Source organism: Enhydra lutris, unplaced genomic scaffold, assembly GCF_002288905.1.
Source record: "Enhydra lutris kenyoni isolate GAN:26980312 unplaced genomic scaffold, ASM228890v2 scaffoldscaffold89, whole genome shotgun sequence".
NCBI lineage: Eukaryota > Metazoa > Chordata > Mammalia > Carnivora > Mustelidae > Enhydra > Enhydra lutris.
The window spans coordinates 2,868,749-2,924,742 of NW_019154173.1; the positions used below are offsets into that span (position 1 = coordinate 2,868,749).

General features: G+C 42.7%; 1 protein-coding gene across 3 annotated transcripts; it reads left to right on the forward strand.

Moving 5' to 3' along the window:
* The first annotated feature begins 32,364 nt into the window (after window positions 1–32,364).
* LOC111162160 (RAP2C, member of RAS oncogene family) lies at window positions 32,365–46,633 on the forward strand. 3 transcript variants are annotated; one of them, XM_022526355.1, is made up of 5 exons: window positions 33,794–33,868; window positions 33,987–34,482; window positions 34,604–34,764; window positions 37,225–37,536; window positions 45,517–46,633. In XM_022526355.1, exons 3-4 carry the CDS (start codon window positions 34,690–34,692, stop codon window positions 37,501–37,503), a joined length of 354 nt encoding a protein of 117 aa, XP_022382063.1. In that variant the 5' UTR covers window positions 33,794–33,868; window positions 33,987–34,482; window positions 34,604–34,689; the 3' UTR covers window positions 37,504–37,536; window positions 45,517–46,633. The 3 variants fall into 3 exon arrangements, with proteins under 3 accessions (XP_022382062.1, XP_022382060.1, XP_022382063.1); XM_022526354.1 differs by lacking the exon at window positions 33,794–33,868 and adding an exon at window positions 32,365–32,407 and having other exon boundaries at window positions 33,987–34,764; XM_022526352.1 differs by having other exon boundaries at window positions 33,792–33,868; window positions 33,987–34,764.
* Window positions 46,634–55,994: the final 9,361 nt, after the last annotated feature.

Sequence of the window (55,994 nt, forward strand, 5' to 3'; positions counted from 1 at the left end):
GGAGACAAACCATAAGTGACTCTTAATCTCACAAAATAAACTGAGGGTTGATGGGGGGAGGGGGGTTGGGAGAGGGGGGGTGGGGTTATGGACATTGGGGAGGGTATGTGCTATGGTGAGTGCTGTGAACTGTGTAAACCTGGCGATTCACAGACCTGTACCCCTGGGGATAAAAATATATTATATGTTTATAAAAAAAAATGGGCAAAGGACCTGAATAGACGTTTCTCTGAAGAAGACATGCAAATGGCCAACAGTTACGTGAAAAATGCTCATCGCTAATAATTAGAAAAATACTAATCAAAGCATCAATGAGATATCACCTCACAACTGTTAAAATGGTTATTAAAGAAAAGATGAGAACAATGTTGGTGACGGTGTAGAAAAATCAGAACACTTATACACTGTTGGTGGGAATGTAAATTGGTGCAGATGCTATGGGAGACTGTATATAGGGTCCTAAAAAAGCTAAAAATAGAACTACCATTTGACCCAGCAATCCCACTTCTGGGCATTTATTCAAAAGAATTGAAATCAAGATCTCAAAGTGATATCTGCATCCCCATGTTTATTGCAGTATTATTCACAATGGCCGTGATTTGGAAACCAACCTAAATATCCATTGATAGATGAATGGATAAAGAAAATATGGTGTACACATATAATGGAATAGTATTCCACCTTAAACGAAGAAGGAAATCCTGATGTGTGATACTAAATAGATAAACCTAGAAGACCTCATGCTAAATGATAGGTACTGTTTCAAAATTAATCAGATTTCTAGAGGAAAACACTGGATTTGTGTCAGGTTTATTTCTTTCCTTTTCTCTTTTTACTGGGTCTTGGCCCCTCAAATCTTCCCCTAACACCACAAAAGCTATTTTTCCTATGTCCTCCAGCAGTGACCCTCTGTCAAGCCAAAGCCCAGATTCTCAATCTCTTGCTCTGTGCCTAGAATTTGCAAATGTCCCCTGGGGGGGAAAAAAAAACTCTTCTTTCAGTGGCTCAACCCTCTTTGAAATCTTGGCCCCTCCGATGATGATTGCTTTAGCAGCTTCCAGTGTTTTTACACACATACATACCCAGATTTTTTAGCTGTTCTTGGCAAGACTGAAAGCAGGAGCTCGCTGAGAGATTTAAAGGGAGAACTACCATGACCAACCTTGCACTTCATAAAGGTCGCTCTGGAGGCAGTGTGGAGGATGGTGGACTACTTTGGTAGGACTGCCGTAACAAAGTATCAGTCTGACTGGGTGGTTGAAACAACAAAAATTAATTTTCTCACAGTTGAGGAGGATAGAAATCCGAAATCAAAACGTGCTTTCTTCCGAAGCCTCTCTCCTTGGTTTGTAGATGACCATCTTCTCCTTTTGTCTTCAAGTTGTCTTCCATCTGTACTACCTGTGTCCAAATTTCCTCTTCTTATGAGGACACCAGTTACAAATTAGATTAGGGTTCACCCTAATGACCTTATTTTAACTGAATTACCTCTTTAAAGAACCTATATCCAAATAACAGTCACATTCTGAGTTACTGGGTTTAGGACATCAACCTACAAATTTTCTTTGGTAAGGGGATACAATTCAGTGCATAACAGATGGCTTGTAGGGCAGCAAAAGTGGAACCAGGGAGGCCGGTGAGAAAACTATTCCAATAATCCAGGAGAGAGAGAGAGATTTTGTTACGTTAGACCAAGTAATGGCAGAGGGGCTGGAGCTTTAGGAGAGAGTCAGAAGATGGACTAGATAGGATCTGGTCATTAAGAATAGGATATGTTAAGATATGGAGGGAAGAGTCAAGGATGATACCCAATTTTTTTTTATTATGTTTAGTTAGCCAGCATATAGTACATCATACTATACACTGTAGTGTTCAATGACCCATTAGATGTGTCTAACACCCAGTGCTCATCCCAACACGCACCCTCCTTAATACCCATCACCTGGTCACCCCAACCTCCACACCCCTCCCTTCTGTAACTCTTGGTTTGTTTCCTGGAGTCCAGAGTCTCTCATGGTTTGTCTCCCTCTCTGATTTCTCCCCCTTCAGATTTCCCTCCCTTTTCCTGTGGTCCTCCACGCTATTCCTTATGTTCCACATATGAGTGAAAGCATGTGATAATTATCTTTCTCTGCTTGACTTATTTCACTTTTCTAATTCAAGTATGGAGTAGAGAATATAGACGTAACACACATCAGGAAGAGTTGTCCTCTGAGATGCAGGCATAACCTCATTTCCCTCCTGCATTCTGTGATAAAGCTTAAAGCCTGGGATATTGCTCCTCGAGTGAGCTCCCCTCTGTCCATATCTGAACACCATAGCTCATAATACTCTGGGTCTGTTTTGGTCCCCATCCTGACTCCTCATTGCCTGCAATCCTGGAATGCTCAGACCTGTGCCACTGTGAGGGGGCTAGAGAGCTAGCCTCAGTCTGTAGTAGCCTAGGCTCTTCTCTCCATGGCCAGTTGGTTGCCGCCTTCTTTATTTCATGGCACCAGTTTGCTACTTGTTCTCCTCTATTCCAAGGATCCCTCATTGGAGACCTCTTGGTGCTGATCACTTGCCTGAACACATGCCTGTGTTTGCTTTACACCTCATCTCGATGGACTGATCCAGCTCTGCCATCTGCCACCATCCAGTTGTGAGAATATTGCAAAACCTTGTTATTGACTCGCAGTGGTTGGCATGCCAACCTCAGAGAATGATAGCAGTGACCTGAACTAGTCCAGAAATGCTCAGGTCCCCCTTCTCAGGCTCTTCTGTCCATGTGGAGAAGATGCCCTTCTTAAAGAATGTGAGACAGAGAGACTAAGCTAACATCTCAGGTCAGGCAAAGAGCAACTGAGTAATGAGGCCGGAGTGACACAGCTTAAAGAGAGCAGGGACTCTGCCGGGAGCATTCTGACCAGGATTGTATTTCTTTATCCTGTCCTACATTTTTTTGGTAGCTAATCTAGAGGTCATAAACATACTTATGGCTTGCCCATTACCCAAGCCGGCAACCTTCCTACACTATCACTCTTTAGCTGGCTTTGTCAGCTAAAGACCCTCCCTAGTCTAGCATCAAACCACTTCGCAGCTCAAACATCTTTCCCCTACATGGGAAATCAAATTATTAGCATGTGTTAGAAACTGCCACTTTCCTACCACTGCCTGTTCTCTTGCTTTATTTCTTTTAGTAACATAAATCCCTGAAAACATTTTTTAAAAGATTTTATTTGTTTATTTGACAGAGAGCTTGAGAGAGAGCATAAGTAAGCAGAGCAGCAGGCAGAGGGAGAGGGAGAAGCAGACTCCCCGATGAGTAGGGAACACATGTGAAGCTTGATCCCAGGACCCTGGGATCATGATCTTAGCCCAAGGCAGACGCTTAACCAACTGAGCCACCCAGTCGTCTCCCTGAAAACATTTTTTAAGATTTTATTTTTAAGAAATCTTTACACCCAACATGGAGTTTGAACTCACAACCCCGAGATCAAGAGTCACATGCTCCACCGACTAAGCCAGCCAGGCACCCCTTTGGATCCCTGAGATCTAGCAGTGAACTTGGATCCTCAAAATAAAAACTCAACCTCCCTTGCAGCTATGTGTGGCCATATAACTAAATATGCATTTTGAAATAATGCCTGCAATCTTTGAACCTTTTCTTAAAAGGAAATGGCTTACAGCAACTTCTTTCAAGACATGTCTCCAAAGGCAAAGGAAACAAAAGCGAAAATGAACTTTTGTGACTTCATCAAGACCAAAAGCTTCTGCACAGCAAAGGAAACAGTGAACAAAACAAAGGGGCAACCCACGGAATGGAAGAAGATATTCGCAAGTGACACTATAGACAAAGGGCTGATATCCAAGATCTATAAAGAACACCTCAAATCAACACACACAAAACAAATAATCATGTCAGAAAATGGGCAGAAGACATGAACAGACACTTCTCCAAAGAAGACATACAAATGGCTAACAGACACATGAAAAACATATTCATCATCACTAGCCACCAGGGAGATTCAAATCAAAACCACATTGAGATACCACGTTACACCAGTTAGAATGACCAAAATTAACAAGACAGTAAACAAGTGTCGGAGAAGATGTGGAGAAAGGGGAACTCTCTTACACTGTTGGTGGGAATGCAAGTTGGTGCAGCCACTTTGGAAAACAGTGTGGAGATTCCTCAAGAAATTAAAAATAGAGGTTCCCTATGACTCCAAAATTGCACTATTGGGTATTTACCCCAAAGATACAGATGGAGTGAAAAGAAGGGCCATCTGTACCCCAATGTTTGTAGCAGCAATGGCCACAGTTGCCAAACTGTGGAAAGAGCCAAGATGCCCTTCAATAGACGAATGGATAAGGAAGATGTGGTCCATATATACTATGGAGTATTATGCCTCCATCAGAAAGAATGAATACCCAACTTTTGTATCGACATGGATGGGACTGGAAGAGATTATACTGAGTGAAATAAGTCAACCAGAGAGAGTCAATAATCATATGGTTTCACTTATTTGTGGAGCATAAGAAATAACATGGAGGACATGGGGAGATGGAGAGGAGAATGGGGTTGGGGAAAATTGGAGTGGGGGATGAACCATACAAGACTGTGGACTCTGAAAAGCAATCTGAGGGTTTTGGAGGGGCAGGGGCTGGGAGGTTGCGTGATCCTGGTGGTGGGTATTATGGAGGGCACATATTGCATGGAGCACTGGGTGTGGTGCATAAACAATGTATCTTGGAACACTGAAAAAATAAAATAAAATTTAAAAAAAAAGGAAATGGGTTATCAGCAACCCAAGTGTTTACCCACAGATGAAGGAATAAAGGGCATGAGTTATATGTATATATATATATACTCCATGTATATATGTATACACACACACACACACACACACACACACACACACACACACAATGGAATATTACTCAGCCATTAAAAAGAATGAAATCTCTCCATTTGCAATGATGAGGATGGAACTAGAGGGTATTATGCTAAGTGAAATAAGTCAGTCAGTGAAAGACAAATACCATATAATTTCACTCATATGTAGAACTTAAGAAGTGAAACAAAGAAAAAAGTGAAAACAAACAAACAGGAAAAAAAACCAGACTCTTCAAGATAGAGAACACACCTAAGGGGATGGATGAAATAGAGTGAAGGGATTAAGAGTACAGTTATCATGAGGAGCACTGAATAATGGATAGAATTGCTGAAACTCATTTGATACTGTATGTTAATTACACTTGAATTTAAAAAAGCAAAATGACTTACCTTGTGCTTTTTCTTCCCCATTTCCTAAGAGCTAAAACACAGTCATAGTGGTGATGAACCAATTTTAATGATGCAGAGAAGGAAAATATTCTAGGGGATGATGGAACCACAAGATTTGAGTTCACTGCTATGAACTCTTTAAGCACGGTGAGCAAGTCCCTTCCTCTGCCTGGGCCTCAGTTTCCTCTTCTCTGAAGTGAGGGTGATTTCAGGGATTCCGCTAGCTCTAAACTACTTTCTGTCTTGGAATGCGGCCATAGGCTGTGTGTCAGTGCCTGAAGTTCTTTGTAAAGATCCACTCTCTCATGTCTCCTCTGCTGCAACGCAAAGCATGCAGGGAAAGTCCCATCAAACCTCAAATACCTCAGTACTAATGTATTTCTGTTGATCCCTTTATTTTTGTGGATGGGACTGAAGCAATCATTTGGGACCTGAAGCCTAGACTGGTCACAAAGTAGAGCAGAGCAAAGGGGGAGCCATCAGGAGCAGGAAGAACTGTGGTGGAGGCGCCCTCAGGGCCCAGGCACCCTCCGTCTTCACACAAGCCTCACAGAGAGGCCTGCCTGAGGAAATGCAGCCACTAGTGGGGTGAAGGCTAACCCACCCAGATTCCCCAAACTGGGCCAAACAGTGGGGGCCTGGGCATTCCCAGCGGCCACCGCTTGAAGAACTTTTGGAACTTAAGTCCTTGTCTCTCATAGAGTTCGCCTCCCAAGCATGGCCCCTCCCAATGTTCCCACAGCGGGGAGACTTCCCAGGCTCTAGGCTAGGCCAGGCGGCTTCTCTTGAGGTGCTGATTGGGACAGTGCTCGGGACTGCATCTAACTTACCAGGTATCCGGTTGGAGGCGATCAGAGAGGCCCTGACAGGGCAGACCCTGCCTGTGGTTTGGGGTTCCTTGCCGGGAAGGCTGATGAACTTTCGGTGAAGACTGCTGCATTGGCATGTCGGGTTGCTTGGGGATCAAAGGGCAGTGAGGGTGCCTTTCCTCACGTGTTTCTGTCGGTACACATGATCCCAAATGCCTGTCTTCTGCCTTGAGGGTTAGGCCATGGGAGGTGCTCGGCTCTGGGAATCTGAGGAGATGGCCTTGAGAGCACAGAGGGGTTGGAAAGAAAAGAATCAGGGGGCAGCACAGGTTGGCATAGAAATACTGGAGGGGCTGGGGCGGGCGCAGTGCTAGGTCAGTGGCCAAGTGAGTCTTTCGAGGGCAGTGGCGAGGGGGCCACAGAAAATTTACGTGGAAGCCCCACGGTGGCCAAATACATACAGAGGCCGGGATCACTGGCAGCCAGTTCTGGATCTTTGAGTTGCTCCATCTTTATTCATATATTAGCTGGATGACCTTGACCTCATGGGACTCAGATAAAATGACCTGGCTGAAAGTACTTTATAGAAGCAACACAAATGTTCGGTTTTATTGCATGACTCTACTAGAGAACATAGTGAAAGCTCCACACTACAAGGTATGTCACCTACCCACCCATCCATGTAACCAGACCCCACCCTGGTCAGGACTTGTGCTAGCGCCTGTTTACCTTTTTGTGAAATTATTCCTTGCTTTGCACTGTTCTAAACTCCTCTTTTAAAATGCACATCCCAAACTCCAGGACACTCGTCCTCAAGGATGGACCCTTAAGTGCCTCGGATCTCAGTGTGAAAGAGGTTTTTGGATCTTTCCTCTCTGATTATAGCCAGGACGAAACCACAGGAGATCTGCGGGCAGAGAGTTCAGAAAAGGGAGGTGAAAATAACCTGCTGTCCTTATGTTTAACCCCCACTGATTCTTTTTCAAATAAATCATTACTTTTATCTAAGTATTATATGCTGATTTACAGTGGTACATCACTGTGTCTACACCCGGCTTATGCTACCAAAAAGAAAATAAAAGCAAGACCTCCTTCTCTTTGTCCTCCCTCCCTACCACTTGGCCTATCTTACTTTCAATTTTTTAACTCTTTTTTCCTGATACTTACTTCCATGTTGCTCAATAACATGCATGCATTGTTGTCTTTGGGTTCATTATTATTAATCTGTTGGAGTCTCACTACAGTATAGGAGGATTCCGTTTCCTTACAGATACCCTCCCCCCATTCTCCCAGTAGCTGTATCATAATCTAAAGTTTAATTAATTAATCTAAAATCTAAACCTTTGTTAGGGTTACATGAATAGCATTCACTGATGAGCCGAGATGTATACTATGATCACATCTCCTTCCTTGTACAATTTCTATTCTTTCAGTAGTTAATGATTACAGTCCTGCTTTGCATAGTTTATCTGGACCTGTAGCCAAGTCTTTCCACACCTTCCAACAGTCTTGTAAAATGCCTCCCAGTCCATGGTCCACGTGGTGACATGAGCAAAGCTTTTGCATTCTCTCTCAGGCTTGTGACTGTTGTTTGGTTTGGGTTGGGTTTTGAGGCCTTGTCTCGGTACAAAGGACCCTCCTAGAGCCCTCAGTCGTGCTCCAATGTGAACCATGGCGCTCTGAGCATGCTGAACAGTTGTCATCCTGTCAATTCCTGTCACCTCTCCCCTGGATGGAATCCCTGTTTTGTGAACCTCTTTCTTGGTTTATGTCCTTGTTTTGGTTGAGTATCACTTCCTGAGTAAGGGTGCCTTATAAGTCACATTTTTGAGACTTTGCCGAGGGGAGAAGGCTTAGTTGAAAGGAATCATTTGCTCAGAATATTGAAGGCATTACTCCATTGTGTACAATGTTGCTGTTGAGAAGCCCACTACTTTGTATGTGACTTATGTAATTTGCTCTCAGGAAGGGTTCAGGTTCTTCTCTTTATTCCTCGTGTTCTGGAATCTCACAATATTCTTGTGCCAAGTTCTAGGTAGGCCCTTTAAATCTGAAAAGTTGTATCTTTTGGAGCTGGGAAAATAATTTTGCATTAGTTCATTGATCATTTTCTCCCACCATTTTCAGTTTTCTTTCTGGAAATGCTTTTAAAGTTTTCTTTTATAAAAAAAAAACTTTTAGTTATTTTTGAGAGAGAGAGAGAGAGAGAGAGCATGGGCACATGGAGTTCATGCGTGCACAAGCGGGGGAGTGGCAGAGGGAAAGGGAGAGAGAATCTTAAGCAAGCTCCACACTCAACAAGGAGCCCAAGCCAGGGCGTGCGCTCTCTGAGATCATGACTTGAGCAGAAATCAAGAGTCAGACAGTCAATGGCCTGAACCCTCCCATGCGCCCCTCTTTCTGGAAATTCTTATTAGTTTGATGATGGATAGGTTGGATTGTTCTACTTTTCCTTAATTTCATATTGTCCACCAAAATGTAAGCTACATAAATATGGGATTTTTGTCAGTTTGTTGTTATTGTGGATGATGACAATGTAATGATACATTCCAAGAGCCTAGAACAGTAACTGGTACATTGTAAACACTCGAGCAATTTCAGTAAATGAAAATAAATCTTTTTGTTGACCTTTCTGTGTGATTGTCTAAACTTCATCTTCAAACCTGTTCGCTAACTTTTTTATACCATGTTTTTTTTTAAAGATTTTATTTATTTATTTGTCAGAGAGAGAGAGGGAGAGAGAGCAAGCACAGGCAGACAGAATGGCAGGCAGAGGCAGAGGGAGAAGCAGGCTCCCCGATGAGCAAGGAGCCCGATGTGGGACTCGATCCCAGGACACTGGGATCATGACCTGAGCCGAAGGCAGCTGCTTAACCAACTGAGCCACCCAGGCGTCCCTTTTATACCATGTTTTTAATTTTCAAATGCTCATTCTTTGATTAGTCTTTCTCTTACATAATCATGTTCCTGTTTTAGTGATAAAATATCTCTTATTTCTTCGAGGATATACATTATTGTTTTGTGGACATTTTCTTCCACTCTCTAAAATGTCTCAATCCCGTTTTTTCTTTGTATTGGTCTCTCTCTTTCAAGGTGAAGCTTTCTTCCCAGTGACTGGTGACCTTTGCCTAGCCATTCCTGTTTAAGAGTGAAGAATTTAAAAAAACACATTAGAATCTGTGCTGACCAAGTGGGGCTTAGTAGTGTGTGGGCAGAACTTCAGGCCTACAATTTCTAAGTGTTTCTAGAGTCCTCTAAGTTTGTTGATATTCCTTCCAAACCCTTAAGTCTTCTTTTAGCATTTATTTGTATCTCCAGCCAATGTTGCCACTACACTGTTCCTAAGCTCTTCTGAGTCCATCATTATTGGCTGCCATTCCATTTTCCTTTAAATAAAAAATGCTTATGGCTGGGGCACCTAGGTGGCTCAGTCGGCTGAGCCTCTCATTCTTTTTTTTTTTTTAAGATTTTATTTATTCATTTGACAGACAGAGATCACAAATAGGCAGAAAGGCAGACAGCGGGCGGGGGGGGGGGGCGGGGAAGCAGGCTCTCCGCTGAGCAGAGAGCCGGATGCGGGGCTGGATCCCAGGACCCCGGGATCATGACCTGAGCCTAAGGCAGAGGCTTTAACCCACTGAGCCACCCAGGCGCCCCTGAGCCTCTCATTCTTGATTTTGGCTCAGGTCATGATCTCCAGACCGTAGGATCGAGCCCCATGTCAGGCTCCGTGATCAGCGGGGAGTCTGCTTGAGATTCTTTCTCTCTATAAATAAATAAATAAATAAATAAATAAATAAATAAATAAATCTTTACAGTAAATGAAAATATAAATAAATAAATAAATACATTTATGACCATTTTCTGAGTATACTTAACACAGAATGTTACATTAGTTTCTGGTGTACAGATAGTGATTCAACTTCTCTATATGTGATGTTCTATTCATCACAAGGGCAACTGCCATCTGTCACCCTGCAACACTATTATAATATCTTTGACTATATTCCCCAAGCTGTGCCTTTTCTTCCCATGCTGTATTCATTCCATAACTGCCATTCCAATTTCTTTTACCCTTTCCATCTCTTGGCCCCTTTGGCCACATTTTCCTTCTCTTTCCACCTCAGAGTTTACTGAGCACCTGCTGTCAGGTACTGTGCTAAGTGCATGGCGCTACGGATACAAAAATGAGTAAGACATGGTCCCTTCTTTCAAGGCCCTCGTGATCTAGGGAAGGAGGCCACTGTGCACTCAGATGACATCAATATGTTGTCTTCCCTACCATTATAAAGAAATATATAGGGTGGTATGTGAGCCCAGAAGAGGGGCTCAGGAAAGCCTTCCCAAAAGTAGGGTGTTTGAGCTGAATGTTAAAGGGTGCTGTCTTAGTGTTCTATGAAGCCTGTAACAAGTCACAACACATGTATTGGCTTAACACAACATCCACTTATTATCACCCAGCTTTGTAGGTTAGAAGTCTGGGTACAGTGTGGCTTGGATGCTTCTTAGGCTTTGAGTCTCATAAGGTCAACACCAAGGTGTCAGCAACTGTATTCCTTTCTGGGGCTCTGGAAGTGAATCCACTTCCAAGCTCATGCAGGTTGCCGGTCAAATTTAGCTTCTTGTAATTGTGGAACCTAGGTCTTCATTTCCTTGCTGACTATCAGCCAGAGGCCAGTTTTTGCTTCTAGAAGCCACCCTCATTCCTTGTCATGGTTTCCGTGAGGCCTCCCTCTGGCAAAACTGAGTTGAGTTTGTCTCCCATTCCAAATCTCTCTGACTTCTTTTGCAACATCTCTCTGACTCCAGGTGGAGAAAGTTCTCTGCTTTCAAGGGCTTGGGTGATTGGATTGGGTCCACCCAGATAACCCAGGATCATCTTCCCTGTTTTGGGAAGTGTAACCTTAATGACATCTGCATAGTTCCTTTTACTACATAGTCACAGGTCCCAGGGATGAGGACTCGGATATCTTGGGGAGAGCCATTCTGCCCACAGTAATTTTATTCAGGAAAAAATGAGGCCCTGAGAGGTGAGAAAACAACTGATTCAGAAAGCCACAGGCAGTTCAATACCACGGCACTTGCATCAAAATTAGGTTGGAGAGAGAGGCAGGAGCCAGATAATCATGGCGCTTCACAATTCCAACTCTCCTGTTCTCCTCCGGGTCTTTGCCCCCCTGAGTCTTTCAGAAACACTGTATCACAATGAACTGAATGTTTCATTTCAAGTCTTCCATATTGCCAGCTGAAACTCACTCTTCTCCCCGTCTGAATTCATCCTGGCTGATTCTTGCTTCCATCTTTCCTTCTAGTCATCTCGCTGCTCACTGTACTGGCAAGGGAGAATCTTCGCAACTGGTGCATTTGCCATCTGGACAGCCATATGTAATCCTATAAATCCCGGTCTAATTTTCCCACAACACTACTTCCGTCATGTCACTACACTGCTCAGTGGATCCTGATGGCACTTCTTGGCCTGCAGAACCCACACCAAATTCTTAAGCTGGCATTGCCAAGTCTGAGCCTACCCTGCCAGGCCAGCATTCTCACACACCCTATCCCAGGCAGCCTGGCCTCTGCTTTGCCTTCCGCCTACCATATTCACTCCCTCATGCTTTTGCTCTTTTTTTCTTCCCCTCTTTTTCTATCAGAATGTCTCATTCCCTCTCCCTTCTGTGCATCCCAAACATGCCTAGCCTTCGAGACACGGCATAAATTGCACATTCTTCATGAAACTTTTCCCAAGACAGGAGCTACTGCTAATCCTTTGTTTCTCTTCCCAACTTCCTGTAGCTCCTGAGGAGAGTTTGGAACATGCAGCATTCCACTAAGTTGAGGGCATGTCACATTTCATCACAAACGTGCTTTGACTTTTGTGATGCCATGTGTGGGAGTCCCATCTTTCCAACGGCTTTAGAAGCTACTTGTGGACAGACCTTATGTCTCATTAGATTTGGGATAGAATCCTTCTCAGCCTTTATCCAAACATCAGACATTTTATATACAGATTCGAGAAAGGAGAAAATGCACATGTATCTCTGTTCCATCTCTAAATTAAATGGTCATCTAAACCAAAACTCGGGGAGAGAAGATTTCCCATAATACCATTTTTCAGAGAGGATTATGAAATCTTTATCTCTGGCATCAGAAATTTTTTACAAAGTTTCTCTTCATATTTAAATAGTTCTATGTCAATGAATGTGTGTCCTTATTCTTGCTTTCCCCCATGGGCCATTATTTTGTCACTTGGCCAAACATGTGGATGATTTATTGCCACTTAATCTAATTCTTGCATAGTTTTTCACCAGGCAATGAGGGGAGGAGAGAACTCCTCTTTGGAGAATCTGCCAGACTTTGCCCTAAGACATTTTGCAAATAAGATGCTGGATTTATTGCAAAATTCATTCCAACAAACAAAAGTGTATAATAAATTCAGTTCCAAATCACAGAGTCCGTAAGGTTCTCACTAGAGGGCTTTGGGAACTCAAAAACCCAAATCTTTCTTTCGATTCTAAGCAGAAAACTATTACTGGAAGTGCCGACAGTTGATAACTTGGAGACATATGGTCCTATTCTCTTTTTCCAAAATGAGAATGGCGGGCTTAGCAGTAAATTGATAGTGTAAGTAAATCTAGCACTTGAAATAATTTAATTAAATTTCCCCCATCTTCAGTGTAAACACCAGACAGGATCTATCCTCTGGTAAGGAGAGGTAATGGAATTCCCCTATGGCAAATGGCTATTGCACTAGACTAGCTCCTGTTGAAAAGGCAGGAATGATGCTCGTGCTAGATAGCCTGTAGTCAACAGCAGATAAAGACTCTCCAATTTTGAGAGGGAAATATATCACAAAAGAACACTAACATGTCAGCTCCTTAGGATCACCAAGCATTCATTCCTGTGAGCTCAAACACAATAGCTAATAGATTCCACAGCAAAATGAAAAGGAACCATTCTCACCAGTCTGGTAACCAATGTTGCAAGTGTAGCCACAGAGTGCCGTGGTGGGTGGGGGAGAGGAGGTAATGGAAACATGGAAGGTGTAGACTTGAGTTGAAAATATTCCGGAATCATACTAATAGTTAGGAAGCTAACAACTGCTTTGGAGTTCTAGAAACCTAGGAAGAAAATCAGTTAACCCAGAAAGCCTTTCGCCAACCCGGATGACTATGCGGTAGATAGTAGCACACCCCCCAAATCCAGTTGGGCCACTCAGCACCACGTTTTTTGCATGGAAAATGCTGGTAAAACGAAGTTGGAAACAAAACTTTCTTGCAAATGTGGACACTTCCAACTTTTTGTGGGTAGGACTTGAAACTATTTTATGAAATAGAGGGAATACAGAGTAAAGAGTGGTTCATACCTTCCATCTGCCAGGAATGTCTTTGCCTCCTTCCATCCTTAGCTCCTGTCTGCTTGAAGGAGTCCTCTTCCTCCAGAACCCAAGGGGCACCTCTTCCATGTAATTTCCCAGATTTCACCCCCCACCTCCCAGGAGTTAGCCACTGTTTCCTTTGTGCTACCCCTACTGGAACTGGTCTAGATGTCCACCATTACACCGGAAACTTCTTATCACGTCTTTGCTTGTTTGTTTCTCTTCTCTAAAGTATAGGCTTATTGAAAGCAGGCACGAGCATTTATAACTCCCAGTGTATCTGTCACCTTTAGCTCGGGAACCAGTACAGAGTAGTCGCTCCATATGTGTTCGCCAGATGAAAAATGCTTTAAGTACAAGGAGTAAAGCAACGGCAATGCCAAACCAGTGTGCCTAAACACAATCGTTTCACCATTTTAATCATCTTATTGATCAATCCCAGCCATCACCTAGCTCATTTATTTGCAGAAATGTAAGAGTGATGTTTACCTCCACTTCAATGCTTACGAATGTCTTCCCCACATTCCTCATTTTAAAAAATGTATTCTTTCTCTAACAGACTGCCAATTTCTTGAGGGCAGGTGGATGTTTCTTTTGTGCATTGTATACAATGGGCATGCAATAAACACTTGTTAATTCCTTACTTTGTGCATATCTCTTTATAGTTGACAAGGCTCTTCATAGTAACCCAGTGAGATAAGCAAAGCATTATTCTCTTCATCCCTTCACGTGTTTTAATTAAGGAAGCTGATGATCAGAATCCACCTTCCAAGTGAGCAAGACTCAGGGCTAAAAGTCCTCTTGCTTCATGCACTGAGACCTTTTGCTCCGCCTTCTTCTTCTTCCTGTTTGGAGCAACAGCTTCTCTCTGCAGGTGTTGCCTTTTTGAAAAAAAAATTTTTTTATTTTAGAGAGAGAGAGAGAGAGAGTGAGCACTCACGAGTGGCAGGGACAACAGGGAAAGAGGGAGAAAGAATCCAAAGCAGACTCCAAGCTCAGCGTGGAGCCCAAGACAGGCCTCAATCTCACAACCTGGAGACCCTAACGTGAGCAGAAACCAAGAGTTGGATGCTTAATGGACTGAGCTATCCATGCACACCAGGTGTTACCTTTTTGGAACATTGTGCTCATTGGGTTCATTGATGTAAAGCACTTAATTGAATGGATTTGGGAATTTGGGGGGATTTGAGGTGTTTTGTTTTACTAACTTCAGCTTCTATTAGCTTGCAATATAACATAAAGGAAGCCTAGCACACTGTTCTGTATCTTTTTGGTGAAGCAGCTACAATATCCATTCTAAGAAAGCTTTTCAGGGCACCTGGGTGGCTCAGTGGGTTAAAGCCTCTGCCTTCGGCTCAGGTCATGATCCCAGGGTCCTGGGATCGGGCCCCACATTGGGTTTTCTGCTCAGCAGGAGCCTGCTTCCCCCTCTCTCTGCCTACTGTGGTCTCTGTCTGTCAAATAAATAAATAAGATCTTAAAAAAAAAAAAGAAAACTTCTCAACTCGAAATTGAACATTACATATTTTTACTCTTTTAAAATGAGATATAATTGACATGTAACAGTATATTCATTTCAGGTGTGCAACATAATGATTCAATATTTGTATATATTGCAAAATATCATTAAATGTTTTGACAGTGAGTAGTAGCAGCTGCCAGGCTTAATTGTCAAAAGGACATCTTTCAAGGCGGCCTTTAGTAATGTTTGACTGTCTTTTGTTTTCTGGACCCAGGACAAAGAATGTAATCTTTCTCTGGAGTCAGCCCAGAACCTAAATCAACTTACATCAAAATCCACATTGGCTTACTGCTCAGTCAATCACACAATCGATGTAAAAAAGCAGGACTGTGCATTTTATACCACGCATTATATTTCTTCAATGTCCATTCAAGTACATTTAAGTATTTGACTGTCCATCAAGGCTGAGAGGAGAGGTGAGGTAACCATTTTTATCCCCAGGCGAAAGATAAAACAGTCCAAAATGATTAATTACCTAGGGTTGGATAGTTACTAATTCCTTGGCTGTGAAAAAATTTGAGAAGCCTGGAGTCTATTGACAAGAATTTTTAGGGGTATCTGGGTGGATCTTGATTAAGTGTCTGACTCTTGATTTTGGCTCAGGTCACGATCTCAAGATCACAAGATCGAGCCCCGCAATGGGCTCCACGCCCAGCTGCTTAAGATTCTTTCCCCATCTCCTTCTGCTCCTCCCCCTCCTGCTTGTGATCTCTCTTCATCCCTCGCTCTCTCAAATAAATTAATTAATTAAATAAAAGAACTTTTATCAGCAACCAAGGTGAATATGCACTGTGAGTCAAAAAACCTGAAGCTCAGTCAAACCAACCACCCGTACCACAAAAGAGGGGAGACCCTTTTGTAGCTAACGGGCATATCAGAAAAGGCTTTGGTTGAGGGAGAAGTATCAAATAAATGAAACTTCAGTTTTATTACGTTAGTCTCTGGCAGGCAGGTATGGAAGGAGCAATGTGCTGTGGCTGGCTGGTTCAAATGGTGCGGCAACACCAAAAAAGAGAAAGTAAATTGTACTAACATTTCGTACATTGTTCACCATGCAGGAACTTCTCAAACACACTACAGAAAAAGCTTTTTTGGGGATCCTTGGCAAACTTGAAGGAAGATCCTGATTTGTATTGATATGCCACTTGAGTTTTCTGAACCTCCGTTTTTTTTTTTCATCTATAAAATGAAGGAAATGATTCCCATTTATAGAGGGTTGTTGTGCAAGTTAGCCAACTCAGCCTCTAGAGTGCATTGCACAGAGGACGGGCCATTCAGGAGGGAACTGAAAGGCGTTACTTGTCCCAAAAATGTAATGACAACGAGCAGTTGGGTATAACTGTTGGGGCACCTGGGTGGCTCAGTGGGTTAAGAGTCTGACTCTTGATCTCAGCTCAGGTCTTGATCTCAGGGTTGGGAGTTCAAGCCTCCATGCCAGGTGGGGAGCCTCCCTAAAAAAATACATATACGTAGGTATCTATGAATAACAGCTGATATTTCTAACTAAACAAAGAGTGAAATCTTAAGTATGCCAGATAAGTGTTATTGTCTTTCAAAGTGTACCCCTTGGGAGAATATTCACTTATTCTTGTGATGCTCAAACTACTTCTAGGAATGAGAACTGCCTTCTGAGTCAATTACAGGGCCCTCAAGAAAATTAATCTCATTTCTTAATTGTCACACTTCATTCTTTTTAAGATTTATTTATTTGATAGAGCACACATGTGTTAGAGGATGAGCAGAGGGAGAAGAATCTTCCAGCAGACTCCCCACCAAGCACGGAGCTGGAAGTGGGGGCTCAATCCCTCCACCCATGAGATCATGACCCGAGCCGAAACCAAGAGTCAAACGCTCAACTGACTGAGCCACCCAGGTGCCCCATACTTCATTTTCAACTCAGAATGTATGGCCAAGCTGTATCACTTGTCTTATTCATGTAACTTGCCTCTAAGTGGCACGTGGCTATTCCCAAAGCTGCCATCTATTCTCCAATGACCAGGGTCTATTCTAACTGAGTAAACGTGAACATGTGCCACAGACTATGAAAGCAGTTATCAAGTGTCTTCAAAAAAATCTTTCAAGGATATTATTTTAAAGAGACTACACACATGTGTAAATTCTGGCATATTTGTTTTTCACTGTTATCGCTTCATATGAGCAGCACACAGGTATTTGGAGAAGAGTAATCGGTGTTAAAGCTGAGGCAAACATTGTAGCCTGGTTTTGTTCGAATTGTGTCACTGTCCCTAATAAGCTCTGTCTTGACCTCAGTCCTTGGGGCTTTCTCAAGTCCTGGTGGCAAATGTTTTCTAAATGTTCATGGAACCGTTCTACTCCTTACTTTGAGCTTTAAGAACATGGACAGTGTCCCACACAAACTTGGCCCCCACAAAGAACCCAGCATAGTGCCTCACGCTGAGTAGAATCATAGACTCATAGGCTGCTCGAGCCAAAGAGAGCTTTAGAGATTGAAACTCAGAGATGGAAAGTGAGGAGCCCAGGTTACATACTTAGTCTGCTGTAGCCAGCACACCCCATTTGAATGAATAAACCAAGTTCTCCTAGTTGCTTATTATCTGAATGAACTGGGACATCTCATACAGGTTGGCACTCTTGTTTCTGTAACCTCCTCTGACCCCTGATTTGCTGTCACAAATATGTTATATTTTGGTACAAAGGTACCAGTCTAAGACCCTGCCACTCATTTCCTAGCATGATACTTTTGTTGATGTATGGGCAAAAGTCGACAGAATCTCTGTTATAATTTCTGGTACTCAGCGTCAAATACTTAACTAAAAAACCTGTTATTTATAATAATACAAAAACCTAATCTCACTTCCTTCAAAGAATAACATCAGTAGATATTAATGACATATTTGTTTGGATCCATATAAGCAGATTGAACACTGATAATGTAGTTCGTTTGCCTTCAGCTCAAATAGAACAGTAAGTAAATATTGTCTAGTTAGCAGTAACACCCAAAATATGACATTGTGTTCAACCTCAATGTTGGTTTAAATGATGTGATTATGTGATGTGATTATACTATGATTCTATTAGGCAAAAGTTCAAACAGATGAACTAAATTTTAATATTTAATAAACTGCTGCACTAAAGTACAAATTAGCTTGTTTTTGGGATCACCTTTCAATCCATAAAAATATCATTTCTAAATGATAAAACTATCGACTGCCACAGATCTTCCATAACCCTTTTTCTCTTAACTCTTGGAAATAGGTTGTGGTTTAGTAAGGAAGAGCCTTTGGAGATCATCAGTTCCAAGCAGTGACTCTGAATTGGATTCCCCACCTGGAGCTAAAAGGCTAAGTCTCCTGGTTTTCTTTATATTGTTCTCTTACCTGCTCTCATCTTGCTGACCCCAAGGAAAATTCCATGAGTGCATGAAAATAAAAGTCCCTTTTATAATGTAAACATTTCTGTTCTTCTTAAAATGTTCCTTTTATAAAATAAACAAATCACTGGAGGAATTGGATCCTGGGAATTCATCTTGGGAAGACAGACACGGATTAAAAATGAACTTGTAGATATTCAGACCTGGCCATTAATGACCCAGAAGGGTCCCATGATAGAGGCATTTAAATGGAAAGACAAAACACACAAAAATACAAAACACCGGGATACAAAGCGGTGTGTACAGTGTAATAATATATACAGATATGACTTGCTTTTCGAGAGGTAGCATCACGTCACTTCACTTTTATGGAAGACATAAGTTGATGTCTGTTTTTGCTAACTGAAAGAAATCTGCAGCAGATTTTCACTTTTAGGGGAAAAGGAGGAAAGCAAGGAGAGGGTTGAGTGTTGGGTTTGGAGCGAGCTCTTAGAGGCAGTTGGCACCCTGGGGAGCAGCGAGAGAGGCACCTCGTGTCCCCTGTCCTGCAACTACCCTCAGCATCTCAGCCTCCAGCCACCAGGGCTTCCAACCGTGTGTGCTTTATCTTGGTTTATTTTGTCCATCCACTAGCAAGACACCTACTAAGGTACCAGAAAAGCCTAAGAGAGGTGGTATTTTTGGATCTGGAAATGCTCAAAATTTTTTCCATATAACGAATGGCAATTGCTTCTAAGCTTTCTGCCATTTCAGCTTACCAAAGGCTTCATAGGGATGTTCTACTTTTGGATAGTGGGGGAAACCTGTATATCTTACATGGGATACAGTTGATATGGTGTGATAAGAATGGTACTTTATGGGGCGCCTGTGTGGCTCAGTGTTTAAGCATCTGCCTTTGGCTTGGATCGTGGTCCCCGGTTTGAGCCCCACATGGGACTCCCTACTCGGCGGGAAGCCCGCTTCTTCCTCTCCCCCTCGCCCTGCCTCGAAACTGCCGATGTCAACAAAAACAGAGGAAGTGTGAGAAAATGTCACAGCTAAGCAGAGCCTAAGAAAATATGACAACTAAATGTAATGTGATAACTAATAGATGGGACCTCAGATGGACAGCAAAAGGGCATTATGTAATAGCTAAGGAAATCTGAATAAAGTATGAATTTCCATTACTATTAATGAAGCAATATTGATTAATTCATTATAACAAATGTACCATACTAACATAAGATGTTAATCATAGGGGAAACTGCCTGTGGGTCATACGGGAACTCTGTACTAACTTCACAATTTTTCTGTAAATCTCAATCAAATGTAAAATAAAAGTTTATTGAAAAATATGTAACCGTAGTAACCTCTGGGTAGTAGGATTTTAGGTAAACTTTAAGTTCTTCCTTTTCACAGTTTATAGTTTTCTACAATTTACGTGTATTGCATTAGTAATAAGGAAAAAAAATTTATTTGTAAAAGTATGTGAATGTGTTTTTATTCATCACAATAACATCTGCATACATTTATTTTTTTCAAGATTTTATTTAGTTATTTGACACACATTGAGAGAGAGCATAAGTGGGGGATAGTGGCAGAGGGAGAGGGAGAAGCAGGCTCCCTGCTGAGCAGGGAGTCTGAGGCAGGGCTCGATCCCAGGACTCTGGGATCGTGACCTGAGCCAAAAGCAGACACTGAACCAACTGAGCTGTCCAGGCATCGCACAACAGCATACATTTAAAACATCATATATATGTACCAGATCTACTTACTGCACAGGATTCTTGCTGTTTACATTGATTTGCAAGCCCTTAAATGATCCACAGCCCGTAGTTTGGAAATTTTGACTTTAACCTTAGATGAATCTGGAACTCTGTGCCTAGTCCAGTCTTTCCTGATCACTGTGGAAGGAGGCTGAACTTCCAGACTGTCTGAAAACTTTTTGGAATCCCCCTTTTTACTCTCTCCCATCTTTTCCTAAGCCAGATGTACTCCCAATCAATGTCATTCATTAATGAAAGAAGAGGATAAGAGGTGGGGAAAACGAGTCATACTGTCCCTGTAAATTATGAATAGTGAAACTCAGTTCACACTCAAAAGACATTTTCCTAATCTTAATATGAAATGTTCAGCTTTTCTGACACCCAAAAATGTCCTAAAAAGATTTACTTTTCAGGATGCCGGTGTGGTTAAGCATCTGCCTTCTGCTCAGGTCATGATTCCAGGGTTCTGGAATCAAGTTCCACATCCAGCTCCTTGCTCAGCAGGGAGCTTGCTTCTCCCCCTGCCTGCTGCTCCCCCTGCTTGTGCTCACTCTCTCTCTCTCTCTCTCTCTCTCTGACAAACGAATTTTAAAAATCCTTTAAAAATTCACTTTTCAAACTAAATTCTCCTTATTTACATCTATTTAATTTTAGTTTGCAAATTTACATAAAAGATAGAGAAGGAGAAAACAAAAGGTTTTATTTCCTATTAGGTAGCTGGCACACCATTTTTTTTTAATTTATTTATTTGACAGATCACAAGTAGGCAGAGAGGCAGGCAGAGAGAGAGGGGAAGCAGGCTCCCCACTGAGTAGAAAGCCCGATGCGGGACTCGATCCCAGGATCCTGGGATTATGACCTGAGCCAAAGGCAGAGGCTTTAACCCACTGAGCCACCCAGGCACCCCGGCACACCATTTTTGATGAATACAAGTTTCCTCCCTTTCCTTCTTCTTTGTCACCAGGTCCATAGCTCTTGTATTTTTTATACAACTTCACTTGCCCTCAGATGTCATCTTACATGTCCAAAAATTCATCCTCCCAAAACATGGTTTACAGTGTCAGAGGTGACTGGAGGGAGGAGCATAAACAAAGGATAAATCTCATTTTAATGCATTAAAACTTTTTATGTAATACTTCCTAGGTGCTGCAGATACAGGGCCTGGCACGTAGTACCGGTGAGTAAATATTTGCTGAGTTTAATGAACAAGGATCCTGTCATCAGGGAGTTTACACAATAGTGGCAAAAACAGACAATCAAAATCCAGTTGTAAGTACAGTGTTCTACGGGAGCACAGAGAAGGGGGTGCCTTACCTTCCCTGAAGCACCCAAGGATGGCAGCCTGAAAGCGAAGGCATTTAAGCTAAAATCTAGGGGATAGAGGAAGAGTTCAATGAGAGACGGGGTGCATATGGGAGGAAGAATTTGGCAGAGGGCAAACTACAGAGGCAAAAATGCTCATGGTATAATTAAGGAATTATTTATACAGAGAGGGAGTGCCTGTTGAGAATTCACAAGTGAAAAATGTTTTAAAGTCAGCTTGGAGCCAAAGTAAGGAGATCCTTAAATGCCCAGTTGAAAAATGCATACTTCATCTTGGAGGCAATGATGCACCATCGCTTTCATGTTTGAGTGTGGCATGGACTGATGTCTACAAAGGAGTTTTTCAGAGCAGTATTCTAGAACTCTTGGGCTGACCTGGAAGAGACAATGTTAAGGGTGGAGAGGGGAATTAGGAGGCAGTTGTATTGTGAGGTGATGTGGACCTGAACTAAGATAATGAGACTGAGAATGGGAAGAAGTGGTGACCAATAGATGCAGGAAATAGTCATAAGGAAGAATTCAGTAGAATTTGGTGGCCTGACCAAGTGCTTCATCCTTTGATTTGACTTGCCTTGGTTCTTAAACCAGCCCTTGCATCAGAACTCCCTGGTGGGCTTATTAAAACCCAGATTACTAGGCTCAACCACTGAATTTCTGGTTCAGTAGATCTTTGATGGGACCTGAGACTGCATTTCTAACAAGTTCCCAGGTGATACCAATGCTACTACTCTGGGGACCAAACTCTGGAAGCACTGGAGTCTGGACTATGTCATATCCTTTCCAGAAAATAGACCATTAGAATCATAGTTTGCTCTTTTCAACATGTGGTGGTGGAAAAACTAGTTAGCCACATGCAAAAGAATGAAATTGGACCCTTACCTCAGATATAATTTTATATATATATATACATATATATGTATATATATAAATTTATATATAAATATATATAAATATAAAAAATGAAATACCAATTTCATTCAGTATATATACTCTCTCTCTCTCTCTCTCTTTCTCTCTCTCTCTCTATATATATATATATATATATATATATAGAAAATGGGTCAAAGACCTAAATCTAAGACCTAAACATATAAAACTCTTAGAAGAAAATGGAAGGTAAATCTCCATCACATTGGATTTGGCTAAGAACTCTAAGATATGACACCAAAAGCACAAGCAACCAAATAAGAAGTGGATACATTTAACTTAGTCAAACTTAAAAACTTCTGTGCTTCCAAAGACACTATCAAGAAAGTGAAAGACAACCCAGAGAATGAGAGATCATATTCGTCAATCACAGGTCTGTTAAGAAATTTGCATCTACGGAGAAAGGGGAACCCTCCTACACTGTTGGTGGGAATGCAAGCTGGTGCAACCACTCTGGAAAACAGCATGGAGGTTCCTCAAAAAGTTGAAAATAGAGCTACCTTATGACCCAGCAATTGCACTACTGGATATTTACCCTAAAGATACAAACATAGTGATCTGAAGGGGCATGTGCACCCGAGTGTTTATAGCAGCAATGTCCACAATAGCCAAACTATGGAAAGAACCTAGATGTCCATCAACAGATGAATGGATAAAGAAGATGTGGTATATATATACAATGGAATACTATGCAGCCATCAAAAGAAATGAAATTTTGCCATTTGCGACGACGTGGATGGAACTAGAGGGTATTATGCTTAGCAAAATAAGTCAATCAGAGAAAGACAACTATCATATGATCTCCCTGATATGAGGAAGTGGAGATGCAACGTGGGGGGTTTGGGTGGTAGGAAAAGAATATATGAAACAAGATGGGATCGGGAGGGAGACAAACCATAAGAGACTCTTAATCTCGCAGAACAAACTGAGGGTTGCTGAGGGGGGTCGGGAGAGGGTGGTGGGGTTATGGACATTGGGGGGGGTGTGCTGTGGTGAGTGCTGTGAAGAGTGTAAACCTGGCGATTCACAGACCTGTACCCCTGGGGTTAAAAATACATTATATGTTTATTTAAAAATTTAAAAATTATGGGGCGCCTGGGTGGCTCAGTGGGTTAAGCCGCTGCCTTCGGCTCAGGTCATGATCTCGGGGTCCTGGGATCGAGTCCCGCATCGGGCTCTCTGCTCAGCGAGAAGCCTGCTTCCTCCTCTCTCTCTCTCTGCCTGCCTCTCCGTCTACTTGTGATCTCTCTCTGTCAGGTGAATAAATAAAAAAAAAAAAATTTAAAAATTAAAAAAAAAAGAAATTTGCATCTAGAATATATAAAGAACGCAACTCAATAATAAAAAGACCAATAACCCAATTTAAAATGGGAAAAGAATCTAAATAGACATTTCTCCAAAGAAGATATACAAATGGCCAATAAGCACATGGAAAGATGTTCAGCATCATCAGTCATCAGGGAAATGCAGATCAAAATGACAAGATACCACAGCAGAGACAAGATTACAGAATACCTTCTATTCTTTGCATATGAGTTTGCACTTTTCTTGATAGGGAGTCACTGAAATCAGCGGAAAGATCTAGTCAGAGTTGCTTTAAACAGACTTGCTTCATGGCACTGGTGGAAGCATGAAGGAAGGATTACAGACTTATAAACCATTTTGGAGGCTATTACAGAGTTTAGGAATGAGATGTCACACAAATGTTTCTCCAATCTCATCGGCACACTAGAGAAAACATAAAATGGGACAAATATAAGAAATACTAAGGAGGTAGAATTGGCAGGATGTAGTTGTTTGGTTATGGGGAGCTGGGATGAAGAAGGAGTTGAGGATGATACCCGAAGTTCTATTTTTCATAACTGGTGGACAGTGGTACCATTTACTGTGATAGAAAACACAAGAAGGGTAAGTGCTGGAGATTAAAAGAAAAAACAAAGAAGGGCACCTGGCTGGCTCATTCGGTAGAGCATGTGACTTGATCTCTGGGTCATGAGTTGGAGCCCACGTTGGCTGTAGACATTGCTTTAAAAACCACTTACATTCAGTGCCTCGGTGGCTCAGTTGGTTAAGCATCAGCCTTCAGCTCAGGCCATAATCCCAGGGTCTTGGGATCAAGCCCCATGTCTCGTGGGTTCCCTGCTCACTACAGAGTCTGCTTCTCCCTCTGCCCCTCCCCCGACTTATGCACACTCTATCAAATAAATAAAATTAAAAAAAAAAACACAAGGATATGCTGAATCTCAAATATAGTAAGCTTGAGATGCCCTTATGATCCGCAAACTCCCTGGGCTCTCTAAGGGATCCCTTGAGTTAATTTTGCTCATCTTGTCCGGGGGGGGGGGGGGGGGGGGGGGAAGAACATGCACTGAGTTAAGTAGCCCAAGTGCTGCCATCAGCTTGAAAATTAGATTTCTCCTTGTAAAATGATTTATTATTCAGACTTTTAGGGAACTGGTTCACAGGAGTGGGCTCACCCCTCTACCCTCACCTTCAAACTTCTAATCCCTCAGCTTTCCACGTGACACAAAACAGAGCTCCAGACCTTTCAAAGCTGGAGGTCAAACTACTCCTTGAGTCTGGGTGATCTCCCCGAGGCGCCCACTTTGAGCAGCAGCAACCCACCCTCTCACCCACTGACACCGTTCAAGCAACAAGAAAGTGTGTGGTGTCTTCTTTGTTTAAATCCAGGAAGTGGATTTTGCTTTTATTGTTTTAAAAACTTTGAAAATAAGGAAAAAGAATCAAAAGGGGGTGTTTCTAGTTTAATCTTTTGCTGCCACCTAGTGCTAGAACTCAGCGTATTCAGCGAGCTGTTCCAGATAAAAAAAATTGACAGGGTTTATGCACTGCTACAGTTTCGAAAGAGACAATAACAGTGATCTATCTTAGCGAACAATATCTATCTTGATTAATTTTTCACATTATTTCTCACATTTTTCAAGATTTTATTTTTAAGTAATCTCTACACCGTACGTGGGGCTTGAACTCGCAACCCTGAGGTCGAGTCCCCTGCTCCACCGACTGAGCCAGCCAAGTGGCCCAGTACTCATATTTAAATACCAGCCTTTATCAGCATTCAGACACCAGTCCTTTGAAATGGCTGAGAATTCAATTTTAAGGCAATTCCTTTCTAGCCTCAACTTTGGTTACCTGCTGGGGGAATTCCTAAGAACACATGGAGGTCCAAGTAGGTCAGAATATCACTTTCGGTAAGCTGTGAAGCACTTGGGATAAATTCCCCTTGGAAGCTGAGTCAGATGGGACTGGAGTCTATAATGTTTTCATAACCATACTTTACAACTTTGGAAGAATCTTCAATTTCACATTAAACATTCATACACAATAGCTGAAATTTAGCCTGGCATGTGATTATCACAAATTACCATTTATAAAGAAGAATAAAATAGTAAATGGAGGAGGGGAAGAATGACTTTTTTCCCCAGCTTTATCGAGCTGTAATTGACATATAACATTGTGTAAGTGTGAAGTGTACAGTGTGATGATTTCATACGTGTGTATTCTGGGAAATGATTACCACAATAAGTTAGTTAATGCCCCCTTCACCTCACATAGTTACCTTATTTGTTTGTGTGTGTGCGTGTGAGTGTGTGTGGTGAGAACTTTTAAGACCTACTCTCTTAGCAACTGTCAAGGTTACAATACAGTATTGTGAACTATAGTCACTCCTCTGTACATGACATCGCCAGAACTTAATCATCTTCTAACCGGAAGTTTGTGCCGTCTGACCACCTCCACCCATCTCCCCCCCACCCCTTGCCCCTGCCAACCACCAGTCTGTTCTCTGTTTCCTTGCGTTTGGGTTCTTCCTGTTTTTTTCAGATTCCACATATACGTGATATCACACCATATTTGTTTTTCTCTGTCTGACTTATTTCACTTAACATAAGGTCCTCTAGTTTCGTCCATGTTGTCGCAAATGGCAGAATTTCCTTTTTTGAATGGCTGAATGATATTTTATATATATCTCCATGTCTCAGCTATTGTAAATAATGTAGCAGTGAGCATGGGGGTGCAGATACTTCTTCAAGATAGTGACAAAAATTTCCTTTGTATATAAACCCAGAAGCTGGATTGTAGAATCAACTGGTAGTTCTATTTTAAATTTTTTGAGGAACCTCCATGCTGGGCTATGCCAGTTTCCATTCCCAACAACAGTGCCCTAGGTTTCTCTTTCTCCACATCCTCACCAACACTTGTCATCCCTTGTCGTTTTGCTAATGGCCAAAGAATGACTTCTGATGGTCTGCAGTAATTTGGAGAAAACAGGCATATTTGCATACACATCATTAAAAACAGGGTTTGAACTACTGTGGCAATAAATCACGTGGGCAGGAGAAGCATTCAAGAGGATGACATTTGTGTTTGGAAGTGCCAGAGATACAGAGGCCAAGTAAGAAGTTAAAAATGTAAGGTTTGTGAAGATGAAAGTTCCAGTTCTCTGCTTGGATCTGTATCTGCTAGCTGTGTGATCTTAGGATAGTTACTTACCTTCCCTGAGCCTAGTTTCCTCCTCTCTACACTAAGGATGATGATACTAGTACTTGCTGTGAGTTACTTAACTGTTCCACCAACTTCCTGACATCTAGCAAGCTCCCAGTGAATAATAACTGCTCTTTGTAATAACAGAATTAAAGATAATAAAGCTTATCCCTTGCCTCCTCCCATAGAGTTAAATACGGTTCTAGGGGCAAGAGAAGGAGGTTCCCTGTCATAAATGCTCCAAGGCATTTTGGAAGGTGATCGTGACAACCTCAGCTTTTTTCAGCAGCAGGTGCAACAGATCCAAGGTCAAGGGGTTCCTGGTGGGTCATGGAGGCCTGTTCTTGGAGAGGATATGAAATCAGTTGGAACAACCAGACTTGCTCAAGGTTAGAGAAACAGGAGAACAAAGCCCAAATTTTTTAACACTGTCTTATCACCCATCACTGCTTTATACTCCAGAGAAACAGAACTGCTTGCTGTGAAACAAGGTGGCAAACATCCCCCGGGCTCCGGGCTTGGACTGACCTGAGTCTGAACTCAAGCTCAGCTACTGATAAGCTGTGCCACTTTGTATAAATTACCTAACTGCTCTGAGCCTTACTCCCTTCGTTGTACAACTGGGCTCAGGTCATGGTCCTGGGGTCCTGGGATGGAGCCCCGTGTCGGGCTCCCTGCTCAGTGGGGAGTCTGCTTCTCCCTCTGCCTACTCCTCCCTGTGCTCATTCACTCTCTCTCTCTCTCTCTCTCTCTCAAATAAATAAAATCTTTTCAATAAAATGATATGTGTAAACCACAATGCCTGTCATAGAGTCTGCCATCCATAAATCATTAGTATACCATGAAATCCTCCCACTTGCCACTACATCAAATATGGCCTTGATATTTGAACTGGCTCGGTAGTTTCGAATGAATTATCATAATCTGAGAAGCATGTCTTCCACGTCTTTAGCTTTCTAAAATTCAAACCTGACCATAACCACCATTTATTAAACACATACCATATGCCAGACATTTTGGCACTTTTTCTTAATCTTTGCAACACCTAAATAAGGCTCTTTCCCCCTTTACACATGACAAAAGGGAGACTCAGAGAAGGTTAAGTAACTTTCCCCAGGTCATACAAGCAGTATGGTCAATATTTGAATCTGGGCCTGGGTGCCGGATCCCCTACTTTTGCTCGGTGTCATACAGCCCGACCTTTACACAATCACGTTCTGTGACTTCCTACAGCCTGCAGGGGAAAGGTCAAGCCCCTCAACTTACCATACAAGGATTTTCTTTATCTGGCTCTAGCCCCTACTGACCCCTCTGACCTCCTTACCTATAGCCCAATCGCCTCCTCAAAAACAAACAAACAAACAAACAAAAAACCTTCCCTGATGTCCTTCCTGGGTCTCCCAGAGTACCCCGGCCATATCTCTATCATGACACTTGTCACACTGTAGTGCAAATATTAATTTAATTCTATGAACTCTTCGAAAGGCCATGAACTCCTTAAGGCACCGTGTCTTACCTATCTTCCTATTCCCAGTATGCGGCAAAGTGCTTGGCACAGAGTAGGAGTTTAATCAATGGGGCGTTGAATGAGTGAATACATGAATGAGTGGATAAACTGGTGAATACTGAGCAGGGAAGGCCCAAATATGAAGTCCCACCACTTTTTAGGACAGTGATGCTTAAGGTAGGGTCCCTGGACCAGCAACAGCAGCAGCATCCGGGAACTTAGCATCTGGGATCTTAGAAATGCAAATTATTGGCCCCTGCCCCAGAATCGGAAACCCCAGGAATAGGGCCCCACCCACCTGTATGTTACCAACACCTCCTAGTTACCTTCAAAGGGACGTAAATTTAGAGTAGGTTTATATAACGGATTTAAAGTGCCCATAGACATGCATATATAAACAAGGAAAATATTATGGTTATTATTAATACTAATTCCTTAAATTGATTTGGTTCTTTTTTGGGAAGATTTTATTTATTTATTGGCCAGAGAGAGAGAGAGACAGAGAGCATGCGCAAAGCAGGGAGGAATGGCAGGCAGAGGAAGAAGCAGGCTCCCACCAAGCAAGGAGCCACATGTGGGACTCGATCCCAGGACCTGGGATCATGACCTCATCTGAAGGGAGACGCTTAACTAACTGAGCCACCCAGGGGTCCCCCTCAAATTTATTTAGTTCTTAATAGATTACAAAATACTTTCCTATATTTGAAAAAAAAGATGAGCTAGGGAGAATGATAAAGGGGTTCAGATCGCTGTGTTAGACTCTTATTTAGTAGGCCCCTGAGTTCCTAGAGAGAGAACTTTCTCAGCTGTCCCATCTGGAAAACACGAGTTTTATGCCTCTCTAGGAGACTTAGGCAGAACCCGCAGCTGGTATAGCTGGAGGCCGGATTTGGAAAGGAAGATCAGCATCTCAGAAGGTAGAAGGAGCTGGGAAGAACCCAGAACAATCTGTACAGAGAGGCCGACCTAAAGCACTGAAATAAGAGATGCCTTGTCGAAGACTTCTGTAGGCAAAGACCCAGGACACTACTGACTCAGGTTCTGCTAATCCAAGGGCAAGTTCCAGCCAAAGAGAGGAAAGTGCCTGGGACACGGATAGTATAGGGCTTGGGTTTCTTCCCAGGCCCTGGAGGGTGAGAGGGCTCCCTGGGAGGGTAGAAGTGAGGGAAAATGATCCAGAACCGTCCACAGCTCCAGGGATTGCAGCTGAAGGAGGTATAAACTGGAAAGGGAGGGATCACGGAAGTGAACAATTGGTGCCCGAAGCAAACTTTTGCACTTTTAACTTGTGCCAGGCTAATTGCATAAAACAGGATTATGTACCTATAACTTACATATTCTGCATATAGTTTATGCCCTCAGATACAGAATAGATACAAAACAGCCTCCGCTGGAAACAAAAGTTCTGAATCTCAAGGGCATACGGTCCCAAGAAGTTACCCTTCCCCCATCCTTGAACCTTGGGAGTGGAAAGTGTTATGTGAGCAGTTTACATTTATTAAACAGTTCATTTGGACCGCTAAATGCTTTGAATGGATTGTCTCATTTATTCTTCCAAGGAGCCTTATGAACTAGATACTGCTCTCATGTCCAGCTTAACAAATGAGGGGATGAAGGTCTATCCGGCAAAGGGCAAGGTTAGGACTCCCTGATTCAGGAGCCCAAATTCCTCTGTCATACTACCTTGCATTTGTTAGTCCTGAAAATACCCTAAAGTGAGTAAGAGTAGCTATAAAATACTAAAATTAGTAATACCTAGGGTGAGGTTACAAAAAATCACATATAGTCATGCTGTGTAAGTAGGAATGTGAACTGGTATGATCTTCCTGAATGACAATTTAGCAATATTTACCAGAAAATTTTAAATGTAAGCACCCTTTTGTTTCAATGATTTCAATCACCAAGACACAGTAAGTGAAAAAAGCAAGATGCAAAATAATGTGCATAGTAAGATTGCTTTTATAAATAATCTTTAAAAATACATATAGAAGTTGGATTGATAGACATGCTAACATAAAAATACCATTTTCCCCCAGAAACACAAGAAGCTCTTAACAGTAAATATCTTTGGAAAGAGTAACTCAGTTATTATTCTTGTGCCATTGGGAGATATTTGAGCTGTTAAAGTTTTGTTTTCCTCTGTATATTTGCTGATTTTTTTTTTTTTTTTTTTTTAGAATAACACTTTAGGAACGCCTGGGTGGCTCAGACATTGGGCGTCTGCCTTTGGCTCAGGTCATGTCATGATCCCAGCATCCTGGGATGGAGTCCCATTTTGGGCTGCCTGCTCAGCGAGGAGCCTGCTTCTCCTTCTCCAGCTCCCCCGTGCTTGTGTTCCTTCTCTAAAATCTTTTTTTAGAAAAGTAATACTCTATTAAGTCTTTTACATAAAAACCAAATAGCCAGCATTTACTGAGGGTTCGTCATGAGCAAGGGACGGAGCTAATCATCTCAAATACACACCACTGCATTGTATTCTCACATGAAACGGTTAGCTGCATTTTACAGATGAGGGGTTAGAGCCTCAGACAGGTGAAATCCCTTGCTCGAGGTGCCACAGCTAAGGCCGTGGGCGAGCTGCCGGTTAAATGCCGGTCTGCCTCGGTGCAGAGCCCTTGGTGCTCAGCTGCCTGGCTGCGCTCTCCTGACTGGTTTTTATACTCTCATTGCCTAATATAAGTAAACTGGCAAACAACTGGAGTCTAATGAGATAATGTATGTGAAAATACTTTTCTAAGTATAGAGATGTTTGGGGAGGACAGAATAGGCAGCCGGAGTTTAACAGGCTGACCTGCCCGGCAAGCCCCGAGACAGGCTATTGCTTTTTGAGGAAGTGATGATCAACACCTTTCTTTTCTTTCTCCTTTAAAAAAACACTTATCCCCCTCTCCCCCACCCCATAACACCTGATCATTTTGAAGAATTAAAATGTTGCAGAGAACTGAAAGGCCTTTCCCAATACCTCTCACCGACACTCCATGACTTGTTGCAGATTTTAATGGCTCCGTAGCTACTTCTGCGGACGTTTCCACATATTTTACCTCAATGGGAACAACTATATATTTGTTCAGTATCTTGCTTTCTTTCAGCCTCATCATATATCCTGACCATCTTTTCATATCAGCACTTGCAAAGCTTTTCTCGCTCTCTCGTTTTTTTTTAAAGATTTTATTTATTTGACAGACAGAGAGGCAGACAGAGAGAGAGGAAGGGAAGCAGGCTCCCTGCTGAGCAGATGCGGGGCTTGAACCCAGGACCCTGGGATCATCACCTGAGCCGAAGGCAGAGGCTTTAACCCACTGAGCCATCCAGGCACCCCCAAATCTTTTCTCTTTTAAATAAATAGCCGCATAGTATCCATTTTGCCAGTGTATATACACACACACACACACACACACTCACAATCATTTTTTGAATTGTCTACTGAAGGACATTTAAGCTACTTCCAATTGTTTGCTTTCCTAACTGCTGCTGCTGCAATGAAGCCCGTTGTTCCAAGAAAGCTTAGAGGGAGTTTCAGATGGAGTGTGACATTTGTCAACTCTGTAGCTGATAAGAGGGAGCCATTAGGACTTTGTACTGAGGGTAGGAGCATGTTTCCCTGTATGGAGAAACAAAGAACTCTGTCCAAAACACTTTAGTCAACACAATCAAAGATACAAGACTTGCCAACAGGTGGGACAACCTCAAAACGAGCTCCCTGTCTGTGATAGTTTAGTAGTAGACCAGAGACCTGCTACTTATTGCTCAACACTGATTGCTGGATCAGAAGAGGAATTTCCAGACTCCGTTTCCAGCAGGGCTGGTGCAGGGCTGTGGATCCCACCAGACAGTCTGGAGACAGCTAGACAGGGAGATGGGCAGCAGAGCTCCAAATCCGGCAACAGCACTGTGGAAGGAGCGGTGACCTATGGGGAGACTCATAACTCATAGACCAACCTCTTCCAGCAGAGGGCAGTGCCTCAGATATCAGACGGGACTCGGGCCAGCTGGAGCCAGAGCTGGGGACTTCGCTGGACGGATTGCAGCAGCCCTAAGTCGAGGAGAAATTGAACTAAACTGTCCTTTGGATACTGTAAGTGACATTGGGGAACGCTAGGGAAAGACACGGTGGGACTTCACGCTACCATGATTTGCCTGTTTTCTAATGTCTGCTCATTAGGGTTTGATAATAAATCTCTTTTTATACAGCCTGGCTGTGAGGGGTTGCAACTAAGGGAATTTGGAATCAATTTAACTCTACTGGCCACCGAGTTGCTCAGGGTTCTGGGTGCATGCTTGAATCAAAGAGGGAGTGACATGCCTAAAATGTCACCCAGCCTTCTGGCCCTAGGGCCCTGTGGATCTGACACAAAGTTTACAAATCGAAAGTTAGCAGAAGGAAAGATATGTAAGAAGTAACAATTTTATCTAAAAATAGAAACTCAGAGTTTAACGCCGGTCTTTCCTTTTTGCATTTCAAGGACTATGAAGGATGACCGTTAAAACAAACTTTTTCGTGGAAGAGCCAACCATGCAAGCTGCCCCGTACAGATAATGAAATATTAAAAGCAGTTAGTCTCCTAGGCCTAAAGAGTTTCCCATCGACTCTTCCTGAGTATTGCTTACCTTTCCTTCTGTGTGGTGGTTAGAATCAAATCGGGGCAAAGCTGAGTTACTGTAAGATAAAGACTGCTTCTACTCCTGTTGTTTTTGAGCCTTGGCGATAAGAAAGGAAGGAGTGAGTTTGGCCTTTGCTGGTGGAGTCAAGCAGATTTGCCAAATGATGAAAGTACTGTGTGTGTTTAATTATTTGTCAGGCATGGCGATGTCAGACACATCACAAACGAAATCAGAGCAACAGTGAAGTCTAAGTGTAGTTCGCACGCGTTCCTTAGAGAAACATTAAGTGACGGAAGTAGCAGCGGGGAAAATAAAGTTTCTTGGCTGCTTTATTTTCGGGTCCCTTGCAACCCGGGGATGTCCGGCGCTCTCCCGGAGGCCAGATGATTAGCGGCCGTCCCGCATCTGCCAAGCAGCCGGCGAGTCGTCGGGCCGCCGAGACGCCTAGGGGCTTCGGCGGGTTTGGCGTGGGACTGTCAGCAGCAGCGGCTGCGGCCGGGGAAAGGAAGGCAGTCGGAGGCTCTCCCAGAGGCCCTCTGCCAAGGCCGCGGCCGCGACCCGAGACGGTCCCCTGCCGAGGTCTCGCTCGGCAGGGCGCGGCCCCAGCGCCACCCGGCTCGCCCCGGAGAGGTGGGACTTTCCCCACCGGAAGTGATCCCGGCCAGTCTCGGGGAACTGGGGCACCTCAGCCAGTGTGTCAGGGAAACCCTTCCGGGTGTGTGTTGGGGTGGGGGGGGGGGGGGGGGGGGGGAGAGGAAAAAAAAGAGGTGGCTTCGCCCGGAGTGGCCGCCGCCGCCGCCGCCGGACGGCCCCCGCCCCTTTCCCCTCCGCGAGCAGCGGCGCTGGGGCGGCGGTGAGACGGAGGAGCCGGCCGCTGGCCATGGCCTTGGCGTGACGGAGACTCCCGGGCGGCCGGACGGGTGCGGACGGCGGGGTAAGCGGCGGCGGAGGCAGCCGGGTCCGGGCGGGAGCTGGCGGAGAGGAGAAGGGATCGCGGAGCGGGTGGCGGCCGGCGGATAACGTGCCCCCTCTGCTCCCCCACCTCCCCACAGGCCGGACGACGCCCGCGGGAGCCGCGGCCCAGAGACCCGCCCGGGCGGCAGTGACTGGAGCCGAGCCCACAGGCCTGGGCCGGCCCGGCGGCGCGAGCAGGAAGCGGGGTCCCTGGGCCCCTTTGTGTGTGAAGGGCGGGGGAGGGGTGCCGGGCCGCCCCTGGCCGCGGGGGGGCTCCCGTTTCGCGGCCCCCACCGCTTTCCTCGGGGGCGCGGCGCATCTCCCCACCCCGCCTCTCCGGGCTTGCCCTCCTCCCCACGCCCCCTGCCTGGGCTTCGGTTCCTATAGGAAGGGCATCACCATCTCATCCCCACCCACCCGACACTTGGCTCATTCCCCTCCCCCTCCTTTAACTTCCTCTTGTTCCCCCGTTGGGCCCTCTGCCTCTCCGCACTCTCCTCCCCAGTTCGCAGATTTCCGCCCACCTTCCGCCTCCCCGAGCCGCCGCGGCTAGCGGGGTGTTCTTTTCCCTCCCTCTGGTAGGAGTTGCTGAAGGTGAGACTCATGAGGGAATACAAGGTAGTGGTGTTAGGGAGCGGAGGGGTTGGCAAATCTGCCCTTACTGTGCAGTTTGTCACTGGGACTTTCATTGAGAAATATGACCCCACCATTGAAGATTTCTACCGCAAAGAGATCGAAGTGGACTCTTCCCCCTCCGTGCTGGAAATTCTGGACACCGCAGGAACTGAGCAGTTTGCCTCCATGAGAGATCTCTACATCAAAAACGGCCAAGGTTTCATCCTGGTTTATAGCCTGGTGAATCAACAGTCTTTCCAGGTAACCAAACCGAGTCTTGTAATTTGTTAGAAGGGGGTGTGGTAATCCCACATTTACTTCTGGTGTGCTCGAACCGTGCGTTAATGACTATGTTTTGCTTCTGAAAGTTAGACATGGCGCATTTTTGAGGTTACTTCTGGCACGGAAGAGTATCGGGTTGTTTCTATAGAGAGAGTCTGCAGTAACAACCGTCAACAAATATTTTAAAGTTATTTTTGAGTCAGAAAAAAGTGAAGATGAAATGGTCTGTGTATATTTAGCCTGGAAGGGAACCTTCTGAAGTTGCTTGTTCAATTCAACAAGTATTGATGAATGTACTTACCAAACAACATTTAAGAGCTAATCTCAGGTAAATAGAGCACTTTGCAGAGAAAATTATTTGGAGCCGATTATCTGTAACTCCTCTGTGTCTGATTTCCCCCTCTTCCTCTGTGTTCTCTCACCCAAGTTTCCCAACCAGATTCATAAATCTTAGTGTTACAAGACGGAGAACTCAGGACCGCCTTCTAGGCATTTTACTTACTTTGGGGTGTATACAGGAAAGGTACTGATTGAAAAGACGAGTACCCAGAATTAATAACCGGCAGAAGGCTACAGTGACTCTCCTGTTCTGCAGCTGATCCAACTTGTTTTTGATAACACCAACTGTATTTATGCAAAATATGTGGATCTGGGAACACCAGACAAGTGCAAATTTCTAACCCTGGCTGGGTGGCCAAGCTGGAGGTGGTCCAGTTTCTTCTGAAAATCTGTCCTGTCCTTCAGTGGGAGACCGACTGAAGGTTTAACATTATTTTAAGAGATGCAGTAAATGTTGCTATTTATTCCTCCAAAATAAATAACCTCATATTGACCCATTCTATTGACCTCCATTGATTTAGGAAATGGATAGTTTTTTCTGCATTTAAAGGTATGCACTTAATGTTGCTTGCTTAAGAGACATTAAGTGCTTTAGCGAATACAATGTGCGAATTCCACTTTTCTTAGTGTTTAAATTACAGTACTCCAGTGAAGTTTTCCAGTAACCACGTATAGCAACTTCAGGATTTTTTTTTTCTCTTAAAGATATCATAAGTATAGTGACCAAACTAAAGTACGTTTTACGTGGGCTTGAATTCCAAAGCAATAATAGTATCATAAAAGCATTTTTCCCCAGAAAGTACCAAAGGTGCTATTTGACAGGCATTTTCTTTCTAAAGGATCCCCCAGAGATTTGTTATTATATTAGCTGACTCTCTTGAGGCTGAAAATCTGTTGAAGGGTTTTTCATATGATTTCCATTATATCTGCTTCTGTTACAGGCATAAATAGGGAGTGGAAAACTGCCATTATTTCAACGGACACTTTTAAACTCTTTCAAGCCCAATTGTCATAAATTTGGTTTCTCATTTGAACTTGTGTTTCCATAAGGACACAGGGAAAAAGAGCTTAACTTAGAAGACCGAATTGATAACATGATCAAACGGAATCGTTGCAAACACCAAATAATCATGGTTTCACAAATTTTCAGTCCTCTATTTTTCCTTCATCCCGCAAGCGAATGTTCCATTCACTGTCAACTATTCAAATGAAACACGTTTGATATTTAACTCAAACCTTTTAAGTTTTGAGACGTTTAAAAATCGGAAACTTTGTATTAAATCTATGTAATTGCCTTAAAGCAACACTTCCTCCCCTCGCCCAAAGTTGATGCCACCTGAGAATTGCTAAGGCTCTTGTCTTTTATCATTAATTGTAATTAGAAAAACTAATACACTTGGGAGAAAATTGAAGTTGTAAAACCTAACCAGGCAAAGGGAAATATGACTGTCCTCCCACCCAGACTGCTCCTCAGTGCGATTTGTCCTTCCTAGGAGCTGCTCATTGTCGCATTAGTTTCTAGTGTATTTTAAGGTGTTCCATTTCACTGGGATGAAGGCCTACCATTAAATTTAAAATGAAACCTCTAAGTGTATAAATCTGTTTTGAACTGGTCTTCGAGACATGACACGGTGTTTTTGGTCCCACCTGAAACACTTTTTCACAGGCACACTTGTTAAATGGCTAGGAATGCATAGATGCCTCAGGCCTGTGCTAGGATAACAGGTGTTTTCAGGAGTGCTGACAAGCTGGCAGGTTTAAGGAGATAGCTAAACATCCTTATGTACAAATGGATTCATCCTAATTGGGAACTTACTTTTTATATCTGTGCAGACCAGGGGAAAGAAATAATGAGTCCCGAGGTTCGTGGGCAGCCTGCATTTTATTTTCTTGAGAGAAACCCAGCAGGTGGGATATGTGGAAATGATCCAGTTCCTGCTTGGGTGGGGAAAATGTTTATTTTGTCCATTTGGGTGTATAGTTTTATTTTGGATTCAGTTTTCTGTACTCCCTGAGGGATGACTTCTTGTGATATTGTAATACTCCTGTTACGGTCATGCAAACAGAATTTTTTTTTCCTCTTTGTGATTGTTTGAATAGGATATCAAGCCCATGAGAGATCAGATTGTCAGAGTGAAGAGATATGAAAAAGTCCCACTAATCCTAGTAGGAAATAAAGTGGATCTGGAACCAGAAAGAGAGGTTATGTCTTCAGAAGGCAGAGCTCTGGCTCAAGAATGGGGCTGCCCTTTCATGGAAACATCGGCAAAAAGTAAATCAATGGTGGATGAACTTTTTGCTGAGATCGTCAGGCAAATGAACTATTCTTCCCTGCCCGAGAAGCAAGATCAGTGTTGTACAACTTGCGTTGTCCAGTAAAAAAAGAACCTCAATCATGGCCATACCGAGCAGGTTAGTTGTTGACGGAACCTTATGAGTCTGAGTGTGTTTTGGTTTTGATCGAGGATTAACAAAAAGCTGGTTAATGCCAATACACGTTGTGCTACCTTCAGTTTCCTTGTGTGTTTTTAAAGTAACATTTCCCTTAGCACAAAATAGTCAACATTCAATGAAGAAAATAAAAAAGATAAGCAAAATGAAGGTAAGGAATTGCCTATATTCCTGTCACTAAGATTTATCTTTTAAAGGTGAATCACTGTTCTCTCTGCTTCATCGATAACATTCCTTTGGGGTGGGGGTGAGTTAGAGGATGATACGCCTCTTCCCTGTTCCGGTGATTTCACATCCAGCAATAATTTCAGAAGATGATGGGTTTTGTGTTTTCTACACTTTTCTGTCCTGGGCTAGAGAGCTGCTGTAATTGAAGTCATCAGTTTACTAATCATCCAAGTGCTTGATTGAACAGGATGATTATTTAATCCAGCTCATCTGTACCTTGCACTTCAGGGACTTCAGTGACCTCTGATAATAACAAATTATAGTGCCACAGCGTACCTTGACTTCATTATGACCGTATGGTCCAAATGAAAATCTGGTAAAATCATCTGTGATGTGTTAGAAGAGACACACCCAGTCCCAGGCAACATTTCTATTCAGTTTAATAAATAATGGAGTTAATAAGAACAAAATCAAAACCTTCACGCCTTGCATTGAGTTGAATGATAACTTCATAAGAGTTTTTTCAAATGATTGAGTTTTTTAAAAAGCAAAGTTGTGTCAGACTTACTGAGCATTTTAAGTGGGATTCTTTTATTCACATCGTGATCTTTTAATCTAGTTTATAATTGGGCAGATAGTCTCATCTCACTTAGACAGTAACCCTTACATAACAAGATAAAACAACCAGTGTCCTGGACGACTGCAAAACCCCAGCAAACGGCAGACTAGCCTGACAATCTCAGGAATGGCATTGATTGTTGGGAGCCAAGACTGACCTCAAGTCTACGAGGCGGTGTTGTAAATGGCAACAGGCATTTCAGATTGCAGAGATGGTTCCTAATCAAAGGTCTGGCTTTAGATGTGCTCCCTGGAGAAAAGACTAACAGTCCCCAGTTTATCTTTACAGACAAGATCTTCCGTCAGGGAGTGTCTGTCACCTTCTAAAATGAAGGATGACAACAGTGCTTTATTCAAAATGCTTTCACACGTCTCCTTTTTAGCGCGTCCGAATATGATGAGAGCACACTTACGTTCTAACACCAGGCTACACCTGCTCCGGCATCACTGTCGAGACCACACTCCAGCTTGTGTTGGGCTGATAGCGTCACGCTGGCAGCGTAGTTGTTTGAAGCAGGAACAGGCATCTGCAGGTGATCCAGCCCCGTGTTCGTGTTTCCCTAAATCTCTCCCCACTGGGAAGCCAGCTTCAAGTTGGAACAAGTCTGTGTGGTGATTGCATCTTTACCATTATGCTCTCTTACTCTGTCCGACACTTTTAACTGGGGAAGTGACATAAATGTACATGTTTTAGTGTTGTCATCTTTATAAAAAAAATTAACCAGCTCCCGCAGAATGTTCCCAGTTTTCTCTCCGGCATTAACGTAGACAGCCACAGGAAGTAAACGAAATAAAATTCGGATTGGCAAATGGGTAGTTCCTAAAGTGATTTTTAAATCTGAGTTCTGCTGTATTTGTTTCATTTTGCAGCTTGTGGGATCTAAATGACTTTTATTCCATTTGGTTACCTGCGGGGATGATTAAATCGAATTGCTTTATATCTCAAGCCAACTATGTTTATGTTTTAATTATTTAAATTTAATAATTGGTCATTTCTTTATAATAATAATAGATCAAGTCGCCTGTGTAGTTTTTTGTTTGGTTTTCATTGTTGTAAGCAGAATACACATTGGAGGTGTGAGCACTGAAATAAAATAAGCAGCTGAATGTCTGAAAATATTAAAGGAAATTTCCTGACCGAAATCTTTTAGAACAAAGCACACCATGCTTGTTCTTTTCTGACCTCACATAAGCTGGAGTTGATGTGTATGGGAATCTATAACCTGATGCCTGGAAAAGCTCGTGCTCATGCCGGCTTACTATTTATCTACAAAAATAGGTGATGAATTCTGAATCCCGCAGCTTGAGCCATGGAGCTCCGAAGTCTGTCAGTCCCGGATCCAAAGTGAAGATCAAACTTTGACAATGTGATTTCAGCCATGCTTGTCCTTAATACTTAGAAGAGTACCTTTGTCCAAGTGAGAAATGATAAGATTCAGATAAGTCAGAACTGTTGGGACTGTTGTAAGGCGGTTGCTCTTCATTGAAAGGGGACATTTTCATGTTCTAAGAATTGCTTCTGATAATTGCTCACATTTATTTCTTACCACCCTTCAATGTGGGTCACCGGTTTGTTGCCCAACACCTGTTTATCTGCATGGCTCCCAGGATCGTTTCCTCCCCTTTCACCCTCCCACTGGCTGTAGTCTTAGTGTGAGTTCCGAAGCCCAGATTCTTTACGTGCTGTTCTCGTGGTGGCTTTCCTTACTGACCCAGGGAACCTGCCGCCGAGGGCCTAGAAAGCCTGCCTTCCTGCGCATTAACAGTATAGTGGAAACCCAGGTCGGGGCTGCAGCCTGGTCTGTTTTCACTGACTACATCGTGGCTCCTCTGTATGTTGGTGTAAATAATTGACAATTGGCTCTTTGGGTGTACTGTTGTGGAGAATGATGGGTGTTTTGTTAGCCATCTCATAATACTTGAAAAGAAGTGAATCCCAGTGCTGTGGGCACTCAGGGAGCAGAGAGCGCACGTCCAGTTAGAGCACACTTGTCAGGACTCTGGGCTCTTTGTTGCTGGGACTGCCCTGTGCATTGGAGGGTGCTGACCAGCGTCCCTGGCCCCTCCTTTTACTAGGTAGATGCCAGCAGCAGTCTCCCCGACCCCTAGTTGTGACAAACAAGGATCTCTCCAGACATTGCCTGATGGCTCCTAGGGGTCACTAAGAACCACTGACTTCGAGGAATGGGGGAACAGTAGCATTTGAGTCCCATCTTAGAAGAATGGGTAGGATGTGAAGGGGATGAGGGAGGGGGAGAAGTGATTTCCAAACGAGAGAGCGCCAAAAGGAGCAAAATAATATCCCTGAATTAGTAGTAGTCTGTTGGAGCCCTGAAAGGCAGGTGGGAAGTGCAGTAAAGTTATCCTTCAAGTGTGACATTTTGGTAAATACCCTTTTGGCAAATAGAATTCTTTAAGAGACTCTTTGTCAAGGCTTTCTGTATCTCATTCCAGTATTGATGAAAGTTATTTAAAAAAAAAGAAAAGAAAACCAGAATAAAAAAGGTGTTCTTACTATGGTTTGAAGGGCTGAAAGATTTGATCCTATTTTTCTCCGTGCAGTACGGAACGGCTTCTCCCAACGAGAGTAAATGGTGCATAAGAGTACCAAACACCAGCAATCAAACTGAAAGAACAAAGATCATTATTTATGTCAGCTTCAGTTCATTATGTATGTCAGCCTGAAGAAAAAGCGAGATCCTTGATTCCAGACCAGCACATCATTTCACGTGGCAGCAGAATGCCCGGGATGTTAACAAAGGCTCCTGAGAGGCTGAATCATCTATGAATGTCATTTTAGTCTCGCTGGCCTTACCATTTCTAAACACTGCGGAATTGATTAGCATGTTCAGGGTTTTTTAAAATAAATACGTGGAATCAGAATTGTTCCCAGTCTTTTGTCCCCCAGCTTTTAATTAGATACGACGTGCTAAGGATTTAGCAAACGAAAAAGGGAAAATCATGAAAATTAAATCACATTGTGTACTTTAAAATGCTGGCATTTTCATATCCAAGTTAAATATGAATCCTATGGGTGAAACACTAGGCTGGAATTCTGATGCAGGAGTTAAAGTGTAGATAATTTCCCCCCCCCTGCCCTATTTTGCATATCACCTTGAGTAGGGGAAACAGCTTATTTTAAATGCTTGTTTGTCATCCAGTTCCCATGGTGAGCCAAACTCGAGCCCGTGGCATGGTGGCCCTGGGTAGAGCAGGGGGCATGCTTTGGGGGCACTATGTACCATAAAGATCTGCAGTGCACCTGGGGCATAAGAGGGTCCTTTCTGCAACCCCCGCAATTGTCCCAGACCTTTACTGACACCATCCCCCCCCCCCCCGCCCTTCCCTGCCTAAAGGTTCATGGTCTGGGACTGTTCAGAGTGAATAGGTGCCTAGTTAGACCTGCTGTGGGTGTGGAGGTGTCTGTGATTAGAATGACTTCTTGTATATCTGTTCCCTCTTTAATTGCTTCCTTTTAACCTCAAGATTAGGCTTTTATTGCAGAATGAAATGCATATGAGCCATTCAGTTTTACTCCATTACCTCTCTGGCTTAGAATGAACCATCAGTAGAATTAACAAAAATTGCATCATAGAGTTGGAGAGTTGCCACGGAGGAAATATTCTAGCCATACTCCAGGAAAGATTCTCCTTGTGGGATTACTTCTCAGTGGAATTCGAAAATCCAGAAGATAATATCACTAAGAAAAACTTAAGTCCTGTCAGCTGTTGGAAAAACTTACCCTACCCAAAAAAAAAAAACAAAAACATACTCCCAAATTCTTTTGATTCGCCACAGTTTTAGGAACATGGGATTCAGAAAAAAGCGACTTAGAGTGGAGGGGAGCAGTCCCCTACCTGGTCTGATCTGAAACTAGCAGCTGGAATCCAGTCATTGGGCTCATACCCTGCTTCGCAGTGGACACGGTCCTACTACCGGAGATCTCAGAATTGAATTAATTAATTTAAATTTACGGAGATTTTAGGTGTAGGACAGAAGAAAAACAGTTTATCCCTTCCTTTCTACCCCGGGTTTACCGTAAACTCCTTACAGCCTGGTCCCACTTTCATTCCAAGGCTCAGTGCCCTAGTTTGAGTATTTAACTTGGATATGAAAATGCCAAGTAAAAAAATTGTGAAGGGAAATTCGTTTTTTAAAAAATTCCTTTGGTTAAATCTCCAGAATATCATATGTCTACAACTGGAAAAAAATGAAAATTGATTATGTTTGCACATTTATGTTTGCTAAAAAGAATGCTAGTACATAGTGTACGTAGAAATGGCGAATCCAGCTAAGCTAAAAAGACATTCATAAACTGCTCAGCCTCTCAGGAGCCTTTGTTAACATCCCGGGCATTCTGCTGCCATGTGAAATGATGTGCTGGTCTGGAATCAAGGATCTCCCTTTTCTTCATGCTGCCAGAAATAATGATCTTTGTTCTTTCAGTTATGTGTTTGGTACTCTCGGGTACCAACTTACCCCGCTTGGGAGACTCTATTTCATCATTTCCTGAGCAGAAGGTTTGGACTGTTCGGGGGTGTGTGTGCGCGCGCGCGCATGCGTGCGTGCGTGCGTGCGTGCGTGTGTGTGTGTGTGTGTGTGTGTGTGTGCATGCATGTGCTCTTCCTTAACAAAATCTAATCTAATTGGGAAAAAAGTGAAAGAGTGAAACCAGTTAAGCAAGAGTTGGAGCAGAAGCTTCCAGAGTTGAGATTTGCTCGGTGTCTTACTGGAAACTTGATTGTCAAGGACAAGGATCACTTGGATTCTGTCTTACAGGCGCAAGTTATACTTTTGCAGTCTGTCTAGATGTGCTATCCTGGGAGTTAAAAAGTACGAGTTTGATCAGCTGCCTTTAAAGCTTCTGGAATGTTTTTTAAATGAACGAGAGTTGTTAGTATACTGAAAATGTTGCTGTCAGAGTGTGCAGCGATAACGTTTATATTTTGCGTTCTGTGAAATAACTCATCTTGAGAGAGACTGTCCTTTTTGCTTAATGCAAACTTTTGCTTCAGGATTTGTAAGTGCAGAGAGTCACAATTTATTACTCTTCTGAAAAAGACCTGGTATTAATACTTTGTTCAGCGGTATGCCTCCTGTTAATGTTGTTGAGTCTGACCCAGGATTTATCTGTCTCTTGATTTCACTGGAGTGTTGTCGTCCTGTGGAGTGTGGATGGACCATATGTTAAAGCAGATTTTTAAGAGAGTGGGAAATAATGCATCTATCACCTTCAAGTAATGTAGATTATGGTTGATAAGCTGGCTTGTATTCTGAGTGTTTATTTTGGCTAGAAACAAATAATTACTACTTCCTCAATTTGATTTCAGAGAATGCCGGAACTACTAAAACATCGTATCTTACAAGTCTTCACTGTTTAAGAGACAGAAGCATATTTGAAAATCCCAAACTCTTTATAATTTATTTTTTTAATGTGGATGAAAATTTACAGCAAACTTATTAATTCAGATCAATTGAGAAAAGTCTAATCTGAATTACTGAAAAGTCTTCACACTGAATTGCATATATACTGAAATACTGTTGGGGCGCCTGGGTGACTCATTCCTTAAGCGTCTGCCTTTGGCTCAGATCATGATCCCAGGGTCTCGGACAGAGCCATGCTCTCGGCTCAGCGGGGAGCCTGCTTCTCCCTCTGCAGGTCCCCCTGCTTGTGTTCCTCTCTCGTTGTCTTTCTCTGTCAAATAAATGAATAAATAATCTTTAAAAAAAAGAAAGAAATACTGTTGTCTTAGGTATAAAAATTCAAATAAGGCTTAAAAAATAAAGGTCCTCAGTCTGGATATCAGAGACATAATTCTGGTCCTCTAGAATTTATAACATAGTTGAGAAATGGAAAAAAAAAACGCTGACATTTGCATACTTTCTAAAGTACTTTCACACATTATGTGATATTTACCACAACCCTTGAGGAAAGAATTTTTATCTTTATTTTAATGATGAGGAAACTTGACTTGCTCAAGCTTAAATAACCAGCATCCTAGTTAATTTGATGCAAAAAAGGTTTAATTTTAATTGGAAAATAACTGTTTCATAATAATTTCTAAGGCAAATTCTTCTATTTTTCCTAATGTGTTTAGGTGGCAGAATTTCAATAATGAGCAGAGAGACATTCTTAAAAAATAATCATTTTTATGTTATAGCTGCTAATAAAGACTTCTCTCAGGGTTGGACACTAATAGAAGTATAGCTGTCAAATGAAATTAAAATTATGCATGTAGAAATATTGGTAGAGCCTCTAGATGATCTTAAATTGGTTTTGCTTGGCATTCTTTCATAGTTGCTGTTCTACTCTTTGTTTCTGGCTTCATTTAACAACTTTTACCTTTTACGTTAAAAAACAAACATAATTCCACTCCCCTAGAAGCTACATAGTGATCCAGCACAGTTAAAGGACTTTGTGTCTGAATGATAGTTTCCCCCACCGCCGCCGTGGTATTAATTAGAAGGGGAAAAGTGTGTCAACCGTGAGAGTGGAGACTGAGAAACCCAGATCAGAGGAGAGGTCCCTGTGGTTGGGAGGATGTCCAAAACAGGGCAGACCAGAATGGGGACCGGGAACTATCGCTGTCACCTAGCATCTAACCCAAGTCCGGGTATGTAGTAGGTGCTCAGTACGTAGACCTTGATTGCATTACATTTTCTTATTTTAAGTTTTCCCCCAAACCCTACATTTTGAAAAAGTTTTGCATACCGTCCAGTTTGCTCATAATGAAGATGTATTTTATTCTAATGCCATTTCCCATTAAGAGTATGAAGAAATCAGATTCAAAGTAGAAGTTAATATCTGCCACTTTGGTACTGTACAATCTTGTAAACTGGTAAGAACATGTTTAGTATTGTATAAAGTATAAAACAAGTATGAAGTATAATAATTTATTTAAAAATAAACCAGCGTAGCTAGATACACACAGTATTTTATATTCAGTGCATCACTAGTGTTTCTAATTTTCAGTGACTCTTTTTGACCACATAAAATTATTTTTTTAATTTAAACTCATGGGGAACACAGCAAAATTACACCTTAACATAGTTCTTCTGGTGCCAGTTCTGCGTATGTATAGATCTGTTGTCATTCTCATTTGAACCTGTAATCTGTGTTTCTATATTTTTATGATATTTTCATCTTAATTGCAGATAAAACTCAGAGGAAATTTGCACAGATGCTGCTTTGGAGAACTTTACAACCTGGGTTGCAGAACTGAGCCTTGGTAAACCTGTCTCTATTACAGCATGTTGCCATACATCTAATTCAGTGCATAAGGTCCTTGGCCTTCAAGATCCATTGACCTTAAACGGGAATGCTTAGCACGTTTACCATATGTTTAAAATCTGTTCTTTATCAATCAGTCCTTTTGTAGCTTTCTAAGTTCTTATTGATGGCTAATATGCAAGAATTAATTTTTAATATTTTAATTGATTTCTTTAATCAGTTTCTCAACTTGTATTTATTAAATACTCAAACTCAGTATTACCTACTCAATGCCTTTTAAAAGAAAGTTATAATGGAGAAAAAAATTGAGCCTTAAACAAATGGTTACTTCTGTATATTACCTCGCACCAGTGCTTCATTCTATTTGTAAAATCTTTCTCCTTTAAATGGTTGGTTAATACTTTGAGACTTTGTTTACGTGTGGCAGTGTTGTAAAAAGAAACTAAAGATCACGTTTTTACCCTGATGGATGGAATATCCCTTTTCTTCAAGCGCAGTTTGTGATGTGTTTCTGTAATTAACATGTTCTGAAAGTTCCAAATGATATTTGAAATTGACAGTAGAGCCTTTAGCTGAAGAGTTAAGCATTTGATTCCATTAGGTTTTCACATGTGTTAATCTCATTTACAGCATCGAATTGCAGCAGTAACATTTTCCTTTCTGTGAAGTTCTAAATTTAGTTATGACCTACTTAGCAATGCCTTTGAAAAGGGATATTGTATCCATGGTAAATTAATTGTATACCTAAACAGAGATGCTCAGCTTTGCCTGTCAGGCTTGTAATTGACATCTAGTAGACTTCTGCACATGTAAAATTGAATTCAAATAAAATCATATACGCTTTCTAGTTCTTAATATTTGTCTTTCTGGATAATAGTTTAAAGCAATATTTGTTAAAGTTTTCTTGCACTATCACAATTGCTTTTTAGTTATTTCTCAAGAAGCATGTTCGTAGTAGAGACAAAAATCTGTGTAACGGGAGAGGATAGCGCCAAGTCTCTGGGCTTTTTTGTTTGTTTGTTTTTTGGATTTTTTTTTTTTCCAAATGTGCTTCTAATAGCCATTGCCTTCCATGTTGTTTACCTAATCAGCACATTTTGTCTGAATACTTGAACATTTTAACAATAACACAGGTATAGAAACAGAAAGGAAACTTGTAATCTTTTGGTTCAGTTTTAACATCTTGACAACAAGCGCTTTTTCTAGCAACAACTTTAAAATTTTGTAAGTTTGACAGTATTTTCTCGTTGGGTTTTTATTTGGTTTATTTGCGTGCTTTTAATTTGCAGAAGTTAGTAACTGCAGCTCACCTACTGCACCAAAGTTCTCGATTTCAGGAGCCCAGCTTTAGTCATTTGAACATGCTTCTAAATAAAACAAAACAAAAAACCAAAACTATACTTTTGATCTATAATAATAGCTCAATAACTTTGTCAAGGAAAGCTCTAATATATGCAGTGATGGTTTATGGAAGGGTGTGGCAATTTAAATTTATATTGTGTGTGATGTTCAAATAAAGTGATATCTACATTCATGTGATTTATTGGTCAGCATGACCATTAATTATTATGTAGAGATTGATTAAACTTTGATTTCCTTTTTTAAAATCGTGTTGCATTTGATTCCTGATCAGATTCCCTCAAGGTGAACCCTTGATCTGAGATTTTGGATTTTATAGTGAGATTGTAAGGGTGGAGGCAGTTGAAACATTGTTCCTTATTTACAGACCACTTGAAATGAATACCTAATTTAAGTTTGCACTTTAATACCAAACTTAAAAACCAAACAGTTGGTACCCAGTAGGTTAAGTGGTCATGGTTCATCTTTCTTAGCTGTGCAAAATTCTAAAGGAATCAAATAATTCATGATGATTTAAAATTTTTCTGCAGATGATTTCTTTATATATACAGTGTTTCTTTCCTATAGATAGTTCCCCCCTGCCCCCAGGATTGATCTCAGCAGCAAATTTAACCTGAATTCACTTAGGATCACAGGAATCAGGGGAAAGTGATATAAAGGTGGTTTCTCCAGCACATTTTAAGAAAAGGGACCAAAAGTTATTTTAGCTTCCTCACTAGATTGCATGTCAAGTTGCTTATTAGGATAATAAATTACTATGAAATGAAATATATGTCTCATCTTTACCATGGCATCTGTTCAGGAGTTGTTCAAATCACTGCAGTAGGGCTCTGCAAATAAAATCATGTAACCTGTTAATGGGTCTAATGTACTGTAACTTTATCAATGAAAAGCAAAAATCTCAAATAACAAGTACAAACACTGAACAATGACCTATAAAGATTTGTAAAAGTAAAAGTTTTCCAATAGATTTCATTCTTGTCATTTTGTAAGATGACCCTGCAGTCCACCTGTTTGTAACTTTTTTAATAAAATAGACATCTGCATTACCGAGGTTGGTTTCTTGAATTTTTGGGTATGTTACTAGTTCTAGATTTGCTAACTTGTAAATCTGTCTTATAACTGACAGCCATTACTCCTATCAAAATGATTGTGTTGTATTGTAGTAAATACTGAAACAAATTAAACGTCCGCTTATGTCCTTAGTCACAGTTTTGGCGTATGTTGGGGAGGGAAACTAACCCATATCCGAAAATGTAATATTTAATCAATTGAGTCACTTCCAAATAAATTAGAAATTAGAACTAATGGGTGAAAAAGAATGATATATGTGACTTGTCACATTTGGAGAGAGTGGTCCAACTACAAATCTGTTGGCTGGGCATTATTCCCATGTAGGAGATTTCAGACAGTATTAAGCAATATAATTAAATTTTGAACTAACAAATGAATTAAGAACATTCAACACAGTCGAGTTATCACTTTGTTTTATCCAGTGGAAGTCTTGGCCAGTCACTTTTTTTTTTTTTTTAAGATTTTATTTATTTATTTGACAGAGAGAGATCACAAGCAGGCAGAGAGGCAGGCAGAGAGAGAGGAGGAAGCAGGCTCCCTGCTGAGCAGAGAGCCCGACGCGGGGCTCGATCACAGGACACTGAGATCATGACCTGAGCCGAAGGCAGCGGCTTAACCCACTGAGCCACCCAGGCGCCCCTTGGCCAGTCACTTTAATTCACTGCCTAACTCAATGTTTTTTAAGTTGTTGAACTAAGCGGATTTTTAACTGCCATGTTTTTTTAGACAGGTCTTCCATTCAGAACATATATGGACTGGATTTTTTTTTTTTTTTGATTTGTAAAAACGGGCAGGTTTATATACCTATGTCATAACACAGAAAGTATCTTACTGTTATAATGGGTTATTGGTCTGGAGTTGGGCTCACACAACACGTGTATGCTGTACTAGATGGTGTCCTTGAAGTCCGAAAACCCTTTTCTACAATGAAGGCACTCTCGATCTCAAGTCCCTCCCCTTTAGCTCCCCACTGAAGTAGTATCCCTTCATCCGGCAAGGTCAACATGTTTAACCAAGTAAATAACAGAGTTGAGGAGAGAATGGACTACGGTAAGAGCTAAGGGGTTCTAGCCCGATGCGTCAAATCCATACTGGATGTCCATCGGTAAGCTACTCCGGGTTGCTTATAGCTGCAGCCGGGTCACTTACCTCCTAACCCTCCCTACCCTCTTCATGTTGTTCTTACTCACAGAGATTCTGCCGGTCTTCACACGCCTCCGGGATATAGCAGCTTGGGGTCAAAATCCAAAGCTCTGAGACATCCCATTCAGATTCAAAGCAGGGGCGATTTTTCACAGAGGCTGCTGCTTTCGCCTCTATCGATGTATCTCATTGGAGCTATTTTGTCGTTGAAATCAAGGCTCAGGAAAGTTGGGCCTTAAGCTCATAAAGCCAAGGTCAAATAATCAAAATGTTGAGAAAGTTTCTTTGGGGCAAGTTTTAAAATAAATTTATCATTGGGTAGAGTCAAATGGGTGCAATTAAAATTGTAGAGCTCACGGACACAAGATAAGACACAGCAAGAAATAACTGAAGTCGGTGTGATAGTCCATATGTAACAAAATACTGTGGGTCCTATTGAAAGGTAATGTGTTTGTTACACTGCTAAGAGTTTATGTAAGACATAAGCTATTTTCATTATGGCTATTTTTCTTTGGAAAGGCAATGTCTTAAATCAGGATTTGGCAGCCTTTGGCCGCCAGGCAGAATCCAGCCCAGTTAGCAATGCCAAAAGAACTGCAGTTGGATTTAGCAGCTGTATCCTGGATCCACTGCAGAGCTCAGCTGCACCCTTTCTCTATCTAAACTTACAACGTGAATGGAGGCCCAGAAGTGCCCCTGATCGCAGACGAGTCTTTTATCAGCCGAGACCCGCTGCCCTGCGTACAGCCGTTACTCTATGGCCCCGGCCGTCCCCCTCCCAAACTTGGCGGTCCTGCCATGGTATTACTACGGCTCATGCATCTTCTCCTACAGACCGTGAGCTCCTTCCAAATACAGCTTTGCTAAGTCACCTCTGTGTCCTCAGTGCTTACTTCTAGTGCATTATAGGTGCTCAGTAAGTATTTAAGAAATTACAGTCTCAGAATCAGTTTTGCCATCTCCTACCGGTCCTCTTCATTTATAGCAGTGACATAGCATGAGAAACGTGTTTTCTCCCCTTTTTTCCTTCACCCTCTGCAGCACAAAGGCTTTCCTGCTCGCTTGTTTTGCTTTCTGGTTTTGTTTACCATTGAGGTCGTTCCTAAACTCACTTCCAAGAGCAATGAATACCATGGAGAGATCATCCTTGCAGTCACGCTGTAAATGTGGATGGAAGGGCCTTGCATCTAAGATTAAGTCCTGCGAGACTCTCGGGAGAAGAGTATAATCAAGAGAGTATTTGCTGCCCACGCCTGGATTTCCTCTCTAGTAGATGCTGAGGCTGATCCAGACCTGCTCCCAGCCAAGTTCATCTGTAAGTCAGGGAAATGCTCATACTGAATATAAGCAAAAACCTCCCCAGTGTTTCCCCTTTAGTGAGGCCGTAATTTCTATTCTCACTGCAAAACCTCAGGTAATTCCCCACCCGCACCCCTATGGCCGTGCCCTCATTTACCCCCATTTCCTCAGTGTGTGTAAGCACCAACCTCTACCGCAGGGAACAGCTCCTTACCCTTCCCTCTTCCTTTTTTCCTCTATGAATCTTGATAATTTTGTGAGTTGTAAAACTCATGGAAGTAAGATTTCGTTTACTCTTGCTCCCCCTACTCCAACACTCGGTCTCCAAATCCTTTGACACCAACAGCTCGGAGACATTGTCAGGTTGGCCTTAAACCAACATGAAGTTATCTTCAAAATAGCAGCTCCCTGTACGTGCTTCAATGTCAGCGACCTGTGCTGTCGGCCATGTAATAAGAGACTCCCAGATGCCCCAGGAAGCCCTCCAGGAATTGGCTCCTGAGGCTCTGGCTACTTTTGCCGAATGCTGTAAGCCCCAGGGAATGCCCTGGTCTTAGTAGTTGGAAGCTCCTACCAGCTGCTGTAAACTTTAAAGTTTGGCAGGGGGCGTGCAAGGGAAGGGAGAGGGACTTAAGCCCGCCCCGAGCTTTCCCTAGGGCTTGGAAGTAGACAGGGATTAAATCTACAGTTGAGAATACAAGGATTCCTGAAGGTTCTGACCCTTCGGTACATCTCATTTGGAGGTTCATTGTTCCTCTGTTGAAGGGGGGTGCCCCCGGAAGCCCTGACACCAGTGGACATAGTTGTCCCTGGTTTCCTACCATCCCTCTCTCGGACACCCATATGGCTGTTGTTAGAAAAATCCCGGCCGAAATATAGATACTATGCCATGCTTCGAGATATCCCTATAAGTATTTTTGGTCTTTCCCTTGGGGCCCAAGATACACAGAAGCAAATAGGAGGGGTGGACATTTAAATGGCAGATGTGAGGGGGCGCCTGTGTGGCTCAGTCGGTTACGTGTCTGCCTGCAGCTCAGGTCATGATCCTGGGGCCCTGGGATCGAGCCCCAGCATCAGGTTCCCTGCTCAGCAGGGAGTCTGCTTCTCCCTCTCTGTCTGCCCCCTCCACCCTCTTTGCACTCCCTCTCTCCCCCACCCTCTCTCAAATTAAATAAATAAAATATTTTTTAAAAACACATGGCAGGTGTGAGGCTTTCTCGCCGCTTCCCTGTAAGCCGAGTGAATGACCGGTGCATGGAGATCGAAGCCTTGCTCTCTAACCTAAGAGGAGTCCACGCTACAGGCCCTTGGCACGGCAGCTGGCTAAAAAGAAGTTGCCACGACCTAGGAATGGAAATCTGGCCCCAAACAGAGCGATTTCCCCTTGACAGTAAATAGTTGCTTGGTGAGGATAACCATTCCAGACAAAAAAGGGACAAGATCGGTTCCTTCATTTAACTTCATTTAACTGAACTTCTATGTCTGTACCAGGCACCGCCCCGCAGGCTGACTGTGCTTGAGGAACGGGCTGTGGCCTTGACCTCGAGTGCTCTCACGTTCTGGCCTGGGAGACAGCCTTGCAAGCAATCACCACGACACAATGTGACATATGCTGTAAGAGCAGCAGGACCAGATGCCAGGGAGCCCAGAGAAGTGAAGAGATTTGTTCTCCTCAGAAGGGTCAAGGGAAGGTCAAAGGAACTTGCTTCCATGCTTCATGAGTTGATTCTGGAAGTTTCGAAGAGCAAATTTGCAGAAAGGGTGTTTCAGGTAGACTCTGAAGGAGGACCGTGAGCAGAGGCGCGGAGCCCTGAAAGTACCTGGCAGGCCCCAGGGAACTTGTGACAGCAAAGAGAGCCAAAGGGGTCGCTGGACCCAGAGTGGGCAGGAGGAGGAGGGGGATGGGGCTGGAATGTGAAGGTCTAGCCCGTCACATGGACCGGGGAGGATTTTTCCTGAGAGCGAGGGGAAAGGATTCAAGGGGAGGGTGGCAGGAGCATAGAGGGGTCTTAGAAAGATCCCCAAGTGGAAGATAAATTGGAGGGGATTTGCCTGAGGTGGGAAGACCTGTCAGGAGACCCCTGCAGTCCTAAAACATGAGAAAGGGCAAGAACTTTCATGGGGCAAAACCCGAGAGAGACTGAAGTGATGGTGACAAAGTGACCCAGTACACGGACCCAAGTCAGCACAATAATCCGATCACTTTCTGTGGCCTCAACTCTCTCCCCTCTCCCGGAGCCAGTGCGTCAAACAAGGACTTTCACGTTCCCATTTGGCCTACCTCTCCAACCTCAGCTTCTCCAGTGCCTCACTTCGGACCCTACGCTGGTCCCCAGGACCCCAAACCTCTTGCTGGTTCCTTGTCGGTCACATTTCCAGGCCTCTGTGGGACCTAGTTCCATCACGTGCAGTCTCCGGCCCCCAACCTCCCTCCTTGAGGGAATTCATCCTCATCCTTCAAGACTCAGCTCATACCTCATCTCCGTGGATCCCTGATTCTCTCTCATTCCCTTCAGGCAGAGATTCCTCCACGGCCCTTTCTCTCTCTCTTGGATAGCACCCAGTGAATACTTAGCAATTATCAAGATAATTATTTCAAAATTATCTGTTTACATGTCTGTCTCCCCAGCAAGGCAATCAGCTTCTAGCTTCTGGTAGGAGAGAAGTAGATAAAAAGAATCCCCAAGCACAGCATTCCATGTATACAGGGGTTCAATAAAGGCTAAGTGATTGAGTTAGGGCGGCAGAACCAACAGGACTTAATATGATTATGGGTTATGATGAAAAGGGGGAAATCAAGACCAAGTAGTTTCTAGCTTGGGTAATTGGACAGTCCTAAATAATCTGGTTTGCACACAGGTTCTCCCTCTCCGCTCCTGACCCACTCGAATCCTTCCTTTATAACGCAGCCAGAGCCGTCTCTCAAACATGCCAAGGTGATCCTGATTCTGCCCCAGCCTGGAACCCGGCACGCGGCCCTGTATCACCACCATGTTGTAGCCGGACTCTGGCCCCTGCCTGCTTGGTCGGCCTCGCTTCCCACCACCTTTCCTTTCCGTATCTAAGGGCCTTAGAGTTTCTCCCGGGCGCTCTCACACTTTTGCTCATTCTTTCTTCCATCTGAGACTCCTTTCCTCTTCTCTGTTGATCTCCTACTCTATGAGTGGAAATTGCTTGTTTGTCTCCCTTTTCTAGGAGAGACGCTCTGAAAAGGAAGGGATTATGGCTCATTTCCTAGGTAATTCAGTGCACGAAGCAGACGATCAGTAGGATGGAGATACTAACAAAATTGTCGGAGGGCGGGGTGGGGGTAGGGTGGAGGTTGTGGGGGTAGCTGGGAATGTGCAGGAGGGGGTGTGATTTCAGCCCGGGGTACGTGGAATGGCACATGCCTAAGGACATAGAAGTGGGGAGGTACAGGGGGCTGTTTCCGTGATTATCTCCAAGGACAAGCCTCTATCACAGGCTCATTCCTGGAGTGACACCCTCAAAGCAAATCCAACCACTGTTTCTATTTAAGCAGGGTGACGTCAGCCTCCAACTCACATCAATATCAAATCCACACCCAATGCAGAAGAGTCAGCCAAGTCAAATTTCTAGTCCTCTCTGCATCTGGCTCTGTGCCTGAAGGTGGGGATTGGAAGAGGAGGATAAAGGCCTGTTTCCTTCTATCAGCCTCAAGCGGGGTTTCCGCCAGAGTCAAGTGAAGCTAATATCAGGCTTCCGTATCCCCACAACCCTTGCAAATTCTGTGAGTGAATACCCACCTCTCTCCCCCAGATTGAGATGCTTCTTAGTCTGTCGCAGAGTGGATGGGTATGTTTCCATCTCTTATGCAGTTGTGTCCATCAGCACCGGTGTATCTTTCACTGATGGAAGCCGAGTGAAGGGCTTTGTCTTCCTATTAAGGTTTCCATGGAGGCATTAGAAACAAATATATCCATTGCCTTTGGCAAAGAATTCGGGTTCTGATATGTTTGTTTATTTGCTATTTGGAAATAATACACAGCAGTGTTACCCAATCAGATGCTGAGCTTACTCACCCTGTGGAAGACAGTCATTCTACAGAACGCATCTGTACTGTCTTGCCTGGGAATTCATCCTACTGTGTATTGTTCTCGAAATGTGTCTACTTAGGAGACCCAATGATTTACATTGTAGAAATATAGCATAGGCAAGACAAAGCAACTACCCCTGAAAGGCCTTCTTTGACTCACAGAATGGGTATTCCCGACACTTGCTGTTCTGCCGTTAGCTACGGCAGGACTTTTCTCCACACCCAAGCGTCACGTCTTACCACTTCCAGGGTCATGGACACTCCTCATCACAGCAGGTCTGTTTCTGTCATAGTCGAACAAGATCCTGAAACTTAGAACGTGGAAGGAAAGGTCATTTCCCTCTTCCCCAGATCTCAGGTTCTTCCGGGTATCCCCAAACAGGTAAATTGGATATAATTCTTTATTCTGATTCTGCTATACTCTGTGAAGGCGCACAGATCACCTTGTAACCTATCTTCTCGATGATCTATTAAAATTAATTCACATGGCCTCTGGGTCAAATCAGTCAATGTACTTCTGGAAACCAATTTGCTGTTCCTTGTTATTTTCACATTGTTTGAAAGAAAAGAAGAGTAATGGGAAGCATGAGCCTTGACATTAGCATTCACGAAAATATACTACAAAGTTACAACACTTCCATCAGTTCAATACATCTATGAGATCACAGATCAGTGAAACACAACCATCACCCCCCCAACAATGTCCCTTGTTCATATAGCTTAATACATTATAAGAAAGTATTTTAAAATATGTAAGGAAGTGAAAATTATGCAACAAATAATTAGTTAATGATTTTGGCTTCACCTCATAACATACACTGATATAAAATCCAGAAGGATATAAAAAAGAAATATGAAAAACTGAACAGGAATGATAGGGAAAAAAACCCACAAAAAACAAGAAGACTACTCATCAGTTCCCCTGAGAAGAAAAGTCCTTTTTTTTTTTTTTAAATTGAAGTGTGGTTAACATACAAATGTGATATTAATTTCAGGTGTACAACATAGTGATTTGACAATTCTTAAACGTTACTCAGTGTAATCAAAGATATTTTCTCTTACCACATTGGTGATGTCATTCCAGAATCTTCTGGGTTCTCTCTTTTTGCTATTGAAAGGTCAGCTAATCATTCTGTCTCTCCTACAAAGATAGTATGTTTTTAATCTGTCAAACTCATAAAGTGATTTTTAAGAGTTCAGTTATTATTCTTATTTGAATTTCCGAAAGTTCTATTTGGTTCTTTATCATATTTGCTAGCTCTTTTTATTTTTTTTATTTTATTTTATTTTTTTAAAGATTTTATTTATTTATTTGACAGACAGAGATCACAAGTAGGCAGAGAGGCAGGCAGAGAGAGAGAGAGAAGATGAAGCAGGCTCCCTGCGGAGCAGACAGCCCGATGTGGGGCTTGATCCCAGAACTCTGGGATCATGACCTGGGCCAAAGGCAGAGGCTTTAATCCACTGAGC

What these genes read in the sequence shown, in the direction of transcription:
- LOC111162160 (XM_022526354.1), top strand. Translation starts at nt 34,492, where the DNA reads ATGAGGGAATACAAGGTAGTGGTGTTAGGGAGCGGAGGGGTTGGCAAA. An exon ending in TGAATCAACAGTCTTTCCAG is followed by an intron (nt 34,765 to 37,224) that starts GTAACCAAACCG and finishes TTGTTTGAATAG; the next exon opens with GATATCAAGCCCATGAGAGA.